The sequence below is a fragment of the Mustela putorius genome, unplaced genomic scaffold (genome assembly GCF_011764305.1).
Source record: "Mustela putorius furo isolate JIRA1106 unplaced genomic scaffold, ASM1176430v1.1 tig00003974_pilon_pilon_pilon, whole genome shotgun sequence".
NCBI classification, from domain to species: Eukaryota; Metazoa; Chordata; class Mammalia; order Carnivora; family Mustelidae; genus Mustela; species Mustela putorius.
The window spans coordinates 11,501,963-11,574,051 of record NW_025422117.1 but is presented as its reverse complement, the minus strand read 5'-3'; the positions used below and the strand labels follow the sequence as shown (position 1 = coordinate 11,574,051).

At 33.3% G+C, this 72,089-nt stretch overlaps 1 pseudogene; it reads right to left on the bottom strand.

Moving 5' to 3' along the window:
- Positions 1-20,352: 20,352 nt before the first annotated feature.
- LOC101682782 lies at positions 20,353-59,533 on the bottom strand (annotated as a pseudogene).
- Positions 59,534-72,089: the final 12,556 nt, after the last annotated feature.

Here is a 72,089-nt window from a genome sequence, read left to right as displayed (position 1 = left end):
GAACAATCCCTTCTCATAATACACACTTGGGATTGGAGATGGAGAAACAGAGGCAGTATCTTCACTCTTTGCCCCCAGAGCGCTATACCTAGGACCTCCTCCCCTGTTATTGTCTCTGAATCTTAAGGGGCATCCACATCAATGGTAGAAAGAAGATAATTTACTCTATAATCCCCAGTGATTGTTAGAAAGAATATTTGTGCTGTCTTGTAATTTTTGTAACGAATCCAGAAGGATAACAGCATCACTTATAGTAATTTGAGGTCCAAGTTTTAAAAGTTACAACTATATTAACATGAGGGGGAAGCTGAATTCAAATGAAAAGTATTTCCCACATAAATTCACAAGTACAGCAACATAGTCATATAAATATTTTGTTCATTATCTCTTATTAACATGGATTTATTACAAACAGATGGTGATTGATTAAAGTTTAATATACCATAATATATTTTTTTAAATATGATATTGTACAGTAAAGTACAGACCTAGTGAAATTGTTAAAATAATCTTTCAGGAAATGCTGTAGTCCCATTCCCTAGTAGATACCTAAATTCCAATGAAAATGGTAGTTTGAGGTTTTGGAATATTTAGAAAAAGAGTGGTGTCTAACGTATACATTGAATCATATTATTGTATTTAAGTCACTTTTATATAACCTGCACTGAGATAAAATATTCTGGGTATGGAGATGTGTGGAAGAAGGAGAACTTGGTAAGTCCTGATACATCCATCCAGTCAACACTTACACAGAGAGAACCAGATAGTTGCCAGGCATTGAGCAGGATATTACAAACAAAATGGTGACCGTGACAGAACCTCACATGTGATCAACCTAGGTTTAGTTAGATCCCAACACTTATTTGTTTGATGACTGAATGTGTTCAAAATATCTGAGTTTGATTTATGTCTCTATCAAGGGCATGTTAGTTTTGCCAGTCATAATTTACCTGAGGTTTAATTTCTTCTCCCATAAAATAGATCAATGGCATTTACCTTCCAGGGTAGATATAAGGATTATAGATGAGATAATATATAAAGTGAAAAAGAGTGTGTTGTAAGTGTAATTAAATACTTAAAACGTGATTTTTTTCCTCATTGTTTCTTGGAGGATTAGAAAATTTGTGGCCAACTAAATGGGCTTTTTGGAATCCATCCAATAGTAACTTCACTTGATAAAGTTTCATTCTGTTTTTTAAATTTATTTCCAAGCTGTCTGTTTGATTGTTTAACTTGTTAATTATCATGTGGCCTGTTGTGCCTAAATATGAAGAGTTAGGATTATGAGAAACAATGAACTGAGAATTTGAAATATTCTACATAAATAGAATATAATCTGTATCACTTTATGACATGTATTATTTTACTGGCCGATAAACACAAAAAGCATAACATAATCACAACATCTTTATTATTTATTTCCAAACAATGCCAATAAGGATTCAATGCAGAATGTAGAATATTATAAAATCACTAAATGATAGGGCCAGGTAGGAGAATGTGAAAGAAATGCAGGGTTATTTTCATATTCTTGCTATTTTTTGGTTTCTACATTCTACTTCATATGGCTATAACTCATTGAGTCCAGTCTGTAGGGTTTCATCTTTGTCTCAGGAAGACAGTTTTACATTTGTTACAGGGGAATTTAAGGATAACTTATCACTCTCTATTACCTACCACTATGAAATTTTGTTAGTATCCAGGTTTGGATTTTGTGTACTAGTTTGTATAACTGACTTTCTGCTTATCCCCATGTGGCTGAGAGTCTGTTTTTGTAATTTGTCTCATATATTAATATGACTAGGATAATGTCTCTGCTTTTTAGCAAACTTATTAATTGCTTTCAAGCATTAAGGTGCAAATAGTCCAAGTGTGAGCATTTCCTCATCTGTTTTCTCATTTAGATCATCTCCTATCCCATTCAAAATATATTCTATCGGTTGCTCTGTTAGATCACCATTTTCTGCAAACTGAACTTCTTTGTGGCTTGTGACTCTGGGTCTGTTTTGATCTACCATCATCTCAGATTCTATAAGACAACTGAACCTGACCGTATATAATACTCTTACAGCACCTTAGTTCTCGGTATTTCATCTCATTTAAAATTGTTTCTATTTTGACACATAACTGTTTGACCCTGAAATCCTTCTTATATGTGATTCTATTAACTTGGAATTTTTCTGTTATCTTTCCAGAATTTGAATTTTATTGGCTCTAATTTGCCTGCCTCTTTGACTATCTCAAGAGAGGAATCACAAATTTATTCAGCATTCTCAAAGCACAACCTCCTAACAGTAAGTTGACTAGCATCCTGTCCTGATCAACACTGGCATCATTTAGATTTGAAGAATCGGGCATTTACAATAATATCATTGTGTTCATCTTTATCTGTTCAATTTTGTTCAGGTTAATTAGTCCACACTTGGTCTAATTGAATCAATTAATCTAAGTTACCCCATGTGTGGACATAGAGTCATTTGTAGTATTCCTTTATTATCCATTTGTCATCAATGAGATCATCACGAATACCCTTTCATTTTTCTTTGTCATTTGCTTTTTCCCTATTTTCTTGATTAATGGATAAGGAGATTTATCAGTTTGATTAGTCTCTTCAAAAAGCAGGCTTTTTGAGTTCATTGATTTTTCTCTATTGTTTTCTCTTTTCAATTTTTCTGAGTTTTGCTCTAATTTATTTGTTTTCTTATGTATCCTTTAGATTTAAATTGTTCGTCTTTCTCTGGTTTCCTAATGCAAAAGCTTACATTATTGATTTCAGAAATTTCTTCATTTATAATATATACTCAATGTTATAAATTTTGATTTCAGCAAAGCTGTCATAGACCTAAAAATTTGACCGAGTTTATATTAACTTTTGTTTAGTTCAAAATATTTTTATCCTCTTGGCCTTTTCAAATAACTTAAAATGGTCCTAAATAACCAATGTGTTATTTCGAAGTTTTTTTTTTAATTTTTTGTATATTTGGAAATTTTCCAGTTACCCCTCTGATTTAATTCCATTCAAGTCAAGTTAAATTTTATATCTTAGGATATGGTTTACCTTGATGAATGTTCCATTTGGCCTTGAGAGGAATGTGTATTCTACTGGTTGGTGGTTGTAGGATTCCTTATATGACAGTATATCAAGTTCATTGACAATGCTGTTTGAGTCAACTATATCTTTAATGATTTTCTGCTGGTTTGATTTGTCAGTTACTGAAAGAGGAACATTGAAGTCCTAACAATAATAGTAGGCTTGTTTATTGCTTCTTCCATTTTTATTGGTCTTTGACTCAAGCTTCTTAATGGTCTCTTATAAGGCACAAACATGTTTAGTTTTTTTTGGGGGGGGGTTATTTGTTTTTTGAGAATAGATGTATTTATATTCATGTGATATCTCTTTTTGTCTCTTATAATTTTCTTTGTTCTGAAGTAGGCTTTGTGTGAAATGTAACTACTCTAGCCTTTTTTTTTTTCTTTTTTTTGCTTGGTGGTTTTATGATATTTTTTCTTCTATTCCTTTACTTTTATTTTACCTGTGTCTCTAAAGTGGGTTTCTTATGAGTGATAGAGTTGGATTTTTTGAAAAAAAGGTTTTATTTATTTGACAGACAGAGATCACAAGTAGGCAGAGAGGCAGGCAGAGAAGGGAGGTGGGGGAGGAAAGCAGGCTCCCCGCTGAGCAGAGAGCCCGATGCGGGACTCGATCCCAGGACCCTGGGATCATGACCTGAGCTGAAGGCAGAGGCTCAACCCACTGAGCCACCCAGGTGCCCCTATAGTTGGATTTTTAAAATCCTTTCTGACCACCACTTGTTTTTAGTTTTTATTTACTCTTTCTCATTTGAAGATGTTATTGATGTGTTATTGATTATCTAGCATGTTTGTAACTGTTTTATATAAGACTATTTCCCATTTTTCTTCTCTTCTATCCTCCTTTTCCTGCCTTCTTTGGTTTTAATGAACCATTTTTTATTATTGCAATCTGTCTCCTTTAGAATGTCAATTATGTTTCTCTAGAAATAATTTTACTGTTGCCCTAAAACTGACATTCTAACTATTCTTAAACCACCTTGAAATAACACTACTGCCTCATGTGTTGTGGAAGTACGCTAAGCTATTTGAGTTTGAATAAAGAGCTCATTGGAGTTCAAAAGATAAACCTTATTAAAATTAATAGTAATTGGCTAGTTTCTCTGATAACAACAATAAAAATGTGCCTAATAGGAAATAATTTTTTAAATGCAAGGTTGTTTCTAGTTTATTTAGAATACCCATAGAGAAACAAAATAAATAGAAAAAATACAATTATATATGGTACATTTAATATATTAATGTTGTCAGTTCTACCCAAATTTCATAGAGAATGGATGCTGTTTTGTTCAGAATCCTTAAAAAAAATGGATGGTGGGTGGTTGGGAAGAAATGTCTTTCTTACACATAAATACTAATAATAAATGTAGAAGAAATGATGGAATTACAAAATCATTACTTTGCTGCCATTAACTTTGACTTAGTGAAGAGTCATCAATAATGCTAAATAGAGTGGGTAAAAGCTATATGATGGGCAAGACGATTTTATACTTAAAAACATTTCAAAATAATTTTTGTAAATATAAATTTAAAGAGGAGAAACCTGGCTGACAATATAGTATCGAAGGGACTAACTATTACATCATTAGTAATGCAACAAACTAAAATCATGTTTCTTCTGGTGTAATGCTCTAAGAATGACATAGTATCACTTTTGTCAGAGGATGAGAGAATGCACAGCTACTATTTGCTTGTAAGGCAAAGCTTCAGAGGTATTCAGTGAATGTGTTAATGATACCAAGTACATCAAAGAGTACTCTTAAGTGTGGTTTATGATAATAAACAATGATGAGTGAGATTATAGGGGAGTATAGTAAATGATATAGGCTAAATTCAGGAGATCTCCCTGAGAAATATTACACATCAAGAATGTTTGAGTTGGCTCAGTGAATGAAGTGGGGATTTAATGAGGCAGCAGAATATTCATTATCTCCTAGAATAATTTATCCCAAATTTGTAGATCAAAGAAAAATTTAATTTCAGAAGAAAACTGCTAACCCAGCTAAATATTAGAAATCAGTGTTTTCAGAACAAAGGCTCTTCAAAAATTGTGTCAAAAGCTGAAGTTTTATTCACCAGTTTTCATTACCAAGAAAATAATAGATGCTTGTTTAGTCCTTAAAACTTATGTAAAAATATTATATACATTTTATAAAATCAGATGTGAAATGCTGAATTAAGTTTCTTACATGTGACATAAAGCAAAATAGTATCAGTGACCTTTAAAACATACTTAACAGGGCACCTGGGTGGCTTAGTCATTTAAGCATCTGGCTCTTGATTTCAGCTCAGGCCATGATCTCGGGGTTGTGAGATGGAGCCCTACATTGGGCTCCATGCTGGGTGGGGAGCCTGCTTACGACTCTCTTTCTCTCCTCCCAAAATAAAAATAAAATAAAAATAAAACAAACAAAAAAAACCACAAATGAAATAAAATATACTTAATAAGTTGTTTGAACTGTATAAATTAAAGACAAGGTTTGTTTGCTCTATTCCTAAAAACATGAATTCTGTCATTAACTGTTAAAATACAATGGTATCAGGCCATTACCCTCTTAATAATAGCAGTATTGCTCGGATAAACATGACTATCCAATAAATCTAATATAAGTGGAATATTAGCCATATTAATAGTTAGAGTAGTATCAGAACAATGTAAGGTATAGCCCTGGAAATGCAACTGTGAACAACGTTGGAAAATACCCCCGATAAAAATAGAGGACAATTACTATGACTGAACTTTATCAAATGTGTTGGTGAGTGGTATACACCAATTTGTGTGTGTATGTGTGTGTATATTTATGTCCTTGGCTGTCTCTATTGACCACATCATGAATTTAGGTGGAAATACAAAAAGGCTGAAAAATCTCTCTTATTTTTTTTTCTGAGATAGAATAAAAGCCACTTTTGCTGATGGAATATGTTTACAGTTAATCTGGGATAAAGAAAGTTACATCAGGAGTCCAGCGCGCAAAGCTTAAGTGTGCACATCTCCTCTCTCTCTCTCTCTCTCTCTCACACACACACACACACACACACACACACACACACACACATGTAAAATGATATTTCCGATGATACATTTGTTCACTGAGATAGATCATTCAAAAGTAATCATTTGAGGGGTGCCTGGGTGGTTCAGTCGGTTTCTGCTCAGGTCATGATCTCAGGGTCCTGGGATAAAGCCTCCCTTGGGATCCTTGTTCAGCAGGGATTCTGTACCTCTCCTTCTGCCCCTCTTCCCATTTGTGGTCTCTCTGTCTCTCTGTGTCTGTCTGTATCTTCCAAATAAATAAAATCTTTTAAAAAAGATTCTATCATTTGGGGGCACCTGCACCTGGGTGGCTCAGTGGGTTAAAGCCTCTGCCTTCGGCTCAGGTCATGATCCCGGGGTCCCGGGATCGAGCCCCACATCGGGCTCTCTGCTTCTGCAGAGAACCTGCTTCCTCCTCTCTCTGCCTGCCTCTCTGCCTACTTGTGATCTCTCTCTCTCTATCAAATAAATAAATAAATAAAATCTTTAAAAAAATCATTTGAACTCATGTATTTCCTTTTGATTTGTTTATATTGGTAATAAACATGCTATATCACTGTATCACTGACAAATTATAAATACAGATAATATACATGTCTATATATTATATGACATTTCTGAGATAAATTTTACACACACACACAATCACTTACAATCAGAAAGAAGATGGATTCTGATTATAACTTTCAATCCTTGGTAAAATAAAATTGTCATGCTTTTGCCTATAGTCACTAAAAGAAAATATTCCTTTAAAAAATATATATTCCTGGCTCTTAAAATCCCAGATTTGGGACCATCAGCATTGGTAAGATATTCCTTTCCTTTAATAAGCTAAAATTTTAAAAAATAAATAAACTGAAATTACTAGTTCAGCTACAACTAATAAAAATATATAATTTAAATGTCATTGTGGTGAATGTTATCACAAAACATTTTAGCGCAATGATTTTGGTAATACTTTTATTTCTATTTTCCTATCAGGACTAGAATCCACATGTATCTATCATATTTACTACTGTATTCTTATTGATGATGATGAATGAAAGTGATAAATTTATTGTTATAAGAATGAATCAGCATACAAAATGAATCTTCCACAGGGCATCTGGCTAGCTCAGTCAGTAGAGCATGTGACTCTTAATCTCAAGGTTGTGAGTTTGAGCCTCATGTTGGGTGTAGACATTACTTAAAAGTTAAATTACACACACACACACACACACACACACACACACACATAAAGAGAACCTTCCATGATATTTTTGTTCAAGGAAGACTGCATTAAGTATTATTTTTGTGCCAATATTGGCTTGAATTCCTTAAAATAATCATTATCTCCAACATTTCAGCAATAAGGTATTTAGATATAATGGTGATTGATGCAGGCAAGGACTATGGAACCCATGAAACATTCCAGTTTAAGGAAGCAAGAAAGGCTTTCAGAAATATGTAAACTATTAGATATACATTTAAAAGCTAGAGGATTTCATCTAATGTGTGTCGTCAGATATGAATAGTGGTTTGGGAGTAGTCCAAGGGTGCTGGAGGGGTAAGGAAGGACAGTGTTCGTGGAAGAAGGCAAAGAGGCAGAAATGCTCGTATTAGAAAGAAACTTGGTATAGTCTAGGAACAGAAAAAAAGTTCATATGGTATGTGAAAAGTGGCACACTAGCAGTCAAAATTGGGAATAAGCCGCAGAGACGTCATAATATCTGTTTCAGGAATAGATTCCCTCAGTCACACATTCATAAACTTGAAAATATATTTGTCACAAATTATATAATACTGTTTTAATTATGATATCAAGCACCAGGGTTGGAATAATTTCCATAATTTGCTTTAATTTTCTTTGCTGTGACAATCAATTTTTATGGATTTTTAAAATGAGGATGTTATTGAAGTTACCACTCAATGTAAAAACAAAAGCTGCCACTAGCTAAATTTTGTATATTTGACTTGGGTATTTAGTTGATATGACATGTAGATCAAATATTTGCTTCTTTATTAGAAACCCACATTAGAGGCTGATACATATTCAATTTCTTATGCATATAGGAGATGAACTGCATATAGAATTCCATTGCTGAACAAAATATAGATTACCATAAATAATAAATAATAGACTACCTATCATCTATGCACTGTTTTAGTTGGTTTATATTAGAGTTAGGTTTTCTCTGAATATTCCACTGTAGTATTCTAATGACTATTTAGAAAACTGAACGTACTATATTATACAATCATTTTGGTAAAATTTGATGATTATGCTACATACATACATTAAAGTTTAATTTGAAATTATAATTCATTTTTAGTACTTTTGGAGTTAATATAAATAGAGAACATATTTATCCCTATTTATCTCTTGCTTTCTTATTTTAAGAAGTTTCTTCATAAAATTAATCGTCCTAAAGAGAAATCACTCTGTCATTTAAGCATATTATTTTTTATTATTGAACAATAGTTGACATATAAAAAGCTGTATGTATTTAATGTATTCAACCTAATGTACTGGAACCATGTGAACCTATCATGACAATCTATTCATAATCCCTCCCATTTAACAGTTTCCTTCTGCCCTCTCTTATTTATTATTGTTTTGGTCTGGGGTGGGTTAGAACATTTAACAGAGTATATACCCTCTTAGTATAATTTTATGTATACAATACAGTGCTGATATCTATAGATACTCTGTTGTACAATAGCTCTCTGGGCTATTGTACAGTTGAAACTTCGCATGCCTTGACTTTACTACTTCCCTCTTTTATGTGCCCTCATCCGCAGTGTTTGGCAACCACCATTCTAATCTGCAATTCCATAAACTTGACTATTTTAGATTCCTCATGTAAGTAGCATCATGCAATATTTGTCCACTCCCAAACTGCTAGAACTTATATAGGAATTCAGTAAAGTGTCAGGATATAAAATCAATATTTGTCCTATATGTCTGATTTATTTTACTTAATATATTGTTCTCTAGGTTAACCCGAATTCACACAAATGGCAAGATTTACTCTTTATCAAGGCTTAGTAAGATTACGTTGTCTGTATGTACATTGTGTTGTATGTACATTGTAATGTATGTACCACGTTTTCTTTATCCAGTCACTTGTTGGTGTACATTTAGGTTGCCTCCATGTCTTGACAAGTGTGAATTATAAATACTGCAGTGATCATGGGAATGCAGATACCCTTTGAAATCCTGAACTCAATTCCTCTGGCTATTATCCAGAAGTAGGGTTCCTGAATCATATGGTAGTTCTAGGATTAATTTTTTGAGGAACTCAATTTTTTTCCATGGTGGCTATACCAATTTAAATCCCCATCAACAATGTTTAAGGGTTTCCTTTCTCTACAACCTCACAAACACATTTTATTTTGTTTTGTTTTGTTTTTAATAGCCACCTTAACAGATGTGAAGAGATATCTCATGGTGGCTTTTAATTGCATTTTCCTAATGACTAATGATACTGAGTATTATTTCATATTCCTGTTGATGGTTTGCATTTCTTCTATGGAGAAATATTTACTCAGTACCTTTGCTCATTTTTAATTGGATTATTAGTTTCTCTTGGGTTTTTTTGCTCTTGATTGTGGAATTTCCTTATATATTTTGGATATTGACCCCTTATTAGACATATGGTTTGCAAATACTTGTTTCTATGGTGTAGTTTGCTTTTTGTTGTTGTTACTGATTGTTTCCTTTGCTATACAGAACCTTTTTAGTTTGATTTAAACTTACTTGTCAATGCAGCATAGTACATTAACAGAATAAAGGACAAATATCATATGATGATTTCAATAGATACAGAAAATGAATTTGACAAAATTCAACACCCTTTCATATTAAAAACTCTTAATAAATTAGGTATAGAAGAAACTTACCTCAACATAGTATATATAAAGCTCACAGCTGACATCATACTTGATGGTATAGAACTGGAAGTTTTTTCTGTGAGTTTCAGAACAAGACAAGATGATTATTCTCACCACTTCTATTCAACATAGCAGTGGAGGTGCTAGACAAAATAATTAGGTAAGAAAAAGAAATAAAAGGCATCCAAATTGGAAAGGAAGAAGTGAAATTATCTCTGAATATGACTGTTTATGTAGAAAATCCTAAAGACTACACACACACACACACGACTTTTAGAACTAATCAACAAAATCTGTAAAGTTGCAGGATGCAAAATCAATATACAAAATTCAATCCCATTTCTATACAGTAACAACAAACTCTCCAAAAGGGAAATCAAGAAACAGTCTTATTTACTTTAGCTTCTTCTTCTTCTTCAAAAAAAAAGTGCTTATGAAGAGCTTAACCAAAATGTTGAAAGATTATATACTGAAAACTACAAATCATGGATAAAAGAAATCAAAGAAGACACAAATAAATGGAAAGACATAACATATTCATAGATTGGAAATATTAATGTTTTTAAAATGTTAATAAACACACACATACACAGAGAGCCAGTCTTCAACAAAGATGCCAGTAATGAGTGATGGTGAAAGGATAGTCTTTTCAATAAATGGATATCCCCCTATAAAAGAATAAAACTGGATATCCCCCTATAAAAGAATAAAACTGGATATCCCCCTATAAAAGAATAAAACTGGATATCCCCCTATAAAAGAATAAAACTGGATATCCCCCTATAAAAGAATAAAACTGGATATCCCCCTATAAAAGAATAAAACTGGATATCCCCCTATAAAAGAATAAAACTGGATATCCCCCTATAAAAGAATAAAACTGGATATCCCCCTATAAAAGAATAAAACTGGATATCCCCCTATAAAAGAATAAAACTGGATATCCCCCTATAAAAGAATAAAACTGGATATCCCCCTATAAAAGAATAAAACTGGTCCATTATTTTAACCCATTCACAAAAATCAAATGCTTTAAAGGCTTAAATGTAAGAACTAAAAACATAAAAACCCTAAATGAAAACATTGGGAAAGTCCTTTTGATACTGGCATTGACAATAACTTACTGCCTGTGACATTAAAAACACAGAAGAAAAGCAAAAGCAAGGATGTGAGAGGAAATGATAAGAACAAAATATATTCCTAAAATTTTATATTACCTTATTTTAAAATTATTTCATATCAAATACTATTAATATACCTGAATGCAAAAGAACTAGAAATCTTATTCTAAATTTTTATAATATTTTTATGTTAATAAATTCACAAGGAAAATGAAAATATAATAATGCCTATAATACAAAAAAGTGGAAAATAGAAATAAAGGTAATGTGATACAGTGAAAGGAAGCAAAAATATTGTTCTTACAGAACAATTTCCAAATGTACCTCCATCATTATTTCACAACAGGCTCTAGGGGATACTTCCAGATCTGTCTCACTTACATGTCCTTAAGAAATTTACCTTTTCATGTATGTTAAGATTCTTCCGGGGCACCTGGGTGGCTCAGCCATTGGGTGTCTGCCTTGGGCTCAGGTCACGATCCCAGAGTCCTGGTATTGAGCCCTGCATATGGTTCCCCGCTCCACAGGAAGCCTGCTTCTCCCTCTCCACTACCCCTGTTTGTGTTTCTTCTCTCGCTGGGTCTCTGTCAAATAAATGCATAAAATCTTAAAAAAAAAAAAAAAGATTCAGTTTTTGTAACAGCAGACTCAATTATACTGATTAAAGTAAACAAAACATAAATTAAGGAAATTTAGTTTTCATGATTAAAAATTCCAGTTAGTACTTAAGTTAGCTAAGGCTGTCTGCTACCTAAAAAAAATTCACCAAAAACCTGCTTGACAATGGTTCTCGGTTTCCCAATTGATTAAAGAAAAGAATAATAGACTCTGCCTTAGCAGTCATGATGAGGTCTAAATGAGGTTTAAGGTAGTTAGTTGTTTAGGAGATTGTCAGCAACATAAAAAGTTCTGTGTGCTTGCTAATTAAGTAGTGACTGTATTATATGACTTAATACTTTTCACTTAAATGAATTTGCTGAACAATGTCATTTGATATAACATCTAAAACATGAAATACTTTAGAATAAATTTAATGAACTAGGCATCCACAGTAAGAACTGTAGCACATTGCTGATTGAAATATTAAAGACCCAACCAATTAAATGAAGAGATACATTGTATTCATGAATTTGAAATTAAAATATTGTTTAAATGATAATGTTCCTCAAATTTATTTATAAATTTAACTTAATCAAAAATCCATCAGACATTTTTATAGCAATTAGCAAACTGAGTGTGACATTTTTATTCAACAAAATTTTTCCTAAGTAGAAAAAAACTAAAGGTTGTACACTGATTTCTAGACATATTCTAAATCTAAGCTAATCAAATCAGTGTGGCGTTTGCATGAGGTAGAAAAATGGAACAGAAGGGAGATTACATTAATTGATGGTGGGGGTGAGAGAATTTATAAATAAAGGAGGTCCAGGGAATTTTCTGAGATTATGAGTATCCACTGCATCATAAATATGGTGTTGATTATATATGGTATATTTTGCCAAAAATCAGTGAACTATTTACTAAAAGTTTTATCATATGAAATTTTTAGCTCAAAAAAGATAACTAAAATATTATGATCTAAGAAGGAAAGTTAATTGAAAGTGTAGATAATTTCATATTTGCTAACCATAAAATACAACTTGAAAGAAGCTGACTGGAATTTTTATAAAAAATAAAAAATATTAAAAAATAAATAAATAAAAAATATTTATAAAAGAAAAATTTACAAAAAAAGACCCTTCAGAAAAATAGCAACACTCATTAGAGACAAATATGACTAAGAAATTGATTAATGTACGTGCATGTGTTCCAAGAATAATTATTTTGTTTACCTGTTAATATTCAGGTACTCAGTATAAAAAGATTTTTTGTTGATGTTGTTCTCTAATAATGTATATATTTGTTTATACAAAAGGATGATTTATACATCCATTAATATAATCAAGCTGGTTTTTTTTTTTTAAGATTTTATTTATTTATTTGACAGAGAGAGATCACAAGTAGACAGAGAGGCAGGCAGAGAGAGAGAGAGGGAAGCAGGCTCCCTGCTGAGCAGAGAGCCCGATGCGGGACTCGATCCCAGGACCCTGAGATCATGACCTGAGCCGAAGGCAGCGGCTTAACCCACTGAGCCACCCAGGCGCCCCAAGCTGTTTTAATCTAATGAAATTTTAATTACTTTAGCATTTTTGCCACTCTAAAAGTTCCCAGACTTCAACAGTAAATAAAGCTGTCATTCTGTCTCTGCATAGATCACATTAAATAATTCTCATAATCTACCATGTCTTTCACTTTTTGCAAACCTTCCCTCTCTTCAAAATCCTGTTGGTAGGTATGTGACATCATAACCCTCATATTTATAGTCAGATGCTTGAACAATCTCAAAAACCCTATTTCTCATAATATTTTGAATAAGTACTAGTCAATCTCCAAAAAGAATCTGTGTATACAGTTTCTTTACATTACATATACTACTTATATAGCGAAGATCCACATTATCTGTATTTTGGATAATTTAAATTTGGTCTTTACAAGTCTACCCGGCCTTAGCCACACATTACCATAGTTTGTAAACTTTTTTTTTTTTTTTTTTTTTTGGTCTACATCACTCTATGAATGATATCTAATCCCACATCCAAGACATATAAAATTTTTTATTAAAGAAAAGCTACATTATAATTATTTAGAGGTTTTACAGCATTGCCAACATTCAGGAACACTGAGCTTCTTAGAAACTATGCCATTTTAAGAAAGCTTTTTAACTACTTCTTTGATTTAAGAATGTGAAAACTAGGGATGCCTGGGTGGCTCAGTTGGTTAAGCAGCTGCCTTCGGCTCAGGTCACGATCCCAGCGTCCCACATCGGGCTCCTTGCTCTGCAGGGAGCCTGCTTCTCCTTCTGACTCTGCCTGCCACTCTGTCTGCCTGTGCTCACTCTCCCTCTCTCTGACAAATAAGTAAATAAACTCTTAAAAAAAAAAAAAAGTTTAAAAAAATGTGAAAACTACTGCTAAGAATAATTTTGGTAGAACTGTTGGGATAAAAGCCTTGGAGGTTTATAGATTGATTTAAGATGTACACGTTCCTAATATCTTACACTCTGAATTTGACTGGAAATGCAACATGAACAAACAAAAATACAAGTTGAGTAAGTAGACCATTAAAAGTAAAAGCAGGGGTACCTGAGTGATGCAGTTGGTTAAGCATCTGACTCTTGCTCTCAGCTCAGGTTTTGATCTTGGGGTCATAAGTTCAAGCCCCATACTGGGCTCCATGCTGGATGTGGAACCTCATTTAAAAAACAGTGACTTTGTTTCAAAGATGTACTAGTATTAAGCCTTTATATAGAAAGATCACATGGTAAACCAAAATTTGATATATTTATGTTCATATTGATTTTGATGCCTTCATCAATGCATAGTATATGATTTAAGATTTTCAGGGAAAAAAAACTATAAAAACTGATTTGCTGTACTTGCAAATCTCAATTAAAAATGAATATTCTTTACATTTAATGTCTAAATTAAATTACTATTTCTATTTACAAGCCTTCCAGTAAGTCCATTAGAAACAGAAGATTTCTATTTTCTTATAGGAAATATAGCCTAGAAATGAAATTATCAGCTAGTCACTAAATATATAATCAAGACTAGACTAACATTAAATAAATGATTGAAAGCCAGTGATTTTCTTTTTAGTTTATTTTCCCTATTAGCAACATTTATATTTAGTCCTGGAATATAGGGTTTTTGAGAACCTAAAATATTTCTTTAAATTGCAGCACTGTAGTTAGTCCAAGGGACTATTTGAGATTTTTTTATATATAATTATATTACCAAGCTATTGTAAATAATATTTCCTACTTGGTATCCATAGTAACCGTAGGTATCTGGAAAGATCTATATTCATTTAATGGAAAACAAGCATATTGCCAGACTCTTGGAACTATACATATCTATTTTAATAGGACCTTAATAGCATATTTATCTTCTTCATGATAGGTTAAATTAAATAGATAGATAAAGATTTGAAATCCAAAGCAAAGACCTTTAAAATAAAGAATTTATGTTCAGAATAGATACAGAAAAATCTTACTTGCTGTTATTTCCCAACTCTTTATATTTCTAAAGAGAAACTGCTGCTGAATTCAATACTTTGAAATATGAGGATTTCTGAACATATAAATGCACCAAAAGAAAAGAAAACCAAATAAAACCCCAGCAATTTGACATGGAGACCATTAGATGTTATCTTCTTAAGTACAATAATATCAGAAAAATAGTTTTCAGAATTAAGTATTGTCTGATAGCGGACACAATTTCAAGCAGTGAGTACACTGGAGTGGAAAACAAGACCAAAGACTTTACTGCTGTAATTATGGTTTTGTAACTTCTTTTCTGTGTGATATTTGTTTGAGGCTTTGGTAGGGTCATATCCAGTTTTATGTAGCATTCAAGTAGAACCAAGATCTTAGGTGAGATGATAGGACTGTAAACCACATAAAAATAAGACTGTAATTCTGATTATTTGTAATTCTTTTAATGAGAGCAAATAATTTAGGAAAATTAGATAGAATTCTTCTGTGACTGCTCAGTATAAACTCACATTTTAATTCCATTCTACCTTTCTAATCTCTTAATATATATTTTCTCAATTTATTGGTAAATAAAACAGAGGCATACAATCAGTGAAGAATTTTCTCATTCCTAAGTTTAATAAAATTGTAGGTAGGAATTAAAACATTTTAAAAAGAACACTGAAGCAGTAAGTTAGAAATTGGTTGTGAACCAATGCCTTCCTGGTGGGAGGAGAGGTTGGCACTTAAAAGGCTTAAAATAATAATAAATAAGCAATTATTGAGGATTTGCTATATAATAAGCCCCATGCTGGGTGCTTAGATAAGCATTGCACATGCGTTACCTGGTCATTTCTTAAAATTCTGTGACCCAGACAATATTTTATCCTCATTTCATGAAAGCATAGAGAAGTTGTTTAAATTGTCTACTATTACCATAGCTAATACATTATAGGAATTAACCTATCCAGCTAGATGTACTCTAATATATATGTATTAATAAAAGGGAGGATTTACATGAATCATTACACTGATGGAATATCTTAATTTTTTAATCCTTTGGACTGAGGAGGGAAAGAAGAGTCCAATGGACATGTACATTTCCCCACAAATAATTGTTCAACATAGGATCAATTCTAATATGAAAATGGGATTTTTTTGATTTTGTTATTTTCTGAATATCAATTATTAAAAAGTAGCCTTAAAAAGTTTTCTGTAATATTATATTGAGTACTTTTAATAAAGGAGGACAAAAATCTGTTTAGTACAATAATATTCTAAAGAGTTTAACTGAAAACAAACAAAAAAACCCAACAAAATAAACTGTATTAGCTTCATGCTAAAACCTGTGGCCTGAGGCTTCCACAAATCTAATATGCAGATTACTGACAGAACTTGACATTGAATTATATTAGGATATCATCAGTTCTCTGAATAGGTATTTTGTGTTTTTTATCTTTCTGTCTCCGTCTTTGTCTCTTGCTTTCTTTCTCTCTTCCTAGAACACACACTATTAATACGTATCCTAACTTTTACTATTTTTGTCTGTCATTCTACAGATTACATTATCATTCTTGCTTGTCAAGGTTTGATATCACTTGATATTGTACATGCTTCATAAAAAATGAAAGAAATTAGAATACTTTAATTTTATTCATCCATTCTGATTTATGTTACTTTGACCTACATTTAATTCTACTGCATTGTGATTTACACAGTAATTTCCAATTAGATTTACTCTTTTCCGTGTTTTTTTTTTTTTTTCTCTCAGCATCTCCAAGTTTCAGAATTATACAACTTTCTATCTGAAAAATCACCTTAATAAAAATCAGGCCTACTAGACAAATTCTCTTCTTACTTACTCGACGATGTCTTTGTTTTGTATCATTTTAAATGTTTTGTATCATTTTTACTTAACAGAGAATGTGAAGTTGGAATTATTTTCATGTAGGATTATAAAATATATTATTTTATTGATTTCTAGCCACCACTGGTTTCTGGAGAACTTTGAGAGTAAAGTAAGTAATTTCTATTGTTTTGCAAGACTCCTTAAGATTTTGTCATCTTTGCTTTCTAGCAATTTTATTATGATGCATCTGAGTAGGTGTCTTATTTGGAGTTTGGTTGTTCAATGTTTATAAGACTCTGAATTTGTGGGTGTATATCTTTATCAGTTCAGTAATATTACTAGTCATTATCTCTTCAGATATTTTGCCTCATCCCCACCTTTCTTTCTAGCACTTTAAATGCTATTTATAGTACTCTGGCTCTTCAAAGAACTTATTTCATAAAGTGCACCTTATAATTTACTTGTGCTACCATATGATTCTGAACAAAATAATAATATAAAAAGTCCTATTCACGACCTGTTCATGTTTAAATCATTTTTAAAGTTATCATTTTCCACAAATATATTTTAGAAAAACATTCCCCCCTGCAGTTACCCTTTTACGAAGCTAAAGTAACAAGGAAATGTTGAAAAGAGAACGATAAAAATACAAATATGGTTATTGAAATAGTAGATATTTTAGACACTGGAAATAATTCAGAAAATAAAATAGACACGTATTTTCAGAAAAAAGGTAAACATATGCCTATTTCACACTAAGCTATATTTTATTTCATCTTTTTTCATGAAACTAACAATCTGAAAACAATCAAGGATTTATTTACATTTGTATTTTTAAAGGAGAAAATTTTGCAGATTCAATACATTTGCTTAAGCGCCTGTCGTGCAGAAGCATTGCGCCAGGTGTTAACCATAATTTTTATATCTTTCACATTTCACTTCAGTTACTTTCCTGAGTCTCAGGGAAAACATAGGAAGTAAACTTTAAAAGGTTTCTTGTGCTCCCTATGCTATCGAAATAAATTATAACAGCAAGTATCAAGCCAATTTCTACCCTCCTGTTAAAGAGACAGCCACTCTTGCATATTCCTGTCCTCATAGCAAAGTCTCTCAGTCTCTCTTTCTGCAGGAACCGAGAGAGTTTGTTATTTATAGGTGTTTTTATCTAATTTTTCTTTTAGTTATATGATCAATGAAAGAAGAGCATAAGAAAAGCAAATAAAAACTTACCTAATATCCTTCAATATGTCTCTATAATCCTCTCCTATTCTCTCTCTTGTTGTTCAATTCAGAAGCAATTTGTTATTTTTAGTATTTTTTGCTTGGGGGAAGACTTAAACAATGATTGCATTACTACCAATTTGCTTATTATTCTCTGTAAATAAATAGAGTACTTGGGATATGTGCCAATTAAATGATATCTTGAATAGACATTTCTCCAAAGAACACATACAACTGGTAAATAGGTACATGGAAAGATGCTCAGCATTACTAATAATCAAGGAAATGAAAATCAAAACCACCATGAGCTATGTTCTTACAACTGTTAGAATAACTATTATTAAAACACACACACACACACACACACACACACACACACACACACAGGGCGCGTGGGTGGCTCAATTGGTTAAGCAACTGCTTTCGGCTCAGGTCATGATTCCGGGGACCTGGGATCAAGTCCCGCATCAGGCTCCCAGCTCCACAGGGAGTCTGCTTCTCCCTCTGACCTTCTCCCCTCTCATGCTCTCTCTCACTGTCTCTCTCTCAAATAAATAAATAAAAATCTTAAAACACACACACACACACACACACACAGAAAAACTCCCAAACCCAACAACCCCCAAACAAGTGCTGGTAATGTTGTGAAGCAACTGGAGCCATCGTGCACTGCTGGTGACAACGTATATTGGTACCACCACATTGAAAACAGTATGAAGATTCCCCCAAAATTCAGGAAGGAAACTACTACATGATCCAGCAATTCTGTATCTAGGTATATATACAAAGGAACTAATATCAGATTCTAGAAGAATTATCTGCACCCCCATGTTTACTGCCGTATTATTCACAATAGCCAAGACATGGAAACAATCTAAGGGCCCATCAGCAGATGAATGCATAAAGAAGACATGAAATATATTTGATTTCAAAAATATTATATAGCCATAAAAAAGAAGGGAATCCTGCCACTTGCAACAATATGGTTGGATCTGGGGAGTATTATGCTAAGTGAAAGAAGTCAGACAGGAAAAGGCAAATACCATTTGATCTCATTTATATGTGGAATCTAAAAAATGCCACACTCATGGAAACAGAATTTGTGGTTGTCAGAAATGAGGAGTGAGGGGGTGAGGAAATGGGTGAAGGTTGTCAGAAGGAACAAACTCCCAGATATAAAGTAAGTTCGTTCTTAGGATATGATATATAGAAAGGTGACTATATTTAACAATACTGCATTATGTATTTGAAAGCTGTGAAGACAGTACATCTTAAAAGTCAGATCACAAGAAAATTTAACTAAGTGAAGTGATAGATGCAAACTAAGAATGTGGTGATCATTTTGTAATATATACATATATCTAATCATATGTTGTACACCTTAAACTAATACATATAATGAATGTTATCAGTTAGTTTAATCTCAACCAAATTGAAAAGAAACTGTGGTATGTATATGCAATGAAATATTATTCAACCTTAGAAGAGAGAGAAACAGAGAGAGAAAGAGATCCTGCCCTGTGCAATGACATTGTTAACATACAAGACATTATACTAAGTGAAATAAGTCAGTCAGATATCATGTAATTTCACTTACGTGAGGTATTTGAAATAGTAAAGCTCATAGAAACAGAATACAATGGTGGTTACCAGGGACTGGGGGGAGAGGGATGGGGAGTTGCAAGATGAACAAGTTCCAGAGATCTGCTGTACAACACTGTGCTTGTAGTTCATACTGTATTGTGCACTGAAAAATTTGTAAAGAAAGGGTAGATCTCATGTTAAATGTTCTTACTACAATAAAAAATATAATATTTAATAAGATACATTTTAGTGATTTGTATTTTTCTGTATTACCTTGTTGGGTAATTGCCTTATGTGCAAGATACATTACCAGATGTAAATTAACATTTTAAAATATTTTTAGTGAAATGCTTGCTTTTTGGGAAAATAGAATAAAGATAGTTCTTTTTTCATGAAAATAATATTTTATTATTATTTTGCTATATATATTAGTGAATATACTAAACTGCATTTTCTCAAATGGCCAGTGAGACACAAGATAACGTCTTTTCAATTCCTGAAAACCTCAATAACATGTATCTTTTGGAGAATCTAGTTTCTTATGATATCTATGATACTGTCCATAGGGATATCAATGGTCCTTTTTGCTAAGTCGTTCTATCATGGGTCCTTGCTCAACATGTTCATTTTTTTTTCTTCTAATCTGGTTTGGAGCACTGATCAAGTGTTTCTTCATTATTATGCACCACATCTAGCCAAGGGATAGGTTTTGTATGTTTATATATAATATCCACAGGATGGTACCCTACTATCCTCTTGCCATCAGATATCAAAGCAAGCTCTATTTTGCAATTATAGTTATCTGGAAGAGAAGAATATGTAGATTTAAAACAAAGATAATATAAATCTCTGTCTTGAATTTGAAGTAAATGTTTCCAAGTAGTTCTGTTTGAGATACCAAACATTTTACTGCTGCTAATGCTATAGCGAAAGACAATGTTTATCAAACAGTGTGAAAGAATATGATGCAAAGAGAACTTCTTTAAAAATTTGTGTCTAACAGTTTTGGAGTGGAGTCTTTTGGGTTTTCCACCCCCATGCACCCGAATGTTTATAGCAGCAATGTCCACAATAGCCAAACTATGGAAAGAACCTAGATGTCCATCAACAGATGAATGGATCAAGAAGATGTGGTATATATACACAATGGAATACTATGCAGCCATCAAAAGAAATGAAATCTTGCCATTTGCAACAACATGGATGGAACTAGAGCGTATCATGCTTAGCGAAATAAGTCAAGCAGAGAAAGACAACTATCATATGATCTCCCTGATATGAGGAAGTGGTGATGCAACATGGAGGCTTAAGTGGGTAGAAGAAGAATAAATGAAACAAGATGGGATTGGGAGGGAGACAAACCATAAGTGACTCTTAATCTCACAAAACAAACTGAGGGTTGCCGGGGGGAGGGGGTTTGGGAGAAGGGGGTGGGATTATGGACATTGGGGAGGGTATGTGATTTGGTGAGTGCTGTGAAGTGTGTAAACCTGGTGATTCACAGACCTGTACCCCTGGGGATAAAAATATATGTTTATAAAAAATAAAAAATTTAAAATAAAAAAAAAAAATTTGTGTCTAAGCATATCTTTGTTCATCCCTTAACAGCTACTTACTGTGAGCCTGCCATCTTACTTCTATCAAGACGGGTATTTCTTGATGATGAATAATATGGTTTGGGCAACACTAAAGAAGCAAAACACTTCACTTAACTAAGTCAAAGCTAAAGTAAGGCATAATTTTTATCCATTTAGTGTTTGGAGTTTTGAAAAGAGAATGTAATTATTAAGAATTTATGCAAATGATTTGTATCTGAAATATTTGTGAAAATACGGAAGAAAAGTTTTTTGGGATATTAAGCTAAGCATTATCAGTAGTTATAGCTGTTATTTTTAATAGCTTAACCATAATGAGACTTCTACTAATCAAAATATTCCATCTTGTATTTTGCATATTCCATTCAGAATTCTTTTGAAAGGATCCATGGAAACATTTCTCTGACCATTTAATGCATATTTTTCTAATAATTTATGAAATAAAAGAATTTCCATATATTAATATGGTAATTTGAACAGCTTTGGTAGCTGAAAAGGTAACTCAGGAAATAGAAACTGCAAAAGATAATATTGAATCAGAGAACTGAAATAATTTTCTTCTTATTTCTGCTCTTTTTTTCATAATTAACATAATTTTATAATATAATATAAATATTTGATCAACCTCATTTCTCCATATGCCTAAGAGTTTTCTCTATTCTAAGTAATAGTGTTTAAGCCCTATATATAATCTTGGACTATCTTCTAGCCCCAGTGAAGGTTTCAAATATTCTCTTATTTGTGAATAAACCCAACCAAAATCTTGACTGCAAACTCTGATCCACACTGCTAGAATTACCCAGATAAGCAGTTCCTCAATTGCTAACCCAGGGAAAATAAAAAGATAAATAAGTAATGCTGTTGTTTCAAGTTGCTAAATTGAGAGATAATTGTTATATTGCAATAGATAACTAAGGTACTCCAAGATTATATGCCTTTGGCATGTTATTTTCCAGCCACTTACGGCCATTCAAGCTAATTCTAGTCTAGTATATATCTTCAGTTATATAACACATTTAAAGTTTTATTTAATCCAATGCAGATTAAATTTTGGCTCAAGAAATTGAGCTCCCTCTTCCATCTTCTGACACTAGTTCTTCTAGACACACATCTTTTTTTATTATAAGGCTTACGAGAATACAGCTTCCTTCTCATTTGTGGTTACTGCTTTCCTTGCTGATATTGGCTAGCTGAAGATATTTTCTGAGTAATAATCATCTCAGTGTTGTCCTTCTTATGGAATGCGTATGTATATTGGTTCACAGTGGGTACCTGCAAGGCTACCCTGCTGCTCAGTTTGCTGATGTGGAAGACTCAGTGTTGACCCAGCCTCTTCTACCTCTCCTGCTTTCCAACCTCAGCTTCCACCACCAGTGTCCTTATTCTTGGCCCCTTTTTGCTATGAATTCTCACCTGTTGAGAAGATTCTTTATTTAAAGTATTATAATACTACTCAACTACATCTACTCCCCACAGTGTTCATTTGATCCGCCACAAAATCATACACTTTCACTCACAATATGTGATATGAGTGGTGGCAACTCCGGGGTCAATTTCTCTCATGATCTTCTCTCTGCAATTTCATTTTTTTTTTCCTTCTCTGAAGTGAACAAGAGCAACTTTAACATCTTTTATCCACACTGACATAAAACAGGAAAATAAATGTTTGCTTATGATTCTTAAGGGCACCCCTAGTTTTCCCAAATAATTTTCCTAGAAAATCCCTTCTATTTGTTGTCAGGAAGACAACAATGAAACACTCTCCTTACTGCTATATTGGGGGAGAGAATAACCTTTTAGAAAATGTAATACCCCTAAAATATTGATGAGAATGTCTCCTCTGTCCTCCCCTTCTGAAATGGGTGGGGAATTATGTTCCTAAAAAAAAATATGATCCTAGTGTGTGTGAAGTAATATCTCATTGTCATTTTGATTTTCATTTACTTAATGACTGATAAGATTGAGCATTTTTTCATATACTTGATCAACATTTGTACACCTTCTTTGGAGAAATGTCCATTCAACACATTTGCTCATTTCTAAATTGGTTTAATGAACATTTTTGTTGTTATGTTGTCAGAGTTTGTTGCACATTCTGGACACTACATTTCTCTCAGATATATGATTTTCAATATTCTCTTTCATTTTACAGGTTTTTAATTTCTTAGCTAAAGTCCTTGATGCACAAGTCTTTCATAGTGATGAATCCCACTTTTTCTGTTTTTTTTTTTTCTTTTTTTGCCTGAGTTTTGGATATCACATATAAAAATTTCATTGCCAAATACAAGGTCATGAAGATTTGCTCCTATGTTTCCTCTAAGAAGTTTAGGACTTCTGGTATAACTTTGAGTAGTAGAGGTGAAATAACATTCTTTTTTTCTAAACTTTGTAAGATATCTTTCAGTCTTTAGCCATTGAATCTGGTGTTAGCTGTAGGTTTTCCATAAAATAATGTCATCACCATTATCTTGACCATAAAATTGCATAATTCATGGACTTAATCTGTAGTTATAGTAAAGGGCAGAGGCAGGGACTAGGCTAGGGGACTCTGCTTAGCAATGGGTTGATCTCAGGAATGTCAAACACAATGTGTGACAAATTCATGTTCAATATGGATAACTGGAATACACTAAGGGATTCTATGTAATCATCTTGGAGATAAAACGTAAAAGAATAGATGTGTCTAAAGAGTCCTGATGTCACAGATTATGGCCATTGCCTTTACAATGTGGCTTTTTAAATTTGTGGTCATGTCATAGACGCCTCAATAAATACAGTCTATCCCTTACTTGTGAGTTCCATATTTGTGTATTTGCCTACTTACTATAATATTTATTTGTAACCCCAAAATCAGTAATCATTGTAGTTTGGCAGTCATTTTCAGACATGCACAAAACATGAACAGTTTGTATCACTTGATGTAGATGTAGATGTTCCCAGTTTCTTCAGCTCTCACAGAGATGGCATCTGTTAGCAGGGTGGTATTAAACAAGTCACTTATTTCGGAACCCCATTTTTCTTTTCTTAAAATGAAGAAAATGGTCTCTGTGATGATGCATTGTTTTATGACTTAAGATTATAATGTTTGAGATGTGTATATATATGTATATATGTACGTATATCCCAGAAACAATAGTTCGATATTCCCCAATTCACTGTTCATGGCGATTTTATAGAACCAAACTACCACAAATAACAAAAATCAATTGTCTTTGTTTAAGCATACTTAGTAAATGAATGGCTACTATACCTTTGGTTGGTATCCCTTTCAAAAAGGTTCTAATACTTAGGGCACTTGGGTCTCTCAGTCAGTTAAGCATCTGATTCCTGATCTCATCTTAGGTTCATGAGTTCAAGCCCAGCATTGGGCTCCTTGCTTGGTGTAGAATCTACTTAACTCAAAAAAAAAAAAAAAAAATCTGAAACTCAGTAAAATTTAAAGAAACTGTTAATATAAATGGGTTAAAATGCTATATTTAGGGTAGAAAACAAATGATGTATGCACACAAGAAAATTAGAGAAAATAAAATATAAATTCTAGCTTTGGTGAATAATGGATATATATATTACCTTGATTATAGTGATAATTGTATAGTTTTATATGTATGTCAAAAATGTAAACTTATACATTATAAATTATAGTTCAATAGCTCTGTTGATTAAAAGTAATCACAAGGTGAAGAGAAAAGCAGAAGAATAAGTAGCAAGATTGGGAACACCCTGGAAGCAAGATGGAATTAATTTCAAGTAACTGGTTGACAATAGAATTCAAAACCAAGACTATTTATAATGATATGGTATACTACTTTGTCTCATGTTTACGTAAAGACCTTCTACTTCACCTCCCAAGATGGAGCAATGCCCTAGGAATATTTTTTTGGCAACACTAACGACTGTGCTCATTCATAGACTCTTCACAGAATTGAAGTGACAGATCTGATTGATAAAAATATGATAGAAACTTGTCAACATTTCTACAATGAGTGTGCTCTTGAAAGACAATTGCACAACACTCTTCTTCTTAACCATCAGTGAGTTCTTAACTCACATCAGTGAGTTCTTAACCATCAGTGAGTTCTTCTTAACTCACATCAGTGAGTTCTTAACCATCAGTGAGTTCTTCTTAACTTACATAAGTGAGTTCTCCTACCAGCTTGATCATTAACAATCCTTGTTGATGATGATGAAAATAAAGTGGCTTTCCTATTCATTTTCTTCCATCAGATAGTGAGATAACTTCAACAGGCTCTCCTCTTCCTCTTCCATTTCTATTTCTTTTCAAATATGCATGGCTAGGAAGTAAATGTCATTACGATTTCAACCCTAGTTTTTTGGTAAAAACATAGAAGACTATACTGTTTGCTCCAATTTAGAATTCAGTAGGGGTAAAGAGATGACAAATTGTACAACAAACGTCACACTGAACCTCCATGAACTGTGAATGTACAATGTTTCCTCCACCATAAATGTAAATGGCAACCGGGGTAACTGGAAAACAGAGATCACTTAAACCAAAATAATACCTTGTTTTGTTTTGTTTTTTTAAACACAGAATTTATTTTTTAATGACCCAGTGTAGTCTGGTTTCCTATTTATCCTTCTAGTCTGTCCTTGCTGACATAGCTCTAGCTCTGTTTAAAAATTTCATCATTAATGACCATGTGTTCAGGGAATGACACCTCTATAGCTTAAAGGACACAAAATAATTTTTTTCAGCACAACAGTGATTATCTTATTCCCTTGCTATTTTTTTGTTTGTTCCAGCAGAAGTGGCCCAATTCTGGTTAATGAGAACTGAAAGGAAGTCTTCTGGGAAGTCACTAAGAAATTTCTTATTTCCTTGCTAATAAAAAATGCTACACACTAGAAATATTTCTCTTCTCTCCTTTTGGGGGGATATTTTCATATGTTTACTGTTTATGCATAGAATAGACATGCCAAAACACTAAAGACATAATCTATCAACATACTGAGAATTGCACAGCAAAATAATGAAGAAATGAGTTCCAGAGATGTTGCTTCTCTTAATTATCCCACCTTGGACTGACCCTATTTCTATACAACTTTCATTTGAGATAATGACCATTTTTGAGGCAGGAGGAGTAACCTACTTTTTAGTTGGTTTTAATTAATTTTTAATCTTTACAATTATAACTGACATAACTATGGGTGACTGAATGAGTCTACTGACATGGTGGTGTTTAAGTATCTGCAGCTAAATAATCGGTATCATCATCTATCTGAGAAGCATTTGATTTGTATCCAGGCATATATGCCCATTGACAAGAAATATAAAATGGTATCAAATGAAATTGAGCAATGTATAACTGAATTAGCATATAAAACATGCAGACTCATATGCCCCCCCCAAAAAAAACCCCAGAGAAATAGAACATTTAAGTAAAGTTTTAGTACTTCTTCAATCATAAATGATATCTAAGGCCTTTGGATGATAATTCATAAACTAGTATCTTTAAGAATTATCCAAACCTATGAAGTGGAATATGGAAAACAATAATTTGAACCCGTTTTTGGAAAAACTTTAACTTGAAGAATTACATGAATTACTGAGGGAAAAAATGGGGTCTGATGAACTAATTGTTGTAGATATTGAGTAACCATATTTTATAAATCAAAGTAAAAATACATTCATTAGTTTATTCATTTAAACTTTAGATGGTATATCCTCAGTGTCTAATTCATCCTCTTTGCCAGGCCATTAAAAAAAATAACACAGTGAGAGAACAAATTTTATTTTATACATATTTTTTTTTCAATTGAAATTTAAGAGGGCCTGACAATTTTTGTTTGTGCTGTGGGCACAGTAAAATCTCAAAGCTGAATATATAATTGAAGTCCTCAAATTTACAAACTAATAAGGAACATGGAGAAAAGATAGGGAAGAAAGACATATTTCTGCCTCAGGGAACTTAATTTTTAAATTATTTTTCTGGATACATTTGACTTAGGAATTGAATGTATAATCCTTTCCTCAACATGTTCTAATCTTGTTTCTTTTTAAAGATCCCTGGATTTCATTCAAATGAATATTTGTTTCTATTAAAAAGATAAATTTTTTCTTCTCCTTTTTATATGTTTGGCTATATAAGACATAAAATTAATATTATTTGTAACTCAGATTACAAACTTTCTATGCAGGATCATTTTGACATTAAAAACATTTCACACATTGTATAATTTATTCTTCAGTGATATTTCTTAATTAGTTAATTGCCTTGTTTGACTTCTAATCTTAATCTGTGTGACTTTTGAATCTGATTCATAAATATTTTATTAAATTCATTAACATTTAGGTCATTAGCAATAATGCCTCTTGATTAATTTTCTCTTTTCAAATAGGATTTTTTTGTAATCTTTTTCAGTTCATATAAGGAAATGGATGAACTTCTAGTTTACATACCTTTTAGTTACTCAGTTTTATATGATAAGCTGATTTCAACCACTCCACCCTTTTCTGCCTACCACTTCAAATCTTTTCCTGCTCATTTTCCCAAAAAGATTTTTTAACTAGATGGTAATGTCCAGTTCACTGATGTCACCACACCTAAACTTTTTCTCCTTCTCAGTTTCTTTTTTCTCCAAATTAGATTACATACTTTGGCAATAACACTACTCTATAATCACTGTAAAAAAAGTACACCCCTAACTTATTTCTTGTTTTTGTTTTTTTGTTTTTAAAGATTTATATATTTATTTGAGAAAGAGAGAGCATGAGTGGGAGGAACAGAGGGAGAAGGAGAGAGAATCAGACTCCTCACTTAGTGTGGAGCCCAATAGGACACTCGATCTCACAACCCTGAGATCACAATCTGAGCCAAAAAAGAAGAGTCCAGTGCTTAACCAGCTGCACCACACAAGAACCCCTCTATCTTATTTCTATCATATACACCTGAGGAAAAAACTCCCCAAACGTTATAGTTCGTGATGATAAAAAGACAACTACAAACAGAGCAAAACAAAACTAATTCATGTTTTCACCTAAATATTCAATATTGCTGGATGAAAATCACCCAAGATTAATTTTACATTACCATAAAATTATGACCTCAAGCCTCAAATGTGCATTTAACACTCCCCAGCAGTTCCGTTTTACTTCCCTTGTGAATCAGGGCACCATGCCAGAATTTACTACTGCACAGCTCCATGTGTTCCCATTTTCTCTCAGTTCTCTAAATGGATGAATAACTCCTTTTTATTCCTGTTTTTATCAAAGTACAAGCTGTTCTTCCTGTGCTCTGGGAATCAGGTCCTGTTTGATCTTCTCAAGGATTAATTCCTAAAAGTATCACTTTGATATCCTGTTTATAACAACTCTCCTAAACTACTATAAAATTCATATTCAGATATAAATCCCTCATCTCCCATATATAAAAACAACCTCCTTGTCCCATCCCTCCATCACAGCTACCACCTAATTCTTCTGCTGCTTTTCACAGAAAATCTGACCAAAAAAACTTTTCTGGATTTTTATCTTCCCCTCTATCACCTCCTGATTATCTTGTCTGCTTTCTGTTATCCTCAACTAAAACTGATCTTTTCAAAATTCTTAATGAGTATTAACTTTTTCATAAGTTAATTGAAAGTTCCATTCTTTTTTTTTTTAAGATTTTATTTATTTATTTGACAGAGAGAGATCACAAATAGGCAGAGAGGCAGGCAGAGAGAGAGAGGAGGAAGCAGGCTCCCCACTGAGCAGAGAGCCCGATGCGGGACTAGGTCCCAGGACCCTGAGATCATGACCTGAGCTGAAGGCAGTGGCTTAACCCACTGAGCCACCCAGGCGCCCTGAATCAAGTTCCATTCTTAGAACACTTTTGTTTTGACATTCCTGACCCCATACTCTCCTGGTTTAGTTTATTTCTAATTTGGCTCTAAATTTGCCCAATTATTTGTCTCTTTTTTTAATTCCATCTCTGTTTTTCTGCTTTCCATCTCTCTTCTGCTTTCTGCTCTAGCTGTACTTTCTCTTTTTGTGATAGCAAGATAACATGTGAACCCAGAAGTTTAACAAACATCTGGATAAACAACACACGTGTGAACGTGCACGCGCACACACACACACACACACACACACACACATCTTTCCCAAGATCCAATTTCACCTAATGGACTTTCTACAGGACATCTACAGTTGTATGTCACATGTTTTTGTCAATAAGTTTTGTCAGTAACTATTATTTTATATTAGAAAGTTTGATGATTCTATTATCTGAAAACAAAAGTGATACCTCATTGAAAGTGAATGGCTCAGAAAGGCATTCCTTCCTCTGTATTTTTTTTTTTTTTTAAGATTTATTTATTTGAGGGGCACCTGGGTGGCTCAGTGGGTTAAAGCCTCTAACTTCGGCTCAGGTCATGATCCCAGGGTCCTGGGATCAAGGCCCGCGTCGGGCTCTCTGCTCCACAGGGAGCCTGCTTCCTCCCCTCTCTCTCTCTGCCTACTTGTGATCTCTCTCTGTCAAATACATAAAATCTTTAAAAAAAATTATTTATTTGAGAGAGAGAGCATGAGCAGAGATGAGTGGTAGAAGAGGGGGAGAAGCAGACTCAGTGCTGAGTGGGGAACCCAGTGCAAGACTCAGTCCCAGGATCTTGAGATCTTTACCTGAGCGGAAAGCAGATGCGTAATGGACTGAGCCACCCAAGTGCCCCTTCTTCTATTTTCTGTTTCCTGCTGCTAGTAATTTGTTTTATTGTGAGTATAATCATAATCCCATTGTTTATTATAAAAAGACTACATTCTCTTCTCCAGGCACACCCACACCTCTTATCTGTAGGCATTTGTGCCTGTAATTTTTGTTTAGCCTAAAAAGCTGCTTCATAAGCACTCACAGCCTACATGTTGCAGCTGAAATATCTGTACTAAGGAAAATCTTCCACTAAAGTTATTATTTCTTCAGCCTGTTTACTTCCTACATAGAATACATAGTATTTAATGTTATCTGTATTTAAATTTTTCATTTTAAATGGTTATTTGACTCTTTCCATCCTTAGAACATACACTCGATGGCCATATTTCCTAGGAGCCAGATTTATAAACTAGAAAAGAGATAATCCTCACATCATTTTATTTCTTTATGAAACTATCATTTTTATTTTATGTACTCCTTTACCTCCTGTATCTTTTAGCTAAGCTGCTCTGCCCTTGCCCTGAACTTTTGATAACTCTCTTTAAAGACCAAATGGAATTTCCACATACATTTCCACAGGCACTCTGCAATGAGAATTTTCAGACCACTACTCATTATTAAATTACTAGAAACTTGAAATATGGTTTCTTCCCACTGCCCTGTCACAGAATATGAAGAGCAGAATACCATGCACCAGTTAACAATCACGAGTGTGGAACACTGTGTACCAGTTATCAGTCCCAGGGAAGGGAACGCTTCTACCCACTTCATCATAGTATCAGAATAATATCGGAATACTCAAAGAAGATACACCACAGTCAAGCACAGGTGAGAGTAACACTTCACTTACACAGAGAGGAGGCGCAGCGATATTGATTTCAGCAATGTGTGCTGGTCCTCTATGACCAGTGGGTCTCTCCTGGAGGCTGAAGGCAAGCAATTTGCCTGATGCACCCTCTTGTGCAGTGGTGGAAGGAACCAACAGCAGAGTTAACAAGATGCGATAAAATGAACACACTTTAAGCAGAAACAAAAGAACATTCGTTGAGCCCAGGAAAGGGAAAGATATTCCCATAAAAGACAACAAGCTTGGCACAGGGTGTTGGAGCTCTTCATTTCTTGGTAAGTATGAGTTCTAGGCCTGAGACCCATTCTTAATGGCGGGTAGAGGCTGAAAGACGGTGCCCCTGAGATTGCCTTTCCCAGAAGAATGGAATTAACATTTTACCCAGAAGTCATACTTGATTTTTTTCTTCCTCTTCCTTCTGACCCAATTAGGCGTCCTCCTTGCTATTTTAAAATCACACTGTTGCCATTTTTTCCTTCCTATTATGATTTCAATAGCTAAGTATAAGTTATTCACTGGCATTGAACTGCACTATTGTAATAGCCTTATAATTGGTTAATTGTACCCCCCCACTACTCTATAAATCATACACCTTTTAATCAGAATGATCTTTATGAAATAAAACTTTTATAATTGTCTTATCTAGTTTGCAGTTTACTCGTGAAATTTAAAACAAAACAAAATGTGCTCAGTCACTGCTCAGAGTCAACCAAACCAACTGAGATCCACTTGATTCCCTTCTACCCAACACTGGAAATTGTTACTCAGTTTATCTGGTTTAGCACCAAAGAATCTGTAATTCTAAATATTATTCCAGGTGATTCTGACAATCTCATAATTTGGGAAACAGCTATTTTAGACAAGATGAGTTCCCAAAACCCTTTTTGATTCTTCTACTTACAATACATTTTTTACATAAATATACATATTTTTCAAAATAGCTCAAATCTTACCTTATTCAAATGCTTTTAAAATAAAACCTTCAGGGGCACCTGGGTGGCTCAGTGGGTTAAAGCCTCTGCCTTCGGCTCAGGTCATGATCTCAGGGTTCTGGGATGGAGCCCAGCATCTGGCTGTCTGCTCAGCAGGGAGCCTGCTTCCTTCCTCCCCCTCCCCCCCGCCCCGCCTACCCCTCTGCCTACTTGAGATCTCTGTCAAATAAATAAATAAAATTTTTAATAAATAAATAAATAAATAAAATAAAACCTTCACTTAAAAAATCAATCTCTTAGCTTTTTGTCTTTCCATTGTATGTTATTTCTTTTTTTTTTTTTTTTTTTTAAAGATTTTATTTATTTATTTGACAGAGAGAGATCACAAGTAGGCAGAGAGGCAGGCAGAGAGAGAGAGAGAGAGGAGGAAGCAGGCTCCCTGCTGAGCAGAGAGCCTGATGTGGGACTCGATCCCAGGACTCTGAGATCATGACCTGAGCCGAAGGCAGCGGCTTAACCCACTGAGCCACCCAGGCGCCCTTGTATGTTATTTCTAATTACATTTTAGATCTTATTAATTTGTCAAATAACAGACTTATGATTTATAGATATACTTCTACGTAACTAATCATCTACATGGTAAGGGCATGTTCTCACTGTCATCAAAGAAAGCATATCTTTTTATTTCTGCTGATATTTTTCATTATAATTTGTTTTGCTTTATACTTTTTTTTAATAATCAACTTGGATTTTTATTCAGTTATTTAAAAAATACATATGATTTTGTCACGAAGTTTATAAAATGAGGGTAAGACACTTAAGCATGGTCTCTCTAGTGCGAAATCCAGTTTTGTTGTAACCCTTATACTTAATATTAGATTAATACTCATTAGCTATGTAACATGAACATTTTGTTTACCTTGATATGGTTTTCTATTTGTGCCTCATTTGCAATGTGCAAAAAATATAATAAGATTCAGGAATATCATTCAGATTTGATTCTGTGGAATGATCACACAGTTTTCATTGTGTTAATACTTCAATTCATTATATAATTTAACAACTGAAGAGTAAGTGCTATCAATTTGCATTTGAGTACTTGAAGTAGATAGTCTAGATAATTTCCTAGTCTATAATTTCCTAGTCTGTTTCTCTAGGAGACCCAGGAATTTTATTGTTTCAAATGAGACAAAACAAAAAAGTCTAATATCACTGTAAAGTGAATTCTTTTTTATATTATATATTTTTACAAAATGAGACCATTAACTTTGGTGGTAGTTATGTAATTCAGAATATTAACAGGATATCTAAGTCAAAAAATTCTTGCACTGAAATAATTGCTTATTTCATAGAAAGTAAACATTATTTTCTGTATTCAACCACTGGTGGTTATTAACTAAAGCTATGCTATATTAGTAAAATGAAATTATATTCTAAGTACTCAGATATTTATGGGCATTGGGTAGAAAGTTAATTGAAATATTCCAGGAAGCAAATTCAATGTAAATTAAGATAGATTTGATTATCTGAAAAACCACATTTTGTTTTATAAGCCAGATAAGAGCTAAATATCTATTGTGTGCTCTCCATGTGCCAGATACTAATCTGCTAGAGTCTTATAACCAAAGCATCCAGTTTTCTTGCTTATCAGATGAGCTCCAAAGAACAATTATTATATTATTTACTTAGAGTTGTTATTTTACATTTCTTAGTTAATTTTTATTTCACTACTAGGGATGGTATGCAGGAAGAGGGGAGGAGATGTTAATATGTCAATTCCAAATGCTGTATATTACTTATTATATATAATGGGAGTGTGTAATGAAAAATAAATCAAAATGTTTAAAGTAATTAAAATTAACCATAATAGTACTAACAACTTCAGAGTTATATTATTTTGCAATAAGACATTACTTTACATTCCATTTATTTATGGGTATATTATAGTAGATGCTGGGCACCCAGCCACAAATAAGAACCAAATATTTCCTAACCATAAAATCTATCACCCTACCGCACAAACACGACTTTCTTTGCTATGTTAGTGCCCAGGCAACTTAAGTCAAAATTCAGCCAGCTTTCTCCCATCTTTAGATTCAAGTTCCTTTCTTTGACCCACTTTCAATAGGTGGCCAAATATTATGAATTATGCCCTCTTCTGCATTTCTTATGTCTGTCCCTTCATGTTCTTTTCCACTCTCCTATTTCAACTCAACCAAGTCTCACTTGAACAACTCTGCACTATATTCTATGCATCAGTCATGGATTCTTCAGGCTTTTGCTCAAATATGTTTTCTTTACTTGAGGTGTCATCATATAAATCAGTTGTGCTGTACTGTCACTAGTATCTCCTTGCTTTTGAATGTGGGCCAAGTGTGGGTACAAAATGAGAGGTCTCTCCTGTCTCTAAATTCTTTTCATAGAAATATCTCCAGTTCTCTGTGTTCTACTCTGATTTTATTTTCCCCTTCCTCGTTTCAAATACTTGAAATCCTAGACTTAATTCAAAGCTTAATTCAAATGCCTTTTCATCCTATTAAGTATTTCTGGTTGCCTTTCTCAAGATAAATTGACTCATAAAATATTTGTAATCTCTCATCCACTAATTAAATTCTATGCTATTTTTTAGTTGCCTGTCTTATGTCTCCTACATAACTGTATGGACACAGGGGGCTAATGCTGATTCCAGTTAGTCTTTGTATTTATAGCAAAGGTGAGCCATGGCTTGCATAAAGGCAGGCAAAAGAAAATAGGATAACCACTGTTCTGGTACTATTTAATAAACATTATGCATCTCTAAAGTATTCTCTCTGGACAAAGGAATCGGAATTAAAAATGTTTAATCTACTTGGTTCCAATATCTTTCTTTACCAATGCTTAATTGTTTTTTATCAGTTGTGACTTGGGAAGAACTAAAAAGATTACACACTGTAGTCCTATCTTTTTCTTCTGTTTGTTTGCAAACAATAATATTTTCATATAAATACACAGGCTTATAGCAAAATAAAAATAATATTTTATATAACTAAAATATAATCGACTGTATTTGACTCCTATCTCCTCCTAAGATCAGTCTCAGTGAGCTTTTTATTGTGAAAGCATCAGGACTTTGTTTTGCCTTTTACTGGATACCAGTTCTTGTTTTCCTTTGGTTCTTTGTTTATGTGATATTTTCTGATTTGCTGTCTGACTTCAGGGCTTCTCTTGCTTTAGGCCAGCTTGATAATTCTTTGGACTAAGAAAGTTTATATGCTGAGTAGAACAAGTTGTTGCCTTCTCTAATAGAAATTTAAAGTCCAATCCATAAAGTACAAAGCAAATCATCCTCAACTGCCCTAACTTAGGCATTGTACTTACACTGTCATTGTTGCACATGTTCATAATAGCTATTAAAAAGAAATCAGTGTTAAGCGGAACTTTTTAGAGTCAAGCCTCTATTGGTTTTCTTAGAAGGAGAAAAGTCAAATGCCCTTGCTTATGAAGAACAAGATGTTATTTCTGTAACTGTGGAGTAAAGTATTTTATAGGCCCCCATGGATTTAGAGGTAAAAAGAATTTTTTCTAATCAGTTTTGCCTGGAAGACTCCACTCTATTTCCCAAAAGCCCTACCTTGTAAAGTTGCTTTCTTTTTCTCACCTTCAAATGTCAATTCTCTGATGTGTAGGTAGAGGTTTAAAAAAAATTACCTCCTTAAACACAGTGTTGCTTCCCTGGAGTGTATGAGTGACCTAAGAATTATTTGATGAATCCTATAAGAACCTGAATTCTACCCAAATCATATTTTCAAATCTCAGTAGATCGTGTGAAGTAAAAATATTTATTTTTACTCTTAAGAAGTGTTTAGTTCCTCAATAGTTATTACAAGGCAACAGACTAAGATTCAGGCCCCTGACTAATAAGAATCATTCTAATTTAATAACTTTATTAGTCACCTGTGTTAATTAATGTGTTAATTGTGTTATTAATTCTAGTCTGAAGTCTACCTGAAACAAACCATTAAGTTGCAACCAGTCAGTTTATTTAGGGTTCACTGTTTAAAATAAAAACTCCTTTACGGTATCATATCAGATGGTCTTCTTTTTCCTTTGGAGGTTCCTGTATTTGTATTTAAATATTATGGATATGTATAGCTTTTTTGAGTCTCCTTTCCTTTAAATTGCTGTATGTAAGTCTATTTACTTTTGTATTCTAAACTATTACCAAAACATTACTAAAATTTACCCACATCTCTCAAAACACAATTGTCCTTCCTACTGTAGAATAAGTGACTCCCTTACATACAAATGTGGTAATAAAATCCAAGTTACTAGAAATCATCCATATTCTGCTGGAAATGTAAGGTGATAGTACTGCATGGCATCACCAAGAAAGACTACTGATACTTACTTTTCATTTAAATGAATAGGAAATTTAATAATTCTAACAGCAATTTTTTCTTTCAGTATAAAGGTGGAAAATGGGATAGCAGCCAGATCATTTGAGATGCTACTTGACTTAATTTTGAAAGCAATTTGAAACATCTTATGAATGGCCAACTGGTTCTACTAAACTTCTCTATTTTTTAACTCAATGTTTGGGAACTCCTTGGTACAAATAAGTATAATTAAGAAAATAAAAAAGAGGCTTGCCTTATAGATTTATGTTTTAAAATTACTTCTTTGAGGTATTTTATTTTTACTACATTTAAGTGAAATGAGATATTTTACTTCATTTAGGTCTTTAAATTTTTGACTTCTATAATTAGTATTAACATGTGAAATCTATCTATAGTTATTAAACTCATTGTTAATATGTCAATATTTTAAATATGATTAATGTTTTTTTTTTCAGAATTTCATAGTATATTGGAATTATAATCAAATGAATAATTACAGTAGCATATTGTAAGTGATTTTGTATAGTTGTCCAAAGCAGCAAAAGAAATACATTTTACCTTTGAGTAATATTTAAGTAACATATCAAATTAGAGTGGAAAGGAAGATAAAAAAAAATCCAAGAAACCCTATGAAAAACAGAAGAATATGAAAATTCTTAAGAGATGGTAGGAGGACTTTTGGATATTTTACATGGCCGCAATGCAAGGATCATATATATATAAATATAAATATATATATATATATGTATTTATATATATATAAATATATATAAATATACATATAAATACATAGATATATGTATATAAATGTATGTGTATATATATTATTCATTTTTTCCAAAAGTTAAACAGAAGAACTAAAAGATAAATAAACTTTTGTCACTGACTTAATAGCCGGCTCAAGGAAGGGTACATTTTGCCTTATAGCTGATGGTAAGCCGTTTGAGAGTTCTGTTCAGGGAAGCATTTTCATCAGATGAGTGTTTACAAATAATCATTTACCGTAGTGTAGAAAATGACTTAGAGAAAGATGGGCTAAGAAAAGAAAGCAAGAAGATGGGTGTTATTATGGGAGCCTAAGTGAGAAAGGATGAGTGGACGGTATCCTGGTTCTGAAGATAACGTTTCATTTTACTGTAGACAACAGAGTAAAAGAATGCCAGGTAATATTCTGACATATTAAACATATTTATATGGTTTTGTTATTTAAAATTAACACTCAGTAGACACCTCTTAGGCCTTGAACAAAAATTCCAGAGAAATTCAATGATGAGACACTTTGTGATAAACTTTGAAGCACTAATTTTTATAATGTTTAGATTCTAATAAAGAACAAATATTTGTTTACTGTTCTTTAAAATTGTTCCTCTACTATTCCAACTTTAATTAAAAGTATACATTTGGATCATTTAAATTACACATGAAGTCTCTTTTCTGCCTTATTTCCCTCTATTCAAATTTTAAAAAGTCCAAAAACATATATTTAAAAATTCTGTCTTTGGCACATATCTTAGTTGGCTTGAGCCACCATAATAAAACACCAGAAACTAGCTGGACGTCAGAGTACTAGCATGGTGGAGTTCTGGTGACAAAGCCTGCTCTCTGGGTTATAGACAGGCACCTTCTCACTTACCCCACCTGACTCACAGAGAACTCTGGTCTCTTCAACCTCTTTCATGGACACCAATCCCATTGTGGGGGATCCACCCCCATGATTTCATCTGAACCCAACTACCTCCTAAAGTCTTCATCTCCAAACACCACTGCACTGGGGATTAGGACCTCAACAAATGGATATTGTATGCACATAGCAGTACCTGTAATGGTGAGTTAAAATACATGAATTTATTAAAATTATTTTTAATGTCAACTTATTATTTACTTAACAAGGCATAAATAAGGAGATTGTATAATGGAACATAATAGTGCCTTGTTCTATTCCCCCTAATTATAGATTGTGTTGTAACTCATCCATGTGCTGTGCATCTTTTCATATAATTCTCAGTGTTCTTATTAGTAAAATCTTACATAAAATGAACTGATATTTATTTTTTCTCCTCGTGCACAGCACTAAGTAATGGCATATTTTAAGCTGAGTTGAAATATTTGAAAGAGTTGAAGAAACATTCAAATAGTGTCAGCTGCTTGTCTTTGTGTTTTTGTTTGTGATACATAATCATATCTGTGCTACGTTTTTTAATGTTTTTTATGACCTTTATCTAATGCTCACTCTTTCCATAGCTGTCCACTTTCCTTACTACAAACAGAAAAGGTTGTGAAATTTAAATTCCTTATGCTGAAGTCACACAAATTAGTTAAAGTTTTTGTTTACAAGGTTCTAGTCACACTGGCCTTCACTCTAGTCCTCAAATATATTCAAGGTTTTATCCTTTTATAATGGCTTTTTTTAAATCTTTACATAAGCTTCATGAGATTCTGGAGCTCATTTTGATTTTTTTTTATTCTTGTATATCTATTGCCTAACCTAGTACCTGATCATTATAGATGTACACATACGTGTTTAAAAGCATGGCTGTAAGTATCTATTAGAATAGATTGATTTGATTTAACACTTAAAAAAATCCCTTGCATCTTCTTTTTTTAAATTTTTAATTAACTTATTTATTTGAGAGAGAGAGATGTAGAGGAGAGGGGAGGGGCAGAGGAAGAAAGAGTCTAAGCAGACTCTGCACTGAGCACGGAGCTTGATCTCACAACTGGAGATCACGACCAAGCTGAAACCAAGAGTCAGACCCTTAAACAGAGGGCACCACCCAGGTACCCCTCCCTTGAATCTTCTGATGCTGAGCAGAATCTACTCAGGTGCCCAATTCTTAGAAGTTGGGGTATAGGAATTTTGTTTCCTATCTACAGGAAAGTTAAAAATTTAAGAAGGGACTATTAAATAATCAAAGTATTGCCTGTGGCTATTTTGTGTTTTTTTTTTCTTTTTTTGTCTTTGATCTGCCAGTCATTCTGTGGGAGTGTATCTCTCTTTTCTTCAGGTAGTCTTGACAATCTTTCTTCTTTCTTTTTAAAAATTTGCTATTGATGACATCATTTTGCCAAAACGGGGTGTATACATCTTGATAGGGTCAATCAGACCCCAAGTTCAACAATTTGAAGCAGAGTACCATCAAGGTGAGTCTTACTGTAATAGGTAAAAGACTGTTGAATCTTTAAGAATGTACCTAGCTATCTTTTCCCTCCCTGAAAAACTCAGAAAAATCTCCTTTGAGAAAGAAGTATAGAAGGAGTTAATGTAAGTTTACATTACATTTACATAATGTAAACTTACATTAACTCCTTCTACTTATATTTCTTTCTTTTTTTTTTAAGATTTATTTGTTTATTTGACAGACAGAGATCACAAGTAAGCAGACAGAGAGAAAGAAGCAGGCTCCCTCCTGAGCAGAGAGCCCAATGCGGGGCTCCATCCTAGGAACCTGGGACCATGACCTGAGCCGAAGGCAGAGGCTTTAATCCACTGAGCCACCCAGGTACACACATAGATGCACACATTTTTGAACACATAAATGTATATTTAAATACATTTGTATGTGAGTGGGCATTCATATGTGCACACCACAAGTGTAGAGTGCATGTCTTCTGTATTTATAATACTTAAATAATGATGTATGCTACCCAACAGCTTTTGGCATATCTAAATATAGGCAGTTTGAGACTATTTGCTTAAAGCTATAGCAATATATTTCTAGCAAATTATTCAAATATTTTTATTCATCCTGAAAGATGTATCTTCAGGGAAAAACTCTTATCTTTTCAATACCACACATGTTTAAGCTTCTAAACTTTGTTCTTGCCAGCACAGATTTGCTGTCAAGCACATAATTTGATGTTTGATCTCAACCTGTTAATGACTTACATCACACTTAGGGCACATTAAGCAAACTGAACTCAATTTATTTAAATCTGGGGACTTGTGCTTTGAATGTACATGAAGGGGATGGTGGTTCTGATTATGTTAAGGGTTATATTAAAGACAATATCAGCATTTTATTGGTACGGTGTTTACTTTTAATCAACATTCATATTTACATAAATTTACATGAGAACAATTTGTTATTATAGAGTCACTGATAGACATTTTATTATATGAGAAAATTATTTCCCCAACATTTAAAAACAGTAGTTCTCATAATTTTATAAACCATATAGTTCTCAAAAATGTATTTATTTTCAAATATTTTAAGGATATATAGAAAGAGTATATATAATTTAAAAAATTTTTTTCTTTAGATTTGTATTTAGGTAAATAATTATTTTAAAAATGTATCAGTTCATATGCAGTTCATCTGGGTGATCTTAAACAATAGTATGAGGAAGATAAACAGCATTCTTTTCTTGCTGCCTGTAATACATTAATCTAGTATTTAGAAATTTGCTAAACAACCTTATTAGATAAATTTATAAATATTTAGAAAATTTTTCTGTTCAGGTAATTACTTCCTTTATGAATTACAAAAGACTGTTTATTTTTATTCAAAGTCTTCTCTTATTTGCTCCAACTCCATTTACTCAACTGGTTAGCATGTCAGTAGAATGTCCCAAGGAAAGAATATTAGTAAAGGTCCTTGACACAATTTTAGCTTTATAAAAATAATTAATTTGAGTTTTTATCATTTCACTTTCTGTTATGCTTTCATAATATTAATAAGGTTAATAAACTGCTTTAAAAATTGTTAAGAACAGGGGCTCAGTTGGTTAAGCAGCTGCCTTCCACTCAAGTCATGATCCCAGCATCCTGGGATTCTCTCCCCTACTGTAATAGGCTTTTCCTATTTCTCAAAAGTCCTGAATAAAGTCTTCTCACCATTTTAACAAGTGTCAGAATATTTTTTCTTTAATATTCATTTAATTTTTCTACAGATATGTTTGTGAGAATAGCATATCATAAATCAGATTTACTATCAACTTTTAAAAATCGATTTCTCTCTCCTTTCCTAGAAAAATTAGTATAATACACGAATTTTCTCTTTGTTCTCTTATTCAAGTAATGAGCGTAATTTCATAGGTGAGTGTGTGCATATGGGTATGTGTGCCTGTAAGTGGTTTTAATAAGTGATTACATATTTAATGCCATTAGGTATATTCAGTTATATAAATTTTTTAAATACTCATCAGATGTTTAGGATTTTTTCAAAAAATGTCCATTTGTTTTCAAATATATTGGATATAAAGATTTCTATAATAAGGGTGCCTGGGTGGCTCAGTGAGTTAGGCCTCTGCCTTCGGCTCAGGTCATGATCTCAGGTTCCTGGGATCGAGCCCCACTTCAGGCTCTCTGCTCGGCAGGGAGCCTGCTTCTCTGCCTGCCTCTCTGCTACTTGTGATCTCTGTCTGTCAAATAAATAAATAAATATTCCTATAATAGTCTATTAATTTTTAAATTTTTTGCCCTATGTGTATTGTTAAGCAATTATGCCAAGCCCTATGTAATTACTTATGCTTCCTCTTCCTTGAATAATTTTTCCAGATATGTTTATCAGTTGTTATTGTTGCTGTTCTTCTTGTTCATCTTTGTCATCTTTGTCTTCTTCCTCTTTCCCTCCTTCCTCTTACCCCTCGCCCCACCTCCAGCTCCTCCTCTACCTTCCTTCCTCTTCTTTAGTGAATCCACTATTTCTTTGTTTTCTACAGTATAAATTTTTTTTTGGTGTGTAATATTTATTACTATTGATTTGCTTTGACTTTATTCTGAAGTTTTATTTATTAGCAGCCTGAATATCTAGGCCATCACTTTTCAATCTTTGTTTGCACATATGAATGCATTTAAAGCAAGACATTAATATTCATGTTTTTCCATCTGACAGGTTTTGATATTTAGTTTATTTGCTTCCATTAGTGTAATTTTAATTATTTTGTAATATCAATTCTGTAAAATGTTCTGCTGAAGAACTAGTTTAAATCATATTTTTTTTAAATTTTCATATGTTGGAGATTTTTTTGAAAAATATCTATTTATTAATTATTTTTAATTGTCTTGTTTCCTTTGAGCAAAATATCATCTTTGTCATAATTATTTTTATTTGCTTATACATGTTTAATGATTTCATAGATTATTTTTTGTAAATGTGGTTAGAAGTTATTTGTATCCTACTATATATATGTATGTATATATACATATATATATGTAAAACATAGCTCATGATGGTTCATTTGTTTTTTCAAAATTATATATCCTTATCAATTTTGGTCTCATGTAACAATTGTTATTCCAGGTTTTAGTGATTAGTATTTGTATGTATTCCTCGGTCTTTTTAACTACTACTTTTAACTACTTACTGTTGACTTATTCATTCATATCTTTTTATAAGTATCTAATAATAGCACAAAGCTTTTTTGCTTTAACCACTCTGGGAATTGATTTTAAAGAAATATAATCAACTTTTATTACTTTAATGATATTACAACTGGACTAAGTCTGCTACCTTAATTTTTGTTCTATTTTCTTTGTTTTCCTTTATTTATTCTCTTGGCTGCTTTATACCAGATTGATTACATTTTATATACCCCTGTCCCTCTTCTGAAATCTTCTATTTAATTATTTTGTTTTTCAGATATTGCTTATTTTAATTCATTGTTTATTTCTGTTGTTAAATTATGACTACTTCATGGTTATGTGAGTTAATATATTCTCCAGCTTGTTTTGCACTTAATATGGTTTCTGTGTGATTGTGTGTGTGTACTTAGAAATTCAATAATAAAAATTGTATTTTAAGCCCTTTGTGACTTACTATATAGTCATGATTTGTAAGCAAGCTATTGTAACAAATATAATTATATATATATGTGTATATATAGATGTTTTATCATTCATTCAATTTGATTCTCTATTTACCTCCTCTACCTTGTGAAAATTTCAGTCAATTCTATTCTCCCTTAATGGCTTCTTGTGTATTCACTGAATAGTCAATGTCTCTTAAAAGACTGTCAGGTGCTAATATTGGGATAAGAATGGATGAGAAAAAGTAACTATAGTAATATAACAAAAATAAGGTACACAGTGCTCTACAATGTTGTTTGATTTTTAAGGATAGAAAAAGTGAAATATATATTTTATAATAAATCCAATATTATAACAATGAACAACTTTCCAGTTATATTTATTATAATAATTTATTTAAAGAGCAGACTTAAGTCATAATCATTATTGGAGTTTTAAAAATCACATTAATCATTCCTCCCTCCTCTAGAAAATGGTTTTATACACAAAATGAATATATATGACTAAATATATGAAATGATTATCTTGCTACATTTTAGAAATAAGTAATAATAATAATATTTTCTTGGTAATTAAATTGGTGTTTAATAAAATAAATTATAACACATTTACTCAGTTAAATGGGAATCTATTCCAAAAAGGAAATGCATTATAAAGAATGAATGTAGACATTGAATAAAATTATTATTTACTAGAGTATAATTATTAATGAATTATTCAATATTTATGTTAGCAGACATAGTTTGCATATCTTAAAGATTATCTATGATTTGGAGTAATGCAAGTTTTTAGTCTCTTTCCTTTCTTTCTATAGCCTCAAGAGAGAATTAGTGGTGGCAATTAGATTTGTAAGAAATCCTAAACCCCAAGACTTTCTGTACCTGATTGTGTTGCCAATAAGGAAAAAAAAAATTACAGGAAATTTTTTGGCAGAGTAACACTAATACATGACTAATTGATAAAATCAAATATATTAATTTCAGTATTTAAATGCTCCTTTGCTAACATTGTGCATTCAGCCAAGTTTGCTTTTTTAATTACTGCTCACCATTAGAGTTGAGAAATTAATTTTGATCAGAGTGCACATTCAAAAGAAAAATCTCTTTGATAGTTGGTAGGAAATTTTACTAGGGTTATTTCATAGAAATAAATTGTTGAATGTAATGCTTTTAGAAAAAAAAGTGCTGTCAAAAGAATGTATGGAAACACACACACACAGATGCCAGCAGAACTCTGCCAAGTTTTATTTTTTGTGATTAGAAAATTAAAATGTAACAAAAGGCAGTCAGAATTTTCCAAATATGCAGAGGCTGCCTAAGGTTGAATTGTGCAGACACTATTCTTACTTCCCTGAATAGCATGACTGACCTTCTCCTTATGATAATCATATACAATCAAAATACATGAACAAAAGTAAATGATTATGAGAACAAAGATCCCAACTCAAGTTTTGAGATAATTCTGATGAAATATCTTGTGCTTCAGACAAGGAATGAGGCAGTACTGAAATTAACTTGAATTTATTTTAAAATCTTAAGTGAATCTATGTTTTGGAGAGATTTGGAGGTAGTTCAGGAGCTATTTTTTTCCTGACTGCGGTGGTTATGTCATTGTAAGCAATAAGCCATGAAGGGTATGGTCATGTTGTCTTACCGTTTAAAAATCTTCATCTCTCCTGGTTGTCTTTTAAAGTTGGCATTGGTTCATAACAATTACAGCAGCCTGCTGCTTGAAATTATTTTGAAGGATGTAAAAGTAACGTGACTATGACTGTTAACAACTTTACCGTTAACCCTAAAGCTAGAATGTGTACTTTAAAGTTCAGTGGGTTAGCAGGAACCTATGTCCATTGCCGTGACTACATAAAATTAGATCTAGTAGTCCAGCTCTTCTAGATTTGTTAAAGGTTTTGTTAAAGGTTTCTCATATCCATTGTGAGACTATGCCTTACATTTATCTCAGGGAAATTATATTTTAAAGGTAACATAGTGACATCATTTGTATATATGTATAGTCTGTCTTCCATTTGTTAAGCTATTAACTCCTAGTGTTAAATTTTAGATCGGTCTTAAGTTTGTGACTCATGCCTGCTTACTAAGTTTATCTCAAGACTCACCCTACTGGTTTCACTGGGTCATTTAAGTGAATTAATCCCAGGAACGAACTGTTCGGCTCTTTCCTCCATATTGATAAGAAATTTCTATAGATTGCTAAAGACCAAAGTCAGATGAAAATAATATATATAAAATATGATTCCATTCTGAAATCCAAAAGATAGTGATAAGTCTGAAATTTTTATAGCTTAACAAGGGATATAGGCATATGATAACTGTACTTACTTAAAAAATAAGAAGATATTTCACTCCAATTCTCTTCCAGGGGAGAACATAGTTTTACTTTAACTTTTACTGTCAAAATAAGGATAAGACAACATTTGGGACATTCTATTAGTTGGCTAGAATAATTAAAAACACTGGGGAATAGCTTCTTCCAACTCTCAAAAAAGAAAGAAAAAGGCAACTATCAATTTTAAAATTTAAAAAGCAAAATTGTTTACAACTATATAAAATAAAATAAATAGAATAAATAAAATAAACTGAATGTTCATCATTAAACAAATGGACAAATTGTTGTATACCTATTCACTACTTAGCAATGAGAGGGAAAAAAGGTATAGATAAATTAAACAACATAAAAGAAAACTCTCCATATTTGTGATGAGTGCAAGAAGATCTTCAAAAGGCATAAGGAGACTATTAAGGGTGGCTGATGTGTTCATTATACCAATTTTGGTTATAATTCCATGAATGTATATATGCAAGACATATTAAATTGTATACATGTGCAGTTTATTGTTCAGTCATTACACTTGAATAAAATGTGTTTAATATTACTGACAAAAATTTTGTATACACAGTCACAAAAATGGGACATATGTTTCAGCTACAAACAAGGATAAAACTCTAACTTCAGTCATTTATAAAGCACTTCTAGTACTTCATAAGAAAGTGACTCAGAAAATTGAGCATATATATGTAGGAGCACTAACAACACTGACTCCATCTTTGGCCCTCCATCTTGTTCATGACCTTGCAATGACCTCCCTGGCAGCCACATGTTCCAGGCCCCATGCAGGTTAATGTATGTCATGACTGAAATGTGAGAGGTTTTTTCTGGTCTTCCCTAATGTGGCTCATGTAAGGGGCCACTTTAGGTGACTATTACAGATGACTGGTGCACAGAAGGCCGCACTTAAGATAACGAGTAGGGATCTTCTGGTGCACAGACAGAGCCATTTTAGATAACTACCTTGTGACCTCATCACTATGCCCCTTGCTCCATAAATGCTGGAAAGGGTGGAATGTTGCAGAGGATGGCTGCAGAGAAGAGTTGTTTGGTGCTCTGGATCGTCAGTCTGTCGGTCCATCTGTTCATCCACCAGCCCGATGGCCCCTGTCAGTAACTCTGATTAACATTCTGTGTAAATGGAGAGGCTTGCTTTATCTTTCAGATTTAAAGGGTCTTCTTGGGGTGGAGGAAACTTTCCTGTCTTCTAACAATATACATGGTGAACTAGTACAGGACTGTTCTCAATATACTGTATAATGTTGTCGGTATTCTAAAATTTGTCTTTATGAAAGGACGTAGAAATATTTGACAATGTTGTGCATTCAAAAAACAAAAGAAGAAAGAAAAGGACATACATAGAAACTGGTATCGTTCAGTGGCTGCTTCTAAGAATGGACACCGGCTGGTCAAAAGAAAGAGTGGGGATGCAGTTTCTACTCTACCTTTTCAAACTTATAAATGTTTATTCAGAATTAAGTTATGGCATAATTTAGGGTAGTTCAAAGTACAAGCTAACCAAAAAGCAGCTAAATATTTGAATACATTTACATTTCCTTTTGGTAGAATTAACTTACTAAATGACAGTTTAAAGACACAATTCATAAAGAAAAATGTCAATCCATTTAACCATTCTAAGTTATAGATATTGTGTTAAAATGCTTCAATGAATGCAAAAAACATGATCAATAGGCTGGGAGAAAATATTTGCAATTAATATCTCAGGCTATGGATTTGTAGTCAGAATATATTTTGAAAGGTTCTATAATATCAAATAGGAAAAGAATACAAAATTGTTAATAAAAAATGAGTACTTTGTGGTGGAAAACCAAGAGGTTCAATGAAAATATATGAGAATGTCCTACCTGTAGTCAAATACGTGTGAAAATATAGTAAAAGTTTGTATTCATTCCTGGAATAGAGAGGAAGAATTAACTTTTTTTTTTTTAAACATACTGCTATTGATAAGTATTATACTTGCTTTGAAACAAAGTTTGTGAATATCTAATGAAATTAATTTCAGATAATCCAGAAATTTATAATAATATGTTCACCAAAAAACAGGTTATAAGCATGTTTAACTCAGCCCAGTTGTTTTGTTATATCAAAAAATAGAAAACATTACAATGTTCATCAATAAGGCAATTAATTCAAGATGATATGGTATGCAAACCCTTTGACTATCCTGCTGTTTCATATCAAGGTAGGTGGAAAAATAGATGATAGATGGATAATAGATTTTTCTAGACACAAAAATCAATATACCAAGTTTATATCTCAGAAATAATGTTGAATTTTTTAAAAAAATGTGTTAGTATTAATTTCATAACAGAAGTATGTTGTTTTGAGAGTAAAAGAACAAAACTTATGTACTTATGTATAAATGCTTTGGAAAGATTCTCACATTTTCACAGGGGATGTAAAAAACTGAATTGGTCTGAAAAGGATGTTTAAAGGCATTGTAATTATTTTGTAAAAAGGCAGAAAGGAAATGCATAACAAAAAAATAATTAATTATATGTGTGAAGAATGTGTGTTTCACCCTCCCCTTAACATTCCTAACAATAAAAATATGTGAGATCAAGGACGAGCTTGCTAACACACAGGCAGCTCAATAGTACAATCTCACTTTGGAATAAAAAAATCCTAGTATATTATAATTATTTTTACATATTTCCTCCCACCTCTGTGTATGCCTTGGTGGTGTTAATGATAACTGTATTTTATTGCTAGTGCCTGCCAAGTGTCTAGTCCAGGACAATAATAGTTACCATTTAACAACTCTGCTTTCTTCCAAAATGCCATGTTAACTCACATATTAGAATTCACACAATTCCCTCCAAATTCTTTAAATTATTAGCTTAATTTTTAGATGAGGAATTGAGGTCAAGAAAGTTGTTTTAACTTGATCAAGGTCACGTAACTTACAAAAACAAACAAACAAACAGGTATTTGTACTTAGATATTTCTGACACCAGACTTTTCCATCATACTTACAAATAAATATTGGGTAGATAAATGCTATGTCTCACTCATTGTATCTGAAAAGTAAAATTTACAGGGTTCCTAGGTGGCTCAGTCATTAAGCATCTGCCTTCCACTCGGGTCATGATCCCAGGGTCCTGGGATGAGGCTCATATTGGGCTCTCTGCTCAGCAGGAAGCCTGATTCTCCCTCTTCCACTCCCCCTGCTTGTGTCCCCTCTCTCTGTGTGTCTCACTCTGTCAAACAAATAAAAGTTAGTAAAATAAAATAAAATTTACTTTAAGGTCTATAGAGTTGAAATGTAGAGTTACATGAAACACTCAGGTAGAGAATGGAGGTAGCATCATTTTCTAAGAAATTGTGTGTAGGGGGAGAGGACCAGAGAAGAAGGATTCTATATTGCTCTAACTAAAAGATAATATGACTATATTATATAACAAAAGTGGGAGTTATTTATGACATCTGTCTATATGCTAAAAATTATGTTAAAGAAATGTGAATAACATTGAGATATGTTATTTATCTCTGGAATTATGTGAAAACTCATTGTAATACATCAGTTTGATCTGTATACATTTCCTTTTGGACAGGGGGAAGTAATATTGCCTAACCCTGTAATCTTTATATATTTTATAAATATATAATATTATATATGATTTTATATAATAAAATATATAATTATATATAAAGATATATTATATGTATATATATAAAAATATATATAATTTCCCTTTGAAAATGAATTTAAATATTTTCTATAAATTTGGACAATGCAATTACTGCATTTTCTTTATATAATTTGGTAATAAGTCTGATGGAGAATGAAAAGGTATAAGAAGAAAGTTTTCTTTCAACCAGTGTGGAATTATTGTGTCCTTAGTGCTTTTATGATCTCTAAGAGTATCTCATATGTTATGTGATTCACTGTAATACATGCAATTCAGTGTATATAAAAATGTTAGAAAAATGAGAAAAAACTGTTATAGGCCAGATAAATTCTCTTGATAATGCCAAAATTGATGGGTATCTGAAAAAATGGCATGTTTCTGTGATTATTACCAGCTTGAAACAGCCATACCTTTGGAAACTTCAGCCAAAAACTAAATAATTGGCCCATGGAAACCAATATTGTGCAGACAGTGTTGAAACAGCTAGCAGCGTTTCTAAGGGAAATTCATTTTGTCATATAACTTTTCCTTGCAGATAGGCATTATTTGTTCAGTAAGAAAAGTACTTTCAATTAAGCGTGGTTTATACATATTTTACACAGGTGCTGTAACCTACTGTTTCTAGGATGCTGACTTTATAAACAGTTTCTATTAGAGAAGCAGTTGATAGAAATACATCCATGCTTTCCTAAGCAAGTGCCCGAGGATGCAAAAGCAGGGGGTGAACAAGAATAAGGGAGAACTGACATGTGAGCTCATAAGTCAATGGAAGGAAAAGGACTATAAATATTTTATGTGTCAGAAACCACATTTTTTCCTTCCTCCAAAAATAAAAATGTGTTTTAACCACACTAAAACAATGCACCCTTTATTTTCTAATATATGTACAGAATCACTTCATTTTTCTTTTATAGACTTTATTTTTTACGCAGTCTTAAGTTCACATTAAAACTGAGAGGGAGGGGTACACAGATTTTCCATATGCACCGGACCTCCACACGTGAATAGCCTCTCACGTTCTCACATTGTCAGTATCACTCACCAGATGGCACTTTCTTCCCCCCCTTTTCTCAAGAATGAACCTGCATTGTTTCATGATAATCACCCAAAGGCCATAATTTACCTTAGGGTTCACTCTTGGTATTATCATTCTATGGGGTTTTACAAAAATACAATGACATATACATATATTTGTCATTATTATATCATACGGTGTATTTATTTTCACTACCCTAAGAATCCTCTGTGCTCTGCCTCTTCATCTCTTTCCACCCACACCTCTGGCAATCAATGATTTTTTTATTGTCCCATGCCTTTAACAGTATCATATAGCTGAAATCCTAGAGGATGTAGACTCTTCAGATTGGCTTTTTTTACTTAGTAGTATGAATTTAAGATTTATCCATGTCCTACTGGCTGATAACTCAATTCCTTTTAGTATTGAATAGTGTTCCATTGTCTGGATATACCACAGTTTATCTGTTCACCTACCAAACCACATTTTGTTTTGTTTCCAACTTTGGGCACTTAACAGGCTGTGATAAACACCTGTGTACAAGTGCATGTGTGGCCATAAATTTTTCAACTCCTTTGGGTAATACCAGGGTACCCAACTGCTGGATTGTATGATAAAGAGTATGTTTAGTTTTGTAAAACAAACAAACAAACAAACAAAAACAAAAAACAAACTGTGTTCTGTAGTATTTTGTATTTCTACCAACAATGAATGAATGTTCCTGTTGGTCCATACACTCACCAGCATTAATGTCAGTATTCCAGACTTTGGCCATCCTAATAAGTATGTCATAAGTATGTCACCATCTTCTTGTTTTAGTTTGCATTTATCTGATGATCTATCATGTAGGATATATTTTCATATGCTTATTTGCCATAGTATATCTTCTATGGTGAGGTTTCTGTTAAGGTCTTTGGCCCTTTTAAAAAAAAAATCAGGTTGTTCATTTTCTTACTGTTGAGTTTTGAGAGTTTTTTGTGTATTTGGGATAACGATCCTTTATCAGATGTATTCTTTGGAAATATTTGCTCCCAGTTTCTGGCTTGTCTTATCGTCTTTTACAGAAATTTTTAATTTTAATGAAGTCCAGCTTATCAATTGTTTATTTCATGGATCTTGCCTTTGATGTTATATGTAAGAAGGCCTTACCATAATACCCAAGATCACTAGGTTTTCTCTAATGTTATCTTCTAAGAATTTTATGATTTTGTGTCTTACACTAGGGTCTGTAATCAATTTTGAGTTAATTTTTGTGAAGAATGTAAATTCTATGCTTAAAGATACTTTTTTTTGCATATGTCCAGTTATTTCAGCACTATTTCTTAAAAAGACTGCCTTTGTTTCATTGTATTATTTTTGCTATTCTGTTGAATATCAGTTGATTATATTTTATCCAACAATTCCTGGGTTCTCTATTCTGTTTCATTGATCTATTCTTTTGTCAGTACCACATGGTATTGATTACTGTAGTAAGCTGTGAAATCAAGTAGTGTCTGTCCTCCAAATTTGTTCTTATCCTTCAATATTTTATTGACTATTCTAGTTTTTGTTTTTATGGTTGTTGTTTGCTTGCTTGTTTGGCTTTCCATATAAACTTCAGAATCATTTGTTAATAGTCACAAAATAACTTACTGGGATGTTGACTGAGATTGCTTTGAATCAATAAATCATATTAGGAAGAACTGACTTTTTTTTTTAAAGCTTTTATTTATTTACTTGACAGACAAAGATCACAAGTAGGCAGAGAGGCAGAGCAGAGAGAGAGAGAGGGAAGCAGGCTCCCCACTGAGCAGAGAGCCCTATGCGGGACTCCATCCCAGGACCCTGAGATCATGACCTGAGCTGAAGGCAGCGGCTTAATCCACTGAGCCACCCAGGTGCCCAGGAAGAACTGACGTTTTGAAATTATTTAGTTTTTCTATCCGTGAACCTGAATATCTCTCCACTTATTTGGTTTTCCTTTGATCTGTATTTTTCTTTAGAGATTTATTTATTTGAGACAGATACCATGTGAATAGAGGGAGGGGCAGAAAGAGAGGGAGAGAAAGTCTTAAGCAGACTCTGTGCTGAGCCCAGAGCCCAACGCAAGGCTTGATCTCAACACCGTGAAATCATGACCTGATTCAAAATCAAGAGTGGGACACTTAACCAACTGTACTACCCAGGACCTTCATTGATCTGTATTTTAATAGTCCCTCCTGATAATGTTCTGTTGACCAATGTCAATTTATTTATGATTTGCTCCATAGAAAACAGTGTTTGAAAGCTTCAATTCCAGATCCATGAGTGATACTTTTCTCAGTTACACATAAATAAAGATTAATGAAAGAGTAGGAGTGAGATACAAAGATGGCTTGTAATGAACTTGTCCATTCACTGCAGTATGAAATTTATTTTCCTCAACCCTGAAATATTTAAAAACTTGATTCTCTAAGTATGTTTAGGCCTCCTCAGATCTCATCAGTACTATCAAATTATTCAGGTTCTCAAATTAGTTGCGTAAGTTGTCTAAATTTTTTACAGAGTAAAGTGGTTGTTTTTAACACTGATATTTCAGTGGGTCTATCTTGAATTATTAACCAGTTGCAAATGTATAGTTGTGTACTTGCAGTTTGTTCCTTTTTGATAAGGTATATTTACTACTGAAGGATAGATCTAGAATAAGATCACTATCCGTTCCCTTATTGATGGGCATTTGGTTGTTTCCAGTTTCTTCTTATAAATTAAGATGATATAAATATTTTTGCACTTGACGTTTATGTGGCTATACATTTTTATAACTCTTGGGAAAAAAGCAAAGAATTAAATTATTGAGCTATTTGGTAACTATAGAATATAGAGGAAATATATATAGGAAACTGCAAACAGTTTTTCAAAGTTTTACCATCTTATATCCTCACAAGCATAGTTGAAAGTAGAATGACATCACTTCCTGACTGACATGTGGTATCTCTCATATTTTTAATTTTACCTATTTTATTGGGATTGAAGTGGTATAATATTTTGGTTTTATTTTGTTCCCTAATGACTAATGACAGTGAGCTCCGTTTCTTGTAATTTTTGGACATTACTATATCTTCTTAGCTGATGTATTGGTTCAAGAGTTTTGCTCAATTTTATTGTGTTGTCTGACATTTTATTACTGATTTGTAGGACTTTTTAAAACTATATTTTGCATACAAGTCCTTTGTTAAGTACACTGTGCAAATATTTTCTCCCAGTCTGTGGCTTACTGTTTCCTTCCTTATATTAAATGTATGTTTGTAAGAACATAATATTTTCATTGTGAAACAGTTCAATTTCTTCTATTTTTTTAATATTTTTTCTATTTTTATTGATTTCTTGTTTTTATTACTTTATCTTTGTTTACCTATTGTCTATATGGAAAAGACAGCAAATATAGTCTCCTTTGTTTTCTTCTAGAATTTTTATATTTGGTTAAAGTTTGGTTAAAACTTAGGCCTGGGATCAATGTCAAATTAACATTTTTCAATGGTATGAGGAACAGATCAAAAAAATTTTTTTTCTTTACATATACCCAGCTTTTCTAGCACCATTTGTAGAAAAAAGCCCTATCCTTCTTGCATTATTTTGTCTTGATGTCTTTGTTTAAGATCAATTAACTACGTATCTGTAGATTTATTTCAAGGCTCTTTGTTCCATTCCATTAATCATTATGTCTATCTTTACACAAATGCTATCACTGTTTTAATTATCACAAATTAACACAAATTCCTGAGACCAGGTCATGAAAATCTTCCAACTTCTTAATGTGCATTTTGGCTATTTTGTGACCTCTTTGTTTCCATCTAATAAATATAGCCTTATCAATTTCTATACAGACTTTCTAGAATTTTGATAATGGTATTTTTAGGGAGAATTGACATCTCAACAAAGTATCTACACATTTTTGTAGGCTTTCTCTAATCTTTCCCAAGACGATTTTTACTTGTGCAATCATTTAAAAATATTTTGTTAATATTTATTTGTAAGTGCTATATTTCTGATATTATGTAATGAGTGTAATAAATAAAAACTTCCAATTCACTTTTAGGTTACAGACATGCAATGGAGTTTTTGTATATTGACCTTTTATTTTTCTTCTTATTGTATTCACTTAATTAGATCCTGTGTTTTTGGTAGATTTCTTCAGATTTTTAACATAACAATGAAGTCTTTGAAAATAGTTTATTATTTATTTGTTTTAATTTATGCTCTATTCTATTTGTTTTTTTTTGTTTTGTTTTTTTTCATTCTTTCTTTGTTGTACTCAGATTTCAACCACAACATTAAAAAGAATAGGGCACAGCAGAAATTCCAAACTTGTTCTTGTTTTAAAATTATATATTCAAATTTTAATAGATATAGGGCTTTTCAGATATTCTATTTTTCCTGTCTTGATCTTTGTAAGTAGTGCATTTCAATGGGTTTGGCCATCTCAACTAACTTGTAGAACGTACTAGAACTACATTGTTTATAACAGTCTTTTAAGATATATATATATTTAAAGAATTTTATTTATTTATTTGACAGACAGAGATCAGAAGTAGGCAGAGAGGCAGGCAGAGAGGAAGGGAAGTAGGCTCCCTGCTGAGCAGAGAGCCCAATGCCAGGCTCAATCCCAGGACCTTGGGATCATGACCTGAGCTGAAAGCAGAGGCTTTAACCCACTGAGCCACCCAGGCACCCTGGTCTTTTAATATATTACTAATGACATTTAGAAATGTTTTATTTTGTTTGTTCCCTAAGTGTAAATGAATGTTTCCTAACTTTGTTATTATTTTTTAAAACAATACATGCTGGCTTTCTTCACATTCTTTTTTTTTCTGCCCTTTTGATTTTAATTTTATTTCACTTCTATTATTCATTTTTTTTCTTATTTTGAATTAAATTTGCTTTTATTTGGAATGTTTAAAATTAAAGCTTAGATCATCTATTTTAAACCTTTTGTATTTTTTACTATATGCAAATGAAGCTATACATTTCCTTCTAACAATACTTTAGTGATATTACATGTTATATTTTATTATTATGATATGATTATTATGTTTGGCATATCTTCTAATTTTTCTTATAATTTTTGTTTAAGTGCATGATTTATTTAAAGTTATATGTCATAACTTTTCATTATTTAGAACTATTTCTGGGTAAACTTATTTTGATTGCTTTCCAGTTTAATTAACTTTTATCCAAAAAACATAGCATATTTCAATTATATTTTTATTTTTAAGATTTAGTTTATGGTCCGGTATATTATCTATTTTCATCGATATTCTGTGTGCTCTTGAAAATAACATGTATTCTACAAATATTTGATAGTGTTCTAGAAATATCAATGAGATAGGTTGGATAATAAAATTTTTCAAGTCTTTTACATCTTTACTGATTTTTTTTTTTGCAGTTTGGTTTTGTTAAATTATGCTTATCTATTGCTTAGGGATAGTCCTTTCCCTACCTTGATTGTAGATTTTTTTTTATCACTTTAGTTCAGCAAATTTCTATCTTGTGTATTTCAAAACTGTTATTTTTGTGCATAAAATTGATGTTTATTGGGATAAAATTTCCCTGTTATTATTATAAAAAATTATTTTTGTTTTCTATGTTAAATCTCTGTGTGCTATAATCTGAACTGTCTATTTTTGGTATTACCACATCATTTTTTTGTGTATTTGGAGTTAGTATGTTATGTCATTTTCCATCCTTTAACTTTCTGCAACTTTCTGCCTTTATAATGATTCTTCTTTTATAAAAATCATGCACCTTCTCCTCTCAGAGTGGCGAGTGCCCTTATGTAAACATAAGTGTTATTCAGTGTTTCTTTCAAATGTTATGCCTTCTTTAGTTGGTTAATGTTTTGGTTTGCTCTCTAAGGTCTTCAAACAAGATTTCTCCAAGCAGAGTTTGTCATTTATATATGTAGGATGTTAAGTCTAATATAAGTTTACTTTGCCACTGGAAGTTCAAAATGTTTTAGAGTTTTATCTTTGTGTTTACATACTCCATTTGGAATATTACTTAATACTAGACACACATACAGAATACAGAAAATCTCTTAAAGATATTTCCGGTGTGGGGCTCCTGGGTGGCTGAGTGGGTTAAGGCTCTGCTTTCGGCTCAGGTCTTGATCTCAGGGTCCTGGGATGGAGCCCCGTGTCTGGCTCTCTGCTTGGTGGGGAGCCTGCTTCCCCTCTCTCGCTGCCTACTTGTGATCTTTCTCTCTCTGTCGAATAAATAAAGAAAATCTTATAAAAAAAAGATATTTCAGGTGTATGTTGAATGCCTATGTAAACTTTCTACTTTTAGTTTTTATTATTTTTAAATAGAGATAATTATTAAAGTTTTGTCAGATGGTATGACATTCTCAGAATATTATCTTTCTATACATAACATAATATTCGTAAAATGCATTTCTTCATTGTACCAAATGAGATTAGAAATGTTCTCAAATAATTAGCAATATATTTAATTTTCCCAGACCACTGCAAAAAATTGTACATAAAGATAATATTAACATTTTTATTTTAATCAAGCAGATAAATAGTTAAAATATATTAGTGTGTAAGTGTCATTTACAGACCACTCTAGAAAATAGTTTGGTAGTTTGTCAAAAAGATAAAACTAAGGGCACCTGGGTGGCTCAGTGGGTTAAGCATCTGCCTTCAGCTCAGGTCATGATTTCAGGTCCCAGGGATCGAGCCCCACATGGAGCTCTCTGCTCAGCGGGGAACCTGCGTCCCCTTCTCTCTCTGCCTGCCTGTTTGCCTACTTGTGATCTCTCTCTCTGTCAAATAAATAAATAAAATCTTAAAAAAAAAAGATAAAACTAATATATGACCCAGCAATTGTGCTTGTAGTTATATAACCAAGAGAAATAAAAATATATATTCACACAAAGAAATGTATGTGAATGTTAGCAGCAGCATTATTCGTAATAACAGCAGCATTATTCATAATAGCCCCAAATGAGGAAAAATCCAGATCTTCATCAGCTAATGAGCAGATAGATATACACAACATAGTATATCAATAAAATGGCATACTACTTTTCAAGTTTGTTACTTGAAAAGTAACAAAGTACTGACACAGATCACACCACATTGTGGATGAATATCAACATTATGTTAAATCAAAGCAGCCAGATATAACAGACAATGAATTGCATGGTTCCATTTACATCACATAGTCAAGAAAAGTGAATTTATAGAGACAGAAAGCACAAAAATGGGTGCCTAGGGCTGGGGGTGAGAATGGAGATTGTGAATTATGTAAATGGGCTTATGAAATAAGATTGTTTTCGAATTGATTCATATTAATGATCAGGAGAGTTACTGTAAGTCACTTGAAATGAATTAGTGGAAACAGGTGAACTTTAGGAAACACGAAAGCTGTTTAATGAAAAACAAGTAAAATAAAAACATAATGAAATAATATATACTAATCAAAATTAGTTGAATCATCAGTATATTATTGAAACTTATAAAAATTTTGAAAAAGCAGTTTTTGTATTTTCAAATAAGTTCATTTACAGTCATACATGAATGGACAGAAAGGGTAACGCTAAATATGGCATCTGACCTTATGGATGAATAGGTGAGATAACCCAGACTGCATCTTGCTCCCCTGAAGGAATATTTAAAAATTGCTAAGCCTGTTGGGAAATTAAATAGCCTCATTTAGTTTTCATCTTTTTTCTCTTTTCATGCCAAATCTCTAATGAAAGTGCTAAAGAGCAATGAAATGGCCAAAGGCAGGAAGCCAGAAAGAAAGAGAGGGGATAAGGAGCCAAATAAGCAACCTTTAAATAACTGACTTGATTGATTGATCAACTCATTTAGACAATTATCTTAATAGCTCTGTTTGTTAAAAATTTCCTGGTGGGTTTGCCAGATACTCCAAAATACGGTGATTCAGAAACAACATGAGTATTGTTTAAGCGAAAAGATGGGGAGTCAGACAAGTTTGACTTAAATAAAATCTGCATAAATTCTGATCTGTGCAACCTGTCTCAGGTACAGGTCCAGCTCATACTGATGTATGGGTTTAATGAAGTCATACCTGTAAGACACTTACCACATTACCCGTGCATGGTATTTACTCCATATACAATCATGACATTAATTAACATACCATAGCTGTCATTAATATTTTAGAATGCCATTCAGGAGGAAAGCAAAGTAGACCACATATATTGAAGGTCAATACAATGCTAGAAAAGCAACTAATGTCTTTTATTCAGGAAACTGTACAATTTGAAAAGCTAAAGTCTTAATGATTGACTGCTAGGTCCATGTAACTGACCAACACAGTCCAAATAATTGAATAAGTTTTTCTATTTCTTTTTAATGTTTAAAATGGCAAGATATATTATGTAATATAGAATCACAGGACTAATGGATAGAACTAATAATTGAGCAATAAACTCGTTCAACGAGGAAAAGAATGTGTATATACATACTTCTGTAATGATTCCCCTTATCTTGTGAATCAAAATTATTCTTTAAATAACTGTTTATCTTCCCAACAAGTAGATGCTAAGGTCAGGTTTTATGCTAAGGTACACAAAAAATACAATAGAAAACCTGAAGACAGTATGAGGCCTTCTTTGATAAAGAAATGTATGGGTAAAAATGGCAGGAATAAAAGAGTCTTAGGTGGACAAGAGAAATCTCCCTTTAGGACAGAGGTCTTCAAGCTATTTCTGATGATTGCCAGATAGGAAATATATCAGGCTTTACAGGCCAGAGAACACCTGTCAGAGCTCCTCAGTTCCACTGTTGTATCATTAAAGCAGCCATAGACAGTAAGTTTAAAAGAAAGTAAGTTAAAAGAAAAAAAGTAAGTTAAAAGAAAAAAAAAGGGGGGGGGGAAGGTGTAAGAGTGTTCTGATAAATCATTATTTTTTAAATTAACATTTAATGTATTATTTGTTTCAGGGGTACAGGTCTGTGATTCATCAGTCTTACATAATTCACAGTGTTCACTATAGCACAGACCTTCCCCAATGTCCATCATCCAACCGCCCCATCCCTCCCACCCCCTCCACTCCAGCAACCTTCAGTTTGTTTCCTGAGATTTAGAGGCATTATTAACAAACATAGGCCTAAGTGCCATGATTTGGCCTAAGTGCCATCTTTTGCTTACCTGCTCAAGGGGAAGCTACTTGAAGGACAAAGTAAGTATGTGAGAGACAATTATGTTTGGAAGAATGATATATAGGAGTCCCTCTTATCCTCAGGGGATACATTCCAAAACCCCCCACAGGTGCTTGAAACAGTCGAGTACCAAACCCTGTACAGACTATGTTTTTCCTACACATACATGCATAACTATAATAATGATTACTTTATAAATTGTGCACAGTAAGAAATTAATAATAATAATAAAGAGAACAATTAATAATACACTACAATAGAAGTTACATAAATGTGGTCTTTCAAAATATCTTATACTTTACTTACCCTTCTTCTTGTGATGATGTGAGATGATGGAATGCCCACATGAGATAAAGTGAGGTGCACGACATGGGGATTGTGATGTATGTAGCATTCGCCTACTACCGACTTCTTGACAATATGTCCAAATGGGGATCGTCTGAAGCTGGACAGAGGTTTACCACAGGTACTTACTGAAGAAAGCAAAATTGCAGATAAGGAGGGACTAGTGTAACTGAATAGCTTAAAATTTGAAAGTGTGTTTGAAGTTAATGAAAATATTAAATACATTTAAGTGCAGAAAAAATAATCAGATTGTATTTTAGAAAGACTCCTGTTAATTAGAGGTCAACTATCCTTTGAAAATGTGAATAAAATACATACAGATATCTATATCGATATATCTATAGATATATCGATATAGATATCTAATCTATAGATATAGATGGATATCTATATCGATATAGATATATCTAGATATATATATGTATGTTATGGGTATGTGAGTCTACATTGTCTGAACGGAGGTCTTGGTCCTTGGATTGATTCCTGGTGAGATAGATTTACATGGGGGTCCATGCTCAGAATAAAGAGAGTCAGAAGGAAAGTAGCAAGCACAAGGCAGTTTATTAAAGCAAAATTGCACTTTCAAGGTGGGCGATGAAGCAGGTTTTGCAAGGTGGAAGGATCCCCTAGGCTGTTTTGGAATTGGGTATTTTTGGGTCTCTCTGGGCTGGGAGGAGCTGTGATATACAGTGAGGGGTGGTCACTAAAGGAAGCTGTTTCTAATCATTTAGGAGACTATTAACTCTTCAAGGTTTCTACTGGAACTTTTAGGGCTGCCTTTCTCTGTAGGTGGGGCTGTATTCATGATGCAAATGTATTATAATGAGCCTAGGGGTTACCCTGGGGCAAAGGTGGAAGAGAAGAATGCATGTTCCCATCTGTGGCTCTTGACCTGTCAGGCCCAACATCTTGGAAGCCACCAGGTCAGGATGTTGTGTCATGGGCTTTTAATGTGTATCTTATTTATCACTGTCCTTACCTCCAGCTCCTGTCCCTTAAGGACTTGGGATTCTGTCTCGAGGGTTCCTTCCACTGCTCCTGTCTGGCTTCTACCTAAATGTATATTATAAACTATATATATAAATTACATATATAGTTTAACAGTCTTAAAATCTGTGTTTTAGTATATAGAAACCCATAACTTTCCTTTTAGTTCTCCTAATAGTATCTGTTGCTACCATCAGGCACATAAATGATTTGTAGTTTTACCTAGTAAAATCTTGTAACTTTCCTTGTTGTTGTTATTATTGATTTGTTTTTAAGCTCAGTAAACTGCAACTCCCCTATTAAACAGGGAGACAGGTTTCTGATAACAGGTGTTATCAAAATGTAATATGAAATTAAGTAGCAAAATTCTGATTCAGTATTTTAAAAGCTGAATTGAACAGGTTAAATATTTCATTAATCTCTGGTCTTAATATTTCCCCTGGAAATTCATAATTCAAAATACTCAAGATTCAATTTAGCAATATTTTTATTAAGATAAAAGTTTCTGGATCTATGATTTGTTTAAAACTCTAGTTCTCAAAGCAACCTGTCATCCATGTACATAATTAATCAATATTTACTCTGAAAGTTAGGCATTATCCAGTAACAATTTTAGAAATATATCTCAATTTATAAACATACAGAGGATTAAGTTGAATGAATGTGTCATGGTCAATCAAATGAAGTCTTTGTATCCGGTATCAGTTTTAATGGAGAAACCAAAGCAAGTATGTATCTCTATTTCTTTTTATATCTAGACCAGAGTAAAGAATACCTTACTCCATTCTGTGGTGCATAGATAACAGCTTGGCCTATATTAGGTGATAATAAGCTAATAAAGTATTATGTACCAGTTGTATTGAAGTGATAATGAGCCACACTTTACAAATAAGACATCACTATAAGAAGGAAATTCCCTTTAGGAAGGTTAAGTGCCCACATTAACAATGTGCAGTAGAAATATAATCAAAACAACATCAGTAATTTTAAATTTTCTGGTAGCCACAATAAAAAAAAAAAGGTAAAATGAAATGATATAATTAATATAGAATGATTCATGAGATATTTTAGTGTTCTTTTTTCCATGCTAAGTCTACCTTGGATTTTGAAGCAGTAGCATTAAAAAATTAAAATATCTCATGAATCTTTTTATATTGATTATATGCTGAAATCATTTTGGATGTATCGGGGTAAATAGAATATATTATTATTAAAAATTACATTCTGTTTGTGTTTTGTTTTTACTGTTTGCTCTAGCTCCATTTCATATCCTCAACACCCATGCGTCGCTACTGATTAAAGCATTGAGCAGGTAAGTCCCGCTTGAAGTCTAGCTCCACAGCTTTACCAGTAAGTTAACTTGAACAAGTTGTGTAAACTTTCAGTGACTCAGATTTCTTTTCTTCTGCTTAAAGGTAAACATAGCACTATGTCATTGAGTGTATGTGAACATAAAATACAATCTATATAAAATTCTTATACTTAAAGGTATCATCTAATTTTCCAATTATTATTAGTGATAAGGTCTGATTTATATACTATGATTCATCATGAAAAATTATAATTTCAGAAACATTCCATCTTTGATATTTACTTCACATGATGGTTAATTCGGTGTGTCGGCTTAGCTAGGCTATGGTGCCCAAGTTGCTTGCTAAAATGGTAGCATAGTGTTGCTGTGAAAGTAGTTTTTTAGATACTCTTCACATTTAAATAAATAGACTTTTAGGAAAGCAGATTACCATGGATAGTGTAGGGGGCGTCTCATCCAATGAATTAGAAGCTGTAAGAGAAAAGACTGAAGGTCTTGGAAGAAGTAACTCTGCCCCCATATTGCCTTAGGGCTTGACTGCAACACCAACTCTGGCAGAACTTTTCAGTCAGCTGGTTATTAGCAGGTCAGCCCTGCAGATTTCAGACTTGCCAGCTGACTGTCATATCAGATGTTAACAGAGACTGTCCTAGGCGATCCAAGACTATGACCTTACTATTAAGTGAGCTCAGCATTTTTTGGTAAATACTCAGTCTTCAACACATTTTTCCACTTTTATTTTCTTCCATTCTTTAATCTTTTTTAAATTGGCAAGGAAATCTACCATCCTACAGCACCGAGGTAGGTTTCTAGTAAAAGACTCCCCTCACCATAAACTGTTTCATTTATTCAACTCAGAATTTCTTTCTTTTTTTTTTTTTTAAAGATTTTACTTATTTATTTGACAGACAGAGATCACAAGTAGGCAGAGAGGCAGACAGAGATAGAGGAAGGGGAGCAGGCTACCTGCTGAGCAGAGAGGCCAATGCGGGGCTTGATACCAGGATCCTGGGATCGTGACTTGAGCTGAAGGCAGAGGCTTTAACCCACTGAGACACCCAGGTGCACCTCAACTCAGAATTTCAACTAATACCCATAATAAGCTCAATGCTGTGGTGTCTACAGGTGGTAAAATTCGTGGCCTCTGCTCTTAGCATGAATAAAGTATGACAAATGTTCCTGAGTCAAATGTTCACGTCCTCATCCTAATTAGGTATAATACCTCAGCTCTCTCTGTAGTGCCAAATTTAAATGGGTGAGGAAGACTTGTTCAAGACTATTGCCAGCAGGGAAGAGAAAACAGAACTCAGTCTGAACTCATTTCACTGAAACAAAGGGCAGGAGAGTTTTTTAGTTCTAGGATGAGCTACTGGAAAACTACTGGAAGATGTTGGGGGACAGGTTGATCGATAGGAAGTGTAAGCACAATGAGCTATTCCCAAGTTTGCAAATATTTTTGTCTGTGATCATGCTATCTGTGTTTGCTAAATGGTGCTGCTCAGAGAAGGTAAACTCCTAACTTCTCCCAAAGACTGGAAGAGAGGGACACTATGTTCTTGATGTTTACATTTCAAAGGGATGATTTCCAGGCCCTTGAGAAAGATATTCTTGTTTATAAAACTAGTGAGACTTTTTAAAAGTTTTTATTTAAAATTTAGTTAATGTACAGTGTAATACTAATTTCAGGTGTACAATATAAAGGTGCAACACTTTCATACAACACCCAGCGCTCATTGCAAGTACACTGTCATTCCCCATCACCAAGTACCCCCTCCCCACCTGCTTGCTGGTATCCATCCGTTTGTTCTGCACAGTTAAGAGTTTCTAAAAGATTGATCTCTCAAAGGGCAGAGAAAGAATTTACAGTTGCACATACTTTACAGAAGTACTCTAAAAAAAAATGGGAGTTCAGGGGATTAGAGACTGGCTTATACCTGTCTAAAATTTAGTCAAGCTGAACAAGTGTAAACCTGCAAGAAAGCTAAGATTCCAAATACATCTTGATGCCACAGTGGGATTGTGAAAGGGGGACAGGTGGAGAGGGCGATGGGAAGTTGTGGCTTCTGTGTGATCACTCTCTCTTTGGATTTGTAGCCAACCATGTTTGTGGGCCAGGGATGCTATTTATCTTCATTAAAAGACAGAAGCAGGATAAAGCATGGAGAAGAGCAAAACAAGGTTGAAACCATTGATCAATGTGGCATTTGGCTTTAGCCATATTTAACAGTGATGACCTTCCAAGACTAATGGCTGCAGTTTCACTGCTTTCTGATTTGGGGGACTCTTTAGGATGATGCTAACCTGGACCATTCTACTGACTTCCTTGAAAGGAAGTCTTTCGTTTAGCGAAGTTCACATAATACAATCTAGCACAATCCAAATGTTGTCATCTTGGCATCCATACACACATTTTTTAGAAATTTTCACTTAAAAAAAAAGACAACAATGCCTCATTTAACCAAAACCACATTACTTCTCTCCCTAAAACTGGATATACAATAACACTTGATGTCCATTATTGGGTGGTGACCGTTGCTTTTCTACCTTAGTCACACTCACCCTTTGGCTTTTATAATTGAAAGACTGATATATGTCTAGCCACTATCAATGCATGTTATGATAAAGAGCAGAAAAATAGAAGGGAGAAAAAAAGGAACTGTCAAACAAATACATGAAAGCATATATACACATACATACTCATATTAAAGCAAAGATGAAATAACTATAACACTTTTTCTGCAACTACCCACATGGTCCTAGAGGGTATGTGTAATTGCCTTCTTCCACTTCATGTTTATTTTGCCATCATCAAGCATTTCCATTAGTTGTGGTTCTTTCCTAATGGGTGATACTAAATTATATTTCTGAAGAACCTGTGATATTAGAAGTTGTGACTGTTGGGATTTTTTTTTTTTAAGATTTTATTTATTTATTTGACAGAGAGAGATCACAAGTAGGCAGAGGCAGGTAGAGATGGGGGGGAGCAGGCTCCATGCTGAGCAGAGAGCCCAATGCAGGGCTCTATCCCAGGTCCCTAGGATCATGACCTGAGCCGAAGGCAGAGGCTTTAACCCACTGAGCCACCCAAGTGCCGCTTGTGTTTTTTCTTTAAGTTTTAACAAAGTATGTCTCCTTCCTGATCCCATCTTGTTTCATTTTTTCCTTCCCTACCCTCCAAAACCCCCACTCAGCCTCTCAAATTCTTCATATCAGGGAGAGTATATGATAATGCTGGGAAAAGGGGGGTCAGGAGAGGGTGGTTGGGTTATGGACATTGGGGAGGGTATGTGCTATGGTGAGTGCTGTGAAGTATGTAAACCTTGCGATTCACAGACCTGTACCCCTGGGGCTAATAATACATTATATGTTAATAAAAAATAAAAAATTTTAAATAAAAAAAGTTTTAACAAAGTATATGTGAGTCTCAAGGGCTACTTGAATCTCAAACCTCCTTGCCCTAATTTTCTGGATACAACTGAATTTTCCCTTGAGAATTGACATCAGTCACTCCCTCTAGTACAGCAGATCAGTTTTTGTTTTTAGCTGTTTTTGAGATTAAAATGGCTAAGTGACCAGCTCATTTTTGAGTTTATTGGGTCTATTGTTGTTGCCCCTGATGACTGTATTCCTCACCTTGAAGTGAAGTTCTCTAAAATAGCAAAACCTAACATTCATGGGAGGAGAAGGAAAATTTTTGCTGGTGGAGCATTAGGAGCAATAGTGATAGGAGAAACTCCCCTTTCCACCTCTTGATTTCTAGATGCATAAATTCTACTATTGGGAGAAATAACATGTTATACCATGCACTAATTCAGAGCATACATTGCTTCCTGGAGATTAATATCTCAACATTGCCATGTGCCACCTAGTTTACAATGTGATTTAGTATTCAAAAGAACATTCTAGGATCTCCTGGATGGCTCAGTTGGTTAAGTGATAGACTCTTGATTTCGGCTCAGGTCATGATCTCAGGGCAGTGGGATGGAGCCCCGTGTGGGGCTCTACAGACTCTGCATGTCCCTCTCCCTCTCCTCCTGCCTCTGCACTTGGGTGCTTGCTTGTGTTTTTGCTTTCTCTTAAATAAATAGATAGATAGATAGATAGATAGATAGATATGCCATAGTTCATTACCTTAAAGTTATTTCCCTTAATAGAAATGTGTGAAATACTGTGATAGTGAACACATATCTATGCCTTCTTGTGGTGATATGGAAGGAAGTACTGTAGGCAGAAAATGAATATATGTATGCAGATTAAGTATCCTTCTGGAGAGAATAAACCATGTTTCTTCCTTCAGGAAGAAGCAAGTGTTCCCCAAGTATATTCATTCTGTCTCTAGAGAGTGAGCAGTTATTGGTGTGGTGCTATATCAATGGATCATGGTTTGTCTCTGTTATTGGGAGGCTGGGAAAGCAACAGTTAGTGGAAGTAGATCAGCCTGAAAGTTTCAAAAGTCTGTGTTGCTGCTTAAGTTCCAAAGCCACATCTCTGATTCCGCAGACACATTGTTACTGTGGTATTTGAGAAAGAACAGGGGTGACTGGACAGATACCAGCTGATCTCCACAGAATGGGTCATCTTGTCCAGCAAATTATTAAAATCTTTCTCTTACATTTCTTATTAAGCTTTTACAGTTCAAATGTCTTAATTACTTAAATTAACAAATATTTAAGCAAATATCTAAATTACCTAAACAAACAAAGTGATTCTTTGAGGCCATGCAATGCCGTCAATCCTGAGTCCATGTTGTTACCTCCCTGAGTCCTTCTTGTTACCACTTTTCTTTTTAAATTATTCTAAGGTCCTGCCCATACAGTCAAACCACTAGCCATCATTGATCAATAGTGAAATGCATATCTCAGTCTTCTCATCTTCCAGGAAAAACGAGAGGATTTCTCCTCACTCCTGTTCTTAGGGTTACCCTTGAGTGAGGATATAATGTTAAAGCTATTTATTTTTTGTTAGTAAAATATGTACAACTATATATTTAAAACCTAAATTATTGTATTCATCTGGTCATAATAATCTCAAGAGGGTACTGGCATGGAATGAGACATTGGAAATTAATGGACAAGAAGAAAGAAACATGATCTTGAATTAACTTTTTGTTCATTCAAATTACTTGGTCCTTTAAGACATGCCTAAGCCTTATTTAATTTGTACCACTTCTGCTTGATGGTAAAATGCTAATGCCAGCCTTATGACATTAGAGGCTGAGAGAAGTTCTAGTTCGTGATACGGTCCATGATCACACATTATATTCATATTACATATGGCTCAGTAGCAAGTGTGAAGTTGTTTCTCAGGAAATGACTATTTGCTAAGGATGACATATTTACTCCAAAACTCGAATACTTTATGCTGGATTCACTCACAGTGATCTGGTAAAGGCTCCTTACATAGACGTTATCTGACTCCTACATTTCAAGAACCAGTGTGTCTCCTCAGTGATATGGTTTATGTGGCAGAGTAGCTTGCATGATGTCACTGGCTTGATGCAGATCATTCTTTTGCTTTGCACTCCACTCAAAACCAGAAGCCTTTCAGGGAGGTAGATGTAAACTCCAAAAACCATAAAAATCCCACTAGGAGATCTGCCTCCTTCTCAGTGGGAGGGGTACCAGAGGCAGCAATGTGTCCCTCCCTGTCTAACACAGTGTTTTAACATGCCACAGACCATTGCATATGCAGACATTTTATAGAGGTTGAGGCTCCTGAATTTTTATGAGATTTATTTTCTACTTTCTAGCACCTGTGTCTTATCAATAAGTAGAGGAGGGTTTTTTTGTTTTTTGTTTTTTTTTTTTAAAGTAGAATAGTTTTGACTTCCTGGTCACTGGCTCTAATTAACATAATAATATCAAATATCAATTTCATGGACTAGCACAATATCCTCTGTAACTGAGAAACCATTGAATTTTTACAAAACATATTATGAATGAAAACTAAAGAGTATATATAAACCTATGGGAGGACAGTGAGGTAAATTTATAGCGGGCCCTGCCATTAAACACAAACTGCCTTTGGTAATCTTTGCTGGCAGGTTTAGATCAGTAACTGCAGATCAGGTACAATTTCTTTCCCCAGTAAATATAGAGCAAAATATTTGGTGTTCCTACTTTATTAAGTATATGAAAATACATTGTAATTATTCACTTTCCATCTATTTTTGACTTTTTCTCACTGAAAGCACGGGAGCGATAAAGGTTTGTAAGAGTCAGGTGTAATTGGTTTATGTTCTTTCATTATATTGGCTGAATACAGGCAAGAAAAAGGGTCATGGGGGTCAATAACAGACTATTTAATCATACTGAGATTGAAACCAAAGTACAAAGATGTCTTTCTATACTTCGGTCTGTATTTTGCAGAAGACTAATATACTTAGGGGGGGTTCTTGGGTGGCTCAGTCAGTTGAGTGTCCGACTCCTGATTTCAGCTCAAGTCAGGATCTCAGGGTGGTACAATCAAGCCCCATGTCAGGCTCTTCCCTCCGTGTGGAGTCTGCTTGGGATTCTCTTCTCCCTCTCCCTCTGCCCCTCCCTGTGCTAGTGCACACACACTCTCTCTCTAAATAAATAATAAAATCTTAAAAAAAAGACTAATACACTTAAGGGTAATCCTTCTCCTCCTTCTCCTGCCCATTGTCATCATCACGGGACATCAAATTATACATAACAGAGAAGCATCTCTGAAATAAAATGACATAATTGATGCAAGTTTTCTTAACTTCTTCAACAACAGCTAAATTTAAATTGTACCACTGAAGTACATAACACAGTCCAGTGGAGATTTTAATATAAAAAAAGGAAAAAGAAAAAGAAGGACATATTCCATTGGAAATTCTAAATAATATAAATTAAATGTGGATACTGCATCTTTATTTAATCATGTATTTCTTCACACAACATAGTATTTGTGAGTGAATTCTGTGTTATCAGATCATGTTCTAAGACCTGAGAATACAGTGTTCCAAACAGTATTTACCACTGGTGATATGCAATGAACAAAACAAACAACTTATTTGTATTTATAGGATAAAGTCTAAGAGAGTCTTTTACTTCATTTTTGGACATAGGCTTTGCAAGATGAAATAATTTTCCTTTTACATTGAAGGGAATGTTTCCAAATGCCCAGTAGAAGCCCCTAAAATTTTACTGATGTGGTGTTTTGTGATTATCCTTCAGAGAAGGCACGTACTCTTACCCAAAATTTGGTTCACGTGTTCTAAAGGACATGTATCTTAATGAACTCTCTGTTGTATTTGCCACTTCTTGCTCACCCAGTGAATATGTCATCCAGACCAAGGTGATGTTTATAGAATGTTCATATGATCTCTGTATGACCCTTACAACTGTAAATATGACAGAGGGTAGAAGATTTAACATAGCCCTGGGACAGGACTGGAAATGTAGACTATTATCTATCCCATTTAGATTTTAAAATCTCTGGTCCTCATTCATTATATAGATAGAAAACAAGGCATTCAACAGATTGGAAGCTGCATAAATATTATCAGAGGCCCTATTAATCTTCTGGGTCAAATATACCCAGTTACACAACATTTGAACTCGAGGTGTTTACTGGGTTGAGCTTGTGGTAGTCTACTGTCAACTTCTAAAAATGTCTAGATTTTTAGGGCTGTAGCGATAATTAGATAGAGAAATGAGGGAACCACTAATACAACATTAAGGTTGGTAGAAATCTTTACCAAATTTCTGGGATGTCATCTTTTTACTTTATCTTTTCTTTCTTCCTTTAATGGTTATGAAAGAAACCAGTTCAGATTCTTCCATTTGGCTGTTCTTACTATCATAGTCCTCAAACCATTGCCTATGGAAATGGTGTGTGTTGCACGGGTAATCGGGGAGAACAGGGGTAGAGAATTGTGTCATCTCTTAAGAATATTCATTCTGATTATATATTCAGGAGTTGGGAAATGAAAGGCTTAGTCCAAGAATTCATTTATTACCTGATCTCATTATGTTCCTGCTTCTATATGGCCATGACGATATTTTGAGTTGAATCACCCTTAAAATGTCTGGATATTCACTCTTGTTGAGTATATTGTTATCCAATTAAATGACTTTAGGTCTGTTTTTGATTAATGTGGTGTTTTGGGATTGTTCCTCCTGGAAACTTGATTTTTCCTTTAGTCAGTATGTTCCTGGTCTGAATATGAACTAAAGTCCAAAAACAGATAAAGAACTATTATATTTTGCCTTGATGGCTTTCACTTCTATTAACTGAGCATCCTTTAGAGCTGCCAATCTCACTTGACCGAAAATTAACAATTTCCATAACTCTCTGAGGTTAAGTAAGTTGGCTGTCACTCTGACTTTTGTCACATATTTTGTAATTGTATCTGCCTTATTTCTAATGGTTAAACACTACCTCCTATCTTCCATTATTTCAAAAATCCCATTATCCATTTTGATAAAAAGGATCTTATATTTATAACAACATCTCCTTCCTTCAGCCCTAGCCTGCAGAGGAAAGCCACCAAGAGATGGTCTCAGTGATATTACTGTCCTCCACATTATACTTAAAACATTACACATTACCCTTAAAACAATGATAAGCAGTATTTTCAAGCTGTTCCACAGAACACAAAGGGAGGTAGTATGCCTGATTTTAGATCTGTTTGCTTCCTTTCCACCACCTACCATGGTCATTCTGGAATTCCTACTTCTCTAATATAGCCCATCAAATCATCCAAGGCACCAGAAGGCATCCTGGTAGCAACTAATACTATCTCCTTGGTTTTGTGCCAGTATGTTAAATTCTATGTCCTGGAATTATGCTTATATATGAATGAATTCTTTGTTATCCAAGTTTATGCTTTACTTCTCTTGATCCTAGTTCCATAATTCTCCCGTAGGTCATCCTAGGGATGCTTCTCTTTTCAGGAGGAATACTATTTTGCCTGCTAGGACACTGTTTAACTAACCTATTTATGACTCTGATGAGAAGAAAATAAGTTGAATGCCAGTATTGAGTGGAGTTAATGTCATCTTGAGAGGTCTTTGAATCATTTTCAATAAAGAGAGCACTAAACATTAAAAGGAAGTCATGAGATACTTCAGAGGGCTTAAGAGATTCAGGGAAATCTGGAAATTTAATATTTTTCTGTGTATGATTCAAGAGTATTTGTTTGTCAAGTCTCTGTTTTACTCCTTCAAAATCATAGTTGTGTTCTTGGAGTAGCAGTATTGTACAGTTTGAAAATTTGATGTTGTAAGTAGTTCTGTTACCCTTATAACTAAATCCTGGTCCTAATCCTTATCTTTTACTATCCTCCAGCAACAGGGAATTAGAAGCTCTTTAGATACTCCCAAGAGACTATCTGGCTTTCAAAGTTTGTCTTAAATTTCAGATAATGTCTCTGAAGAATCTTAAGGAAAAAAAAAAAGTAGACATAGCACTTTTTCTAAAGTGGGATGAACTAAATCATTAAAGTAAAAGTGGAAGTAGTTAGGACAACAGTTACACAATTTCACTCTCAACAATAATAAAACGGTGCAAACATAAACTCTAGAATACAATGAAGTAAGCAGATAACCTACAAATAGATATGTATACACATATATACACATTCAAACATGATGACTCATGCTTTTCAGCAACAGGTTGCATGTAAAAAGAAAATCTAATCTTTTAGAGTAACACAGATCAAGTCACATTAATCCATGGAAAGAACATGCAATCCTAGTATATTAATGGGGTTTTATAGTAAAAATGTACACATAAACATTTTAATAAATATTTGCTAATTATGTCTCGATAGGAATAAAATAAAAAGCTTGACTGCAACTGATGTTATCCTGAAGGTTTCTAAGCTAACCTTAAAATTTTGTCAGCTTGCTAATGTAAAATTATAGTTCCATTCCATTCCATTCCATTCCAAGAAATTATAGTTCCTTCAAAAGGGGGAACAAAGAAAGAAAAAATGGAGAGAGGAGAGGGGTAAGGTGTGTCATATTCTTTGTGGTGGGAGTCCATGAAGCATAGTTTAAAGTAGATGAAATATGAAATCTAAATTTATTTAATTATTATTTAAAACTGAATGAAATTAGATGAATGACTTAATATTGGAAGGATAGATGAGGATTGTATCAATAAAAATTCCTCATTTTGATAGCAAGCAATTCATTAATTATATAAAATAGTAAGTAGCAAATTAAAATAAAATTAGCATTATATGTATTTAGTTAAATAGAGGGAACAACCATATCTTTTTTTTTTTAAGATTTTATTTATTTATTCATTTGACAGACAGAGATCAC